The sequence below is a fragment of the Gigantopelta aegis genome, chromosome 3 (assembly GCF_016097555.1).
Source record: "Gigantopelta aegis isolate Gae_Host chromosome 3, Gae_host_genome, whole genome shotgun sequence".
Classification (NCBI taxonomy): Eukaryota; Metazoa; Mollusca; class Gastropoda; order Neomphalida; family Peltospiridae; genus Gigantopelta; species Gigantopelta aegis.
This window is the reverse complement of record NC_054701.1, coordinates 71164350-71225415: the sequence shown is the minus strand read 5'-3', so window position 1 is coordinate 71225415 and position 61066 is coordinate 71164350. Positions and strand designations below refer to the sequence as shown.

Below are 61066 nucleotides of genomic sequence, written 5' to 3'. Positions count from 1 at the left end.
GTGGTCCGTAACCATATGTCCGACGCTATATAACCGTAAATAAAATGTGTTGAGTGCGTCGTTAAATAAAACATTTCCTTTCCTTTCTAATACTAACACCAGGGCCCGTGCTTATAAAACTCAAGGGTGAATCCTAGGGAGGGGACCAGGGAAACCCTCTGCCGTAACAATAAAGTGCCCCCTTTTTTCAATAAATTGTTTACAATTTTTGACTGAAGTGTCCTTTTGTGGGAGTTGGTCCATGTGCCTATCTGTCCTTGGTCCCTTCCCTAAACTATTTCCTTGAGCCCGCCTTTGAATCTTTAAAGTCCAGGCACAAAACTATACTAAAGTCTTGGAGACTTGGACATAATGTTGTGTCTGAACCTTTAATACACATACCCACTCAGCTATTTCGGGAATGTAATTTGTATGGGTGTAACATACCTGTCATGGTCAGAACTCTCTGGTGAAGTCAGAGTTTGTGTCCACGACAGGCATGCTTGGGCAGTTTTCTAATGGAATAACGCCAAAAATTACCCATACTCATGAGTGAAACTTTAATAAGACCGTGGATAATAATCACAGTTTTATTATATATATATATATATATATATATATACACACAGTCAAACCTGTCTTAAGCGGTCACACAAGGGAGTAGATAAAAGTGGCCGCTTAAGACAGGTGGCCGCTGAGTACAGGTTGCCACATATATAGTCTTTAAAACATTTGTTGTTGTTTCTTGTTTTACCGTCTGTACTGCTAATCAATGGATGTGTGCTTCACATTTGACTATAAATCAACTTTTGACATGTCGCCTCCTTCAGAAATAATGCAATGGAATGTATTAAATTAACCGTTTTCAACAAGTTTGTTTTCTTTTTCCATTTGATTATTTAATTCCTACTTCATGCGGTGTATTATCATAGTAAGTGAATCTATAAATGTCAAGCGTAGCCTGGCCAGAGGCAATTAGATGCATGCGAGAGTCATACTTTCTTAATTGATACACAGTCGAGATGTCGGAACTGAATGGGTACTAGTATTCCTGAAGGTGTGAAGATCGGTTATTTGCTGCACCTTATCACTGTTGTTAAAATATCGCTTTTATATAATAGTAAAACTTTACTGTGGCCGCTTAATACAGGTATTTTAGCGATTTGGGCTCCGATTTAGGTGGCCGCTGACCGCGTTAGACAGGTGACCGCTTATTACAGGTGCATTTACATTATAAATCGTTTGGGAGGAAAAAAGTGGCCGCTTAAGGCAGGTGACCGCTGAGTACAGGTGGCCGCTAAGACATGTCTATGTATGTATGTATGTATGTATGTATGTATGTATGTATGTAAAACATGCTTCACGCTGAATGCAAGGGATACGCCAATTGATAAGTATACAGAATCATTCACTGTACTCTTCATGCATAGAAAGCCAAAGTAATCGAAAGAAATTACTGAAGATTTGCTATGGCGTATTGAGCGACATGTCTATTTTGTAATGATTTATATGATTTGCGTACTTAATCCAGTTTATGCTGAAATGCACACAAGGCCGTTGGTGATTTAATGGACCTAAACTATTCTGCAGATATTGAATTTTTATAATCCAAAATAGCTGGGTGTGTCTGCCTATAAAAAAATTCACTGCATTCTAAAGTGACATAAATTTTGTGGTGTGTTTTTACACAGTGATTGCACAAGGGATTGTATTTCAACCATTGGGGGATGGTCAGCTTTGTTCACAACACCAATTCAAACCCCAGAAAGCAGAAATATGTCAACAATGTAGATTAAATAATTACGAAATCGTCTGCATTGTTCGTTTGCTTGGGTGGTTCCCGCCGAATCCTCGAGGAAAGGGCAATGTTTGATGACGGGAAACACTTCCCTATTAAGAGAAATCAATTTAGTCTAATAGTAGTCTCTCCGCAAAAGGAAAAATCCACAAACAAATTTATCTGCGGCATGTTCGCAAGAAACCAAGCTGAAAGTTGTATGGACATGATCGAAAGAACTTCAAAGGAGCCTTCGGCATCAGTGGCACGTGCGCAATGGGAAACTACAGAGGTGAAAGCAAACAGGGTTGCGTTTGGGCGGAGGTATCCGTTTGCTGAAGACATTCCAGGGCGGAGTGGGTTGCAGTGCGGCTCGCATACACACAGCCGTGGTTGCCGCAGATAAGATGGTCTCTCACCGCATTTATTTTCTCAAAGTGTGTGTTTTAGATGGTTTTTTATCCTACAGAATTATTTGTTATACATGTATCAGATGTATGTACCTGTCAGACCTGTTTAGAGTTTGCATGCACTTAGCTTTGACGTATGTTAGTAACCCCCAAGAATGGAAACCAAATTCACAAGTTTACAAGGGTATTCGGGACGGATGGGGTGAGCTTTGAGTCTTATCCACCCCAATTTTATGATGAAATGCACATAATACTAGTAGGCACTACAACTGAAAATCGTCACCAGTAAGGGGCGGGACGTAGCCCAGTGGTAAAGCGCTCGGTCGATGCGCGGTCGGTCTGGGATCGATCCCCGTCGGTGGACCCATTGGGCTATTTCTCGTTCCAGCCAGTGCACCACGACTGGTATATCAAATGCCGTGGTATGTACTACCATGTCTGTGGGATGGTGCATATAAAAGATCCCTTGCTGCTAATCGAAAAGAGTAGCCCATGAAGTGACGACAGCGGGTTTCCTCTCTCAATATCTGTGTGGTCCTTAACCATATGTCTGACGCCATATAACCGTAAATAAAATGTGTTGAGTGCGTCGTTAAATAAAACATTTCTTTCTTTCGTCACCAGTAGGAAGCCATTGACTTCTTTGAATAGATCTATACTGTTTTATTATACATGTAGAACTTTTGTACTGATCATTTAGCTGTTAATTCAGCCATTCGATATATATTTCGTGTCAGGGTGTTACTAATCGATAATCCATTCGATTTCCAGCCGGTACTAGTTTACGGTTGAGGCCATCAGTTATTATATGTATCCCCCCCCCCCCCTCCCCGTTTAAAGATATATCAGACAGGCCTATTGACCTATTACGTTTAAAACATCTTTTCAAAATTTAAAACAAAACAAAACAAAAAACCAACAAAATATATAACCAAACCAAAGCAAAAAAAAAAAAGAAGCAAAACAAGAAGAAGAAGAAATAAACTAACAAACAAATAAACAGAAGTTCATCACACTGATTTGCCTATTTAATTATAACAGTTTTTTCTACTTCTTTAAACATTAAAGCCATTCGTGATATTTTAAGACATAATAAGTCTGGTAGGTGCTGAGTTCGTATCCTAGTATCGGCTCAATATCGAATTAACCCACAGCTTAATAAGTGATCACGAGTAAGCCCACTACACATGTACACTTCTTTCGAAAAAAATCCCTTGATGCTGTTTGAAAAATGTAATGGGTTTCCTCTGAAGATTACGTATCACAATGACCAAATGTCTGACACCCAACAGCCGATGATTATTTAACCAATATGCTCTAGTGGTGCCATTAAACAAAACAAAAATTTCTCGCTAACCTCTGCTTGAATCTTATTTGGATTTAAGCACTTAGTACCTTAAATGGATAAAAATAAAATAAACAATACTATCCAATAAAATCCAGATAAGCTCACAAGCTATAAAACAAAACAAAAACCCAAAACAATCATACCCGATTGCTATTGTGGGGCGGGACGTAGCCCAGTGGTAAAGAGCTCGCTTGATGCGCCGCCGGTTTAGCATCGATCCCCGTCGGTGGCCCCATTGGGCTATTTCTCGTTCCAGCCAGTGCACCACGACTGGTGCAACAAAGGCCGTGGTATGTACTATCCTGTCTGTGGGATGGTGCATATAAAAGATCCCTTGCTGCTAATCAAAATGAGTAGCCCATAAAGTGGCGACAGCGGGTTTCCTCTCTCAATATCTGTGTGGTCCTTAACCATATGTCTGACGCCATATAACTGTAAATAAAATGTGTTGAGTGCGTCGTTAAATAAAACATTTCCTATTTAAGGATTTTAAATACGGCACCAGGTTCAAGTTTGTTTCTTTGATTTGTGTTGGCTACCATTGGCGAACGGGCTCCTATGTTGTAGGGGAGTAGGCTGGTTTCTGCCCGAATTAATAACAAATGCCCGAATCTGGATAACAATATTTATTCATATTAGAATTACTACCAAACAGCTATACAGGGTTGCAAACGAATCACTACGCATTTTTACATGGATTAATTTTAAGGGTAGAATGATGGAAATGCATGATAAAAAAGATTAACACATTTTAACACATAAATGAATTGAATTGAATTGAAAATACCACCAAATCAAATCCCATAGACAACAATAGTAACACATGTGGCTAAAACTCTTACCTGCAGTGTATCAGTCGACACATACGCCATGGATACAAATACTACCACCCCTCACCCTTAAAGTAAATCAGAAAAAAATGGTTTCAAGCGCAATGGTATTTGGTATATTGAAACTAGTTCAAATTAAATTACAAGAATTTACTGGCCAGATGAACTAACATTTTATCATAACAAACACTGTCACATTTTCCACCAATGGCATGACTTGTGGTATTAACTGCTCAATCAAAGGTAGGTGCACGTTGACCTTTGACCAGTCTGATGTTATTTGGTTTAGTACTACCTAAACCATTGTTTTTTAGACGCTCAATTATCGTTTTTGATTCTTACAAAATCTCCAGTTGACTTCATTCAATAAATGACCATAATCCGAGCATATTTTCCTGTAATAATAAACGTCAAAGACTTTTTAAAAAACCAATAGTTTGTCGTTCTGTTAGTAGAAGTGGTCTCGGTATGGTAGATATTTTCGTTAGTGTTAACAATTCTTGATATATAAAACGTTTTCAAATAGGAACGCCTTCTAATCTCTTATCGGCCTTCACCGATTTTAACGATATTGCAGAGTTTGTGAATTCCAACCCGATTATTCTGGAGGGCAGAGCAAACATCACATTTTATAAAGACTGCCAGAATGCTTTTATTGTTTTTGTTCATAATATTTTGTGTTCAGTCTTTGTGACGAATTTGTAACAAAACGAATATTTTATAATGTTAATATTTGTTTGGCAATACGCCTATGTATAATTCGAATTGGCGGCTCAAAGATATCACCCGAATTACAACATTTCTTAATTTAGAAATTCTTACGTTGTTGAATAGTCAAAAGAATTGCGACGCAGAATATTGTGTTTTGTTTGCTAATTATTGTTTAGTTCCACTACCAATTAGAGAATAGGTATGTCTTAAATTATTTAATATTATGCATCCAGACTCCTCCTCTCTCTTGCTGGCTAAACATCAAACATTATAAAAGTGAATCTACAATGTATTGACATCTAACATCATACATTTAGTGAACCTACAATATTTTGACATCTAGCATAATTATTTACTGTGGTTCCAATGTATAGAATTATCACTATCTTGTTTCTACTCAAAATAACACTGAAATATTTTTTAATATATCTGTAAAAACACTTAAGAAACAATATTATATTATTTTTGGAACTGTTTTTCCCAAATCTCTTATTTTATAATTCTTGAATTGAAATTGAGTCCTGTAACATACGGGAAATCATTTTGTTTTATTTCTTCGAAAATGTTGATATGTTTAAAATAGTACACAAATGGATAATTATGATCACTTTGACAAGTTATTCCATTCATTCATTCATTCATTCATTCAATCAATCAATCACTCATTCGTTCGCTCATTCATTCGTTCATTTTCTGTCCAGCTGTCCGTTATTCGTGTATTGCTGTTGTTAATTGCAAAATGTGAGAAAATATATTAACATAGGTATTCCTTGTTTAAAATCACACGTTAACAAAATTAATATTGTTAAAAAACGATAGGAATTATTTTGTCCAATTGTTTTGTAACCAGGTGGAATTTTCGTGATTTTAAGCTATTGCACTGCACTGTACACAAACACCCATCATTGAGTTTTAATCAGTGGGTTCACACTTTGGATCAGTAACTGTAGCTTGGGATGGTATTTGACTGTTGACCACTGACCTGTGACACCGACCATGGCTCTGCAATTGGCTAATTTGGCCAAACCAACTGGTGACTAATTACTCTTTTTAAAATCTTACCTGGCAAGAAGACATGTTTTTCTTTCCCTTAAAGTTCGCCATCTTTGAAATCCTGAGGTTAGTTTTCTTTATCTTTTCTTATTTGCACTTCTTTATACTAATATGCATAAAGTCAAACATCATTAAGAAGTAATTGTAGTTTTGTAAATTATAGTTAATATTAAATATAAATCTGTGCGAAGGATTAGACATAAACGTTATTTAGTTTAGAAGTAATGCTGGCTTATTTAATAGTTGGATTATACATGTAATTATATCTAAGATGTATATAGGTGTAATAATTAAAGTATAATTATAATAAACTTTGTGGTAGCTTAATGATTAATAATTAATAGTATTCATTTAGCATGTCAATAAGAAATAGAAAATGCCTGTATTTGTATATATTATGTATGCTATGCAACAGGTGTGATCCATGTTTTAGTATTACTTTATTTGTTTTATAGTTAACTGATCAAGACCTTCACTCTCTGTGTCGCCCTTACGCCCACAGCGAAAGGTAGACTATTGTTTGTTTCTTTAGGTCACAGCCCGTGCAGTATAATCACTGCTCGTGCTAATTGTGTACTGTGTAAATGTGTATTTGTTTTATTATATTATGAATGTAACTTAGTTTAGATTATTTATTAATGTTTAGTTTTATACATTGTGAATATGTTACCATGGGTTATTTATTAATGTTAAATTAATAAATATTTAATTATATGCTTGAAGTAGCATTTATTCAATTAGTTTATCTAATTGTGTTTTCTTTATTTAATCAAGAGTATTCTATTTTTTTTTGTATAAACATACTGCAGAGAGTATATTTGTATAACTTAAGACTATATTTGTACAACTTTAGTATCATTTTATGCGAATGTATGTATCATGGTGTTTTATATGTTTTAAGATTATTGTTATTGTTTTACAGGGTTTTGCCATAGACTACCCTCAATAAAGGACCCTATCAAATTGCTTTCGTCTGTTGTTGGCGATTAGTAATAGTAACAGTTACTTAACTGTTGTTGTGTCAGAAAATCGTATTTGAACAAGCTCAATTCAGGGAAAAATATCCGCCCGGTCCCCCCTTCCCCTAACCCTAACCCTAACCTTAACTCCAACCCTAACCCCAACCCTAGCCCTAACCCCAGCCATAACCCCAACCCCAACCCTAACCCTAACCCTAACCCTCAACCCTAACTAAAAATAATGGAGGGGACCGGGCGGATATTATACCCAATTCAGTTGTGATAACAGTATTATTGTACGAAGGTAAGACTGAGTGAGCTAATTATCTTGTCTGTTCAGAACTGTTGTTATATTCATTCATAACAAACACACGACATCAGAAAATAGGTGTTATGTCTTTTTATTACTCGCATTAAGTGTTTTTTAACAAATGTAAATTTACTAATATTTTAGCTAATAGAAAACATTAAAACATATTTGGACCTCAAAATATACATTAAAGTATTTACGTTATAATCAAATCTAGCAGTTCACCTCGGCTTTAATTACAATTACATGCCTTACTTTTAGTGTAAAATACAAATTTGTTTTTGGTTCAAACTATGTTGTTTTTTTACTGTCAGTCGAAAACCGTGGTAAATAAATAATATTCTCGAAGCAATTAATTACACACACTTCATTTACATCATTTCCATGACAAAAATTATGGAGGTTCCTCAGTGATCCTGTCCAGTTATTTAAAAATGTTTCTTGGCCGCGCCTGATCCATGTTATCTGCTGATTAAGTTCAATGCAGCGTCAATGAGGTGTTAATTCTTTAATTCAGTCTTTTTTCCCCTGGTCTCAATGACCTTTGTCTCCAGGGTTACAATGCATGTTTTCTCAATGACGAGAATTCTAAAAGGACAAAACCTTTTCATCTTTCCCGAGCTTCACATTTGTAAACAATTTGTGTGCACGTATTGCATTAGGTATCCGATTCACTTTCGTCACATAGTTTGAAAACAGAAGCCATTTATTACATCATATTATGTGTTGAATACCTCGGTTCGTACGACGACAATATAGCTATTGTATCTGTTATGTTTACGCATGACATGCAGATCTAAGGTGCATATTTTGTTTCCGCTAATATGCATTGCTTAAAAATAAATGAAAAGAAAAAAAAAAACTTCCAAGGAAAATGATTACGCAAAACTAAAACTGTCCAGCTTGGAAGAGTGGATTGTGTTTAACAAAACCGGATGTAAATGGAAGTGATGAAGCCTACCGGTTTAGGCAGGGTACTGGATTAGAGAATTTGTTTAATGGGGGTACATTGGGATTTAACTACTGAATAGTCCAAGGATAAACAATGTCGACTAAATAAATTCAGTACGAAAACATGTTTAATGGTAACAAAGTGGATTCATTTAGATGTACGACATGAAATATATTTATTACTAAAACATTACTATTGTTTTAATGGTAATAAAGTAGACCTGATATTACATGGAAAATATATATTTTTTTTAACAGGTGCAAGTTTTAAAAATTTTATCATTGGAAGAATTGTTAAATTGTCATTACGTATTGTTTTTAAACGGGATATACAGCTAGTTATTTCAGCATCGTCGTCGTCATCGTTATCATCATCATCATCATCATCATCATCATGTCTAGACCTGTTTGTATGCCTGTCTGTAAAATCCTTGTCATTTCTAGCTACTTATAATTTTGAATAAATAATAATCACATTTATACCACATAATAATTTTTTAAAGTTAGTTTGTGGTACACATAAGTTTTGGAAAAGTATACAATGTTCATCACTTTGTGTGTCCCGTTTATTGGCATAACGGATGGACTGTCCTTATGGTTCTTGCCAATACTAATATTAATACACAACAGATGTTATGTCAATAGCTTTGGCAATCGAAAAGAGTAACTAGCGATTCTCGTCTCCGTGAGACACAATGTGTCACAATTACAATAGTACTAAACCGAAAAACCGGAATCGTAACAAAATGTGGCTCCTAACAGAATGAATGTTTAAAATGAACATTGTGTTCTCATGAATGGAGCGATTTACACATTTGTTTGATAAGTAAATTCTGTGTTTATCACCATCAGCACAGGGAAAGCCTAAAGTTATCGATACTCGAACCGACTTTGGCATTTAAAGCATACGTGCCACTTCTTCCGATATGGTTCAGCCCATTCTTATATAGACATCGCCTGGGCTCTGTAAACACTGCCCATCAGTCGTTCGAAACATGCCTGGCGACACGCTTCGGTTTTAGACTTTAGGTTTGGGAACAGTGCCGGTACCCTGCGCACTTTCACTTGACTGCTTGTGCTTTATTACTTTATGACCAGAGGCGGATCCAGAAAATCCACTGAGGGTGGGGGCAATGACATGAGGCGGAATACCAAGGGAATTTTGGGGGAGATATGGAGGGGGATCGCAAAAAAAGAGAGAAAATTAATATATAATAAAATTATAACTGTCGCAAAATTTAGGTGGAGTGGGCCGGGCCCCTGGTGCCCCCTAGATCCGCCTCTGATGGCGTTTAATATTACCATATTTATCAAAGACGGTATTATTGTGCGTTACTAACAAAATCAACACTAGACGCGCGCGCACGTGTGTGTGTGTGTGTTTTAATGTTTCACCTGTATAATGCACAATACCGTTTTATTCAGTAAAAGGGGCAATATGAAGGATATTTTTAATAATAAGTATATCATAGATTATTTATAAATACTCTCATCTCGAAGTTGCTTGTGCTAGCCGGTAAGTTTGAAATATCGTTACATTCGAGACAATTAAACAAACGTATCTTGCGAGGGGAAAAACCTCCAACAAGATGAAAATTGCGATAGCAAGTTGTCGACCTAAATAATCACACAATGGTTGTGTTTTTGAAGTTGTATTATATGGTGAGAAAATCAAGGATCCGCCCCTTAAATTTTGCGACAGTTATAATTTTATTATATATTAATTTTCATTTTGTTTACGATCCCTCTCCAAACCTCCCCCAAAGTTCCCTTGGCATTCCGCCTCATGTCATTGCCTCCCCCACAAATGGATTTTCTGGATCCGCCACTGGAGTCTAATTAATTAAATCAAATTTAGCCTAGACGCCCTCCTGAATCCACCTGTTAATGGTTAATGAGAAAGAAGACTGTGTAGCAGACGTAAATACCTAGACTGAGATGCGAACCCAGACCCCTACCAGCCTAGGGTTACTTAGATTACACAGGCTCATATTTCACCGACGTGTTAATTATAACGTGCCGATTTTACCGTCAACCGTATTTGCGGACACTGAGTGAATTTTGATTTGTCTGAGATAAGTGTGATGTAAAACAGGTCCCTTTGTCAGCACAGGATTTCCGTCCTCTCACATTCTTTCCATTTCACTTGCGACTGGCATCGCGCGCCGTAAAGCCGCAACACAAAACTATCTTTGTGTCGAGGCGCTAGCCAAAACAGCTTTCCATTGTAATATTTTTTTAAGGTCAAACCAAAAAAGAGATTTTGGAACAGTTTTGGGCACGTGCTCCGCGAACAAGAAAGAGTGGCGGAATATAAACGAAAACTGTCAAGAAGTACTAGAGTGCAGGTTGTAACAACAAGAGGTTTCGCCATAGATGCACGCACGATGTTCCGAGCACTTAGTTGACGTCAGTGATAAATTTGAGATATTTGTCGCATGAACATTTCATGCCAAAACATGGCACTTTTCCCCCTGACAAAACAAAAGATGGGTTAGCAAGAACTGCGTTTGCTGAAACAATGGGACATGCAGTTGTTTAATCTCGGATAGCATTCTATGCATCAGGCTGGAAGTCGCATACAAACAAATGCATACGGGTCGTGCGTCTTTCAGTCTACGTTCAAGTTTGTAAAACTCGCAGAGTTAAGTTCATTTGTAGAGCTTGTTGGTCTTAAAACACAGAGATTTCGAAGTACAAAAATATCTCAGTACAGAAAACGTGTTTGACATGGCTCTGTATACTCATACACGTGTATTTTAAGACTATTACTCAACGCGATATATGTTTAAAACCGTGTAAAATATGTCTTGTTTATTTGAAAGTATTTGACGGGACACTGTCAGTGCGATGGTCTGAGGGATGACATTTGATGATCTGGAGGACCTGAACCTGTTTCCAGTCTTCTTGGTATAATAACAGGGAAAAGTGGGGTGCGCATGTCCCCTACCTCCACCACCCTGCGGCCCCTGAACAATATTAAAATAGAAAATAATTTGTATTTTAATTTTTTCAAAGGTATGTTTCTCGATAATGTAGTATGATACCAAGATGAAGTGAAGTTGATTAATTTAAACAATTTAGTACAGTTAGGTCAATACGTCTGTATTATTTTGCCAAAGAATCCATTCGTGTTTGGGTTTATATTACTATTCCTTTACACACCAAACATAATTAATTTAAAAAAACTCCCAAACAATAACCATAAGGTAAATCTTCCTACATAACTATAAGAATATTGTATGGGAAATCCCTTTAAATGTTTTTAGTGTTCCCGACTTTAGCTATGGATACAACTTAGCTCAACGAGATTGGTTAATCTCACTTTTTGTGAGAACGGCACTGTGGCCGATAATTTAAAATTAGAATGTTTTTGTGTGTTTCTTTGACCAATAATTTAAAATTAGAATGTTTTTGTGTTTCTTTGACCGATAATTTAAAGAGAAATTCATGAGTTTGTTGCAATTTTTAAAATGTTATCGACTAACAGAGACTTTTTAACGATTCTGATCGTACTAATATTTGTACTAGGTTAATTTTCATTTTATTTCCTAAAGTATATTTTTTCGTACGTACGAAATTATTTGAAAACAAAATCGAGTTTGGGCTTCTTACAAATATTAAGACGACCAGAAAAACATTAAATATACCTACAGACACTGATATTCTAAACAAGAAACAATATTTAATATGTAAATGTAATCGTAAAAATATTTTATTAGTCGGAAACATCGCACAATGCAGCAAACTCAGGAATGTCCCATTAAACTTAGAATGTTTCTTTGAGTATGTACACACATGCACACACATACACACACACGCACGCATGCACACACACAAATGATCTTATGATCCGTGTACTTTTCTGTATGAATGTTATTTTATTCGTTACATTCAAATTAGTTTGCACTTATCCAATGAAAGATTCACGAAACCAGATATGTATACAGTAGCAAACATCCGAAATCCCGTTAAACCGTGTTCTTTACTGATCCGGATACTGGTTAGTTTACAAACTAACAGACTTTGTTTTGTTTCGAATTTAAAGTGTTTTTTCTCTCATGTTTTGTTAAAGGAGGTTTGTTGAATTTGTATTTGGTATATTAAAAACTAGCCAAGCAGCTGCAAACAAAAACAATACATGCATGTACTGTTGCGTAGGCCTATGCAAATCAAATGCATAGATGACAAAGTGTGCTAGCTCTTATCTATTAGTAATAGGGACCCTGGTACATTTGGACTACTTCTATTAACTTTTAAAAATGGAAATAACCATGCTATTTGCTAATAAAATGTAATGAATCATGAAATTATTTTGCCAAACATCATGTGTTTTCAGTTTTGATTGAAAATTTAATATATAGGAATCGGAAAATGCTAAAAACTAGAATGGGGTAGGGATTATATATTAATTCGTCTTTCAGCTACAAAATCATCAGAGCTCTCGCCATTTCCGACTTTTATGATAAAAGAACATTTAAAACAAAACGCAAGGAACAGCTTCCAATCATAATAAGGAAATTAAGAAAGCAAATAAAGAATAAAAAACACAAGCAAATATTTGCTGAGAAAAAAAGAAAGATAATAAAATGAGACAAAATTGGAGAATTTAGTTTTTATGCGTTTTGTTGTCTTTGGTGAAAGTGAGTTAACACTCATCACCTGGCACCTCTTCTGTTGTCTCAAGGCACGTGTAATTTATTCGCCATGTTTTAAAATTCACAAAATTCATGCTGGAGTGAAGTTTGTGTTGCTTTGTTAACCGCGAGGAAGACGGTCAACACGCAAGGTAGTACGAGCTGACAGGGATTACACCAGTGATGCCAAATATGAATCTTCTGTTGAAATAATGTATCCACATTATGAAGGTTTTAAACAGGAAACAGGTGTCAAGATATGAAAAAAGAAAAATGTAACCGAAGTAGTGAAGGTTCAACATTCAACAAGATTCATATGATTTTGATTCTTGTGTTTTAAAGAACAAATGCTTTAGAAACCGTAGAATAAAAAACTACGTTTAAAATTAATACCCTTCCCTTTTTGTACACAGTCATACCTTTGACGGCGACACAACGTTCTCCTCCTATGCATAAAACTGTACTAAATGGATGTCCTATTATATAATACCTTACATTATTTTGTTTTTCAACATCATATTTTCTTGTGTACCCTAGTCTTCACCGCGGTAATCAGAGCCAGTTTAAGGATTCGTGAGGCCTGTAGCACAAATAACAGCGGGGTCCCCTTCCTAGGACATATATTTTGCAACCCCCTCGGGGAGAGGGGAAAAATAACCTATGGAAAATAAATCTACACAACACCGCGGGGTCCTCTGAAGCGCGGGACGCGTAGCACGTGCTACATGTACTACCAGGATAAACTGGCTCAGGGGTAATAATATAGCGTGAGGTTTTGGTGTACGGAAATAATATGGCACATTTTGCAATTACAGGTGTCACCAGTTGGGCAGGATATGCTTAGCTTTTGCAAACCCTGGGTGAGTAGGTGGTCACATATTAACACGAGTTCGTCTTTTCAACGAATGGTGCATATAAAAGATCCCCTGCTGCTAATCGAAAAGAGTAGTCCGTGAATTGGCGACAGCGGGTTTCCTTTCTCAATATTTGTGTGGTCCATAACCATATGTCTGACGCCATATAACCGTAAATAAAATGTGTTGAATGCGTCGTTAAATAAAACAATAGTATTCATATTACACACTGGACAGATTCTTTGTTCTCTTAGATTATTTTTAAATCTACCATTTTCAGTATTAATATTTAACACACCACATCTACAATTAAGCAGCGAAATACGAAACTTTCGTAGATAGCTATATACTGTGGTATTTTTCAAAAATGTAATCGTCTTTGTAATGACAATATCAATAATCAATGTGATAATGTAGATACTCGGGCTAACGGTTTTTGTCAGTATTGATCTCTAAGGCATTGTTTAATAATTTTTGGGAGTTAAATATTACATCTCGTCATTATCCCTGAAACCAAGTTCATAAAGAGGAGATTTCAAATATGCATAGAACAGACGTAGCCGGGGAGGAGAATGGGACCATATCCACCCCAATCACATCTCTTTTTGCCCCCATCATCGTTTATATTTTTCTGTCGCTCATTGGCACTACTCATAGGCAATGTGGTTGACCCTCCCCAATGTTGGTGTCCCTCAATATAATATTCTGTCTACGCCAATGCACATATGCACAGAAATTTGTAAGATCTAATTTGAACCAGAAGCTTTTGTTTTAGGTAAAGTTTCATGGTTGTGTTTAGCCGAAAATAATTATGGGCATAACATTTTAAAAATGAACAAAAATTAACCGGGGAACCGTAATATAGGGTCTTTTGTAGCTAGACAAAAGGGACACCTTCATTTTTTTTCTGCTAGATACCGCGGTGCGATTCATATCTGTACTAGTTTTGGTAAAAATATAAAGAGGCGGATCCTAAAATGTTGTGTTAAGCTCGAAGATTAACGAAACGTCAAGCAACGAAGACGCGCTTGCCCTTATTGCGAGGTGGGAGTTACAGACGTGGGATTGTGAGAAAGAACTGTTCAACAATTAACTAACGAAATGACACTGATTTTGTCCGATTATATATGAAATTCTTGTAGAGAAAAAAAAAAGAAAAAAGAAAAAAAAAAGGGATTGGAAAAAGGGTGGCTAGGACTTCTAAGAACCCTATTTGAAGACCCCGCTTGATATGGATCGATTTGAAAATGTTTTTTTTTTTAGTAGACCCACAAATGTGTATTTGGCACACTATACGAGTCATCATATACGCGATTGCTTAGTTCAGAAGAACCTCTATTGCTTACAAAGCCTATAGGCTACATTTCTGAACAAACAGTGAACATATGATATTGTATCACAGTTACCGCTTACGTAACTATTCCTGTAAAAATTGATATTTGCTTTCATGTTTACCACATGAATGGAACCGAGGAATACATTTGAAAACGCAATAGTTTATCTTAGTAAGTGGATGTCAGTGGTCCGTTGATCGCCCTCTTTCGAACGTTGGCAGGTGCTGTTTACCAGTCGTTCACCGTCCTGATAATCCGTGACATGGAGGCAGCACGTAGAAAAACATCTCTACGTTTCTGCTCGGTCTATATTCGTCACCCCGGTTAACTGTAGCGTTTCACGTAGAAACGTCATTGTCGCAATCAACGTTTGTACAACTACATCTGTTTGTTGTGTCAGAACGGTCCGGGCGACGGGCACGTGGTTCACACCGTCGTGCGACATCGAGGTTGTGTTCCGCCTCCATCGCCTGTCCGAACAGCCTGAATGAGTGATCGACATTTCGTCTCTATCGCGGCTGCGCAGAAGGGGTCGGAGGGCTTAAAATAAAAAAAGTTGTTCATGCCGTCTGGTATTTAAACAACGGTTTTAAAGACAGGCTTTTGTATGAGTTTCTTCTTCTTTGTTGGCAGTAATCCCTTCTCTGCCTGTGTGTCTACGTTCTCTTGGTCTTTCTAGGATTTTCATCCCATGGTCTTTAAGAGGAATATTACGGACATGGTCGGGGCCTACTTACTTTTTCTTCTTGGTAAGTCAGATTTTAGAAAATTGCATATTTGAATATTCTTTAATAGTTCATTTTAGACGTCCAAATATCATGATATTTAAATTGGTATAATATCTCGACAAAGAAGTTGTTTCAAAAATATTATAACATGAACTTTAAAAAAAAATTGTCAATTGACAAATCCAGAGTGCCTATGCAATGAATTCTTGAACAAGCGGGTAAAGTGGATCATGAATTGACAGCTTTTGTTATCAGGAGACCAGGTACTAGGAGACTAGTCAAAAAAGTTAAACTTTACAAAAACTTTCAATTCAAAGAATATGATAAATATTGGGAACCTTGGTTCAGATTCTTAGAAGCAAGACATTGCTCTAGAGGTATTTATTACAACACAGGATGCACTATTTTCTATTTCTAAATATAATTTTTAAAATCATTATTTCTTTCCTTCCTTCCTTTTGTCATCCCTTAACGTTTTTCTACTTGTATGTGTTCCATTTCACTGTTAACCTCATATATCGTGGAACTATATGCATTTTTGTATCCATGTTTACTACTGATGTTGTATATGAATGATATGTATGTTGTATGTGATATGAACAAAATTAATCTTTAGACTATAACATGACTGTAAGGTAATGATATCTGAGCCCAGACACTGAACTACAATGTTTGTTTGTGGGGTCAATGCACGTTACATTTAAAAAGTCAGTACTTCATCATTTTATTAGTGTGAAGTTTGGTATTTTATTTTAAATATTTTACCTAAAAAGAGATCGAGGGAGACAGAACACAAATGTAGTTGGGAAAAAGAAATGAGTCGAAGCTATTATTATGTGGTTACAGCAAACGGCATGCATTTTTGGCTTGGCTGCAACGTTTCATCTAAGGAGTTCAAAATCAGGCACTCCTAAATTTGATAGTAATGTCCTAAAGGACCTTGGACATACTTTTTAAACATGTTTGGAAAGGACCAACGTGTGAAAAGCATTTATTTTACCGATTACATCCAACTTTAAAGTTCAGAAACTCTCTTCTTAGCAAACGCATCAGCTATCTATCGTTATCTTGGTCTTGGTAGTTGGATTTAATTAGTCCAACAAGTTGATACATTCACGTTTAAAGAAGAAAGCGAATCTATCCAGGACAGAGATTAATGATGGGTCGTTCATTAGAGGGAAGGCGATGTAATGCTCTAAGTATGGGCTGGAGCCGGTACTGGGGTACGAAACCAGTACATACAGGCTTTAAATATAGTGGGGCGGGACGTAGCCCAGTGGTAAAGGGTTCGCTTGATGCGCGGTCGGTTTGGGATCGATTCCAGTCGGTGGGCCCATTGGGCTATTTGTCGTTCCACCCAGTGCACCACGACTGGTATATCAAAGGTCGTGATATGTACTATCCTGTCTGTGGGATGGAGCATATAAAAGATCTCTTGCTACTAATGGAAAACTGTAGCGGGTTTCTTCTCTAAGACTATATGTCAGAATTACCAAATGTTTGACTTCCAATAGACGATGATTAATAAATCAATGTGCTCTAGTGGTGTCGTTAAACAAAACAAACTTCTTCTTAAATCTGGTAGCTGAATTACTACGCTATCGAGACCAGTGGTTACAAACGCTGTGCTGGTTGCCTAAGAGACATGCTATGTGACATGTCCACCTTTTGCAAGAGTCGTCATCAGTGATTCGTTAATGCACACTGTCACAACATTGTCAAAACTGTCCTTGTCGTTGTCATTTGTCTTGTACAGGGGAGGGTTGTAGCTCGGTGATAGGGTTTGCCTGTGATGCTATGGATCAAAGGATCGATCACCAATAGATAGAGCTGTTGATTTTCGCGCTCTAGTGAGTGCCCCACGACTGACATATCAAAAGACATGTTTTGTCCTATCTGCGAGAAGTGCATATATAAAAGACCCATTTGTGCTACTAGGTTGGAATAGCGTATATCGCGGCTGAGAATGTTTTTCTCTTATCATACAATGGAAATCGCAATATTATACATTTATGTACAAAATGTAAGCCATTACTATTTAACAAACGTTTATTCATCGACTTTGGAATAATGGTTAATCTGGTTGTCTGAGAATCCGTTAGACGGTCATTAAAACATTTTTCTTGTTAATATATACATGCATGTTATTGGTTTTAAATGAATGTTTATAGAGACTCCAACTCAAAATAAAACCGCCGGGTGCTGGATGTCAGTTGATGTTTTTTTTATTACACTGGTCGTGTATACAGATATAGATGATTTTGGTTGTGTGTGGGTTGTAGAGCTCCTTTGAGAAAAAGCAATGCGGTTGTAAACTTTGTTTTTTTATATCTTAATTTGACCAGGCGTTTCTAGGGTACTAAAGTACATCTAACTGAATAAAGCCAACAACAAAATCAAAGGAATGCATTGAGCGAGCCTTGTTTAATGTAGTTTAATATTTTATACATGTGTGAGTGGTGTTACTCCTTTTAGAAATTTAAATGCCCCACAACACCCATCACCTCCATTTCCATAAGGGAACACAACTAACATTCTGGCGTGTTGCACCTCCAGGCATCTCAAGACCAATCTTGGAATTAATTAGTCTATAGCTTCACATATAAAAAGGAAAATAAGTATACTTGGGGTGGAAAAAACCCCGCATCCGCCGAGGCCGAGCAGATGCAGATGGTCACCGGTGGGAGTTATTTGCTGGCACATGTAGACGATCAAATCTGGTTGTAAAAACTGTCACCTTTATTGAATGATCATCTATCCAAAAAAGGCCATTTTATTCTTCTATAATATAAATATATATATATATATATATATATATATATATATATATATATATATATATATATATACTCTGTATTAAAGGGACATTCCTGAGTTTGCTGCATTGTAAGTTGTTTCTGACTAATAAAATATTTCTACGATTAAACTTACATATTAAATATATGTTCTTGTTTAGAATGGCAGTGTCTGTATATTCAATGTGTCTCTGATCGTTTTAATATTTGTAAGAAGCCCAAACTGGATTTTGTCAAAAATATATTTTAGGAAATAAAATGAAATTTAACGTAGTACAACTATTAGAACGATCAGGAACACGTTTAATATAGATCCACTAATATTTTATGCAGAAAAATATATTTGATATGTAATTACAGTTGTTAAAAAGTCTCTGTTAGTCGATAACGTCTTACAAATTGCATCAAACTCAGGAATGTCCCTTAAGCAGCCAGTGATCCCTAGAAGGCGTCTCACTATTCTACCAAACCATATGGTATAAACTGACCTGTACTAAGTTGTATTAAGTGGTCAGCTTTTCATATTTCCTTTGGTGACTGCTTAACACGGGTGTAAATGGAAACAATCAAGCTGACAAACGCATTAAGCAGCCACCTGTCTTTATTTTGTGCTAAATAATATTGTATACTCGTTCAGTACGGTTTGGGATTGACCAACAGGCAAAACAGTTAGTGTGAAGGCCCAATATATACTACGAGTACAGTGTCGCTGTACAAGCCTACCCCGAAATTTTTTCACTTCCATATTTTAACATACTGCGATGTTTACTTCCGTTTTTTAAACACACGTGTATTGCTTTCAATTTATTTTTTTAATGTCTAGTTTTCGTCAGCCTTTAATTTCGCGTGGAATTTATTTTCACGAATTCTATTCAAACGCGAAAAAAGCGAAAATAAAGTATTTTACAGTAATCCAACATGCATTATAGTCCAATAAATCTAAGCCACAATTTAGGTGAACCTTGAACAAATTACAACAGAATGTTTTTTTATTTATTTATTTATTTATTTTATTATTGTACAATCTAATTAAAATTAGCTCCACTATTACATGTGGATCTAACACCAGCCAGTTGGAGCTCATGTCCACCAATCAAAACCTTAATTGCAGAATCATGCCAGTGATTTAAAAATAATTTGAAAACATTCCGAATTATCCTGAGGGTATACGATATGTTTCATGTGAATTAGTAGCGACAGTGGGTTTCCTCTCTCAATGTCTGTGTGATCCTTAACCATATGCCCGACGCCATATAACCGTAAATAAAATGTGTTGAGTGCGTCGTTAAATAAAACATTTCCTTCCTTTTTTTGTTTCCTCTGAAGACTACGAATCAGAATGACCAAATGTTTGACATCCAATAGCCGATGGTTAAACATGCAATGTGCTCCAGTGACGTCTTTAAGCAAAACAAACTTTTTACATACGTACATCTTTATGTCTTTCCGGAATCGCAATCGGAAATTCCGACAGAATTAACCGAAACTTTTCTTGGCTCCGTGTTCCGGAAGTAGCCGATCGTGACCGAACAGAGTCCTACAGTTACATTTCCTATTCATTTGTTAAACATTAAACAATAATCTTGTCCACACAGGCACCTGCAGGAAATATTTAAACTTGTGGACTTGTCTATTTTAGATTAACTTCGGCGTCCATTCCTTACGTTGTGGACAAATGAAATATTTAGTTGATACAGAAGATCGAAGGGATCATTTACTCAAGGCGATGGAACGTACTGGGAAAGACTTTAAGACATTTCGTTGAAAAAATTAAATCGGATAAAGGATCTTATTGGGTATATTTCCCCCAAATCTCCAAATAGACGATAGTTTTAACCAAGCTTTTGGTAAATACTAGAGCATGTTTGTCTCTGCAAGCAAATACATATATGCCATGACATGGACAGATTTTGGTGGTTTAAGTGGATTGGGTCTCGTGTGCCAAGTCATACACGGAAGTTTCGAACGCTGTTTATGGATGGAGCTTTGTTAAATTCATAAATTCCACATTTTAAATCTCGGGTAAACCATTGATGACCAGTTCAGTGTTTGAGTTGAAGGAACGCTGGTAGAACATCCTGTTTATTCCACCTCCTACCCGTGGATACATATTTTTGTTTCCTTAGTTTTAGCTTAAGTTTCGTGCTTATACCAATTAAGGTTCAAGCTCGATGTCCATGGCACATACGTAAGCTATCTTGGCTATCTGTCCAGGACAAGAGTTATGATTATTTGTTAATGAGATGCGAACCCAGTACCCACTTGCCTTAAAGGGACATTCCCGAGTTTGCTGCATTATAAAAACATTTCGATTAATAAAATATTTCTACGATTAAACTTACATATTAAATATATTTTCTTGTTTAGAATATCAGTGTCTGTATATTCAATGTGTTTCTTGTCGTCTTAATATTTGTAAGAAGCCCAAACTGGATTTTGTCTTCAAATAATTTCGTACGTACGAAAAAACCCATTTTAGGAAATAAAATGAAATGTACGCTAGTACAAATATTAAAACGATGAGAAACACGTTTAATATACAGCCTCTAATATGTTGTGCAGGAAAATATATTTGATATGTAATTACTATCGTTAAAAAGTCTCTATTAGTCGATAACATCTTAAAAATTGCAGCAGACTCGGGAATGTCCTTTTAAGGCCGGTTTAATTAACCAGTATATAATACTACAAGCAAACAATGCTGATCGACTGTCATTAAACAGGTGTTATTAATTAATCTTACTCTAATGGCTCCACTGAGGACTGAATCTATAACTTATCGCGGCTCAGGCGATCGCTTTAGCCTATCAACTTTATCGCTTTAGACCATTGCTTTGCATTAATTTAACATGTTTTTTGTTTTGTTTTTTTTATCTTAATACACATGTATATATGCTATCATACGTATGTCTGTGGTCAAAGGCCTTTGACCTAATGCAATATAAAATATCTATTATATCAACAAGCTAGCAAACGCTTCTGTTTTCAATAACAGTTAGTACCGTAATAGATGGGAGCTTTCCCCATTGAAAGAAAGAAAGAAATGTTTTATTTAACGACGCACTCAACACATTTTATTTACGGTTATATCGCGTCAGACATATGGTTAAGGAACACACAGATTTTGAGAGGAAACCCGCTGTCGCCACTACATGGGCTACTCTTTCCGATTAGCAGCAATGGATCTTTTATTTGCGCTTCCCACAGGTAGGATAGCACAAACCATGGCCTTTGTTGAACCAGTTATGGATCACTGGTCGGTGCAAGTGGTTTACACCTACCTATTGAGCCTTGCGGAGCACTCACTCAGGGTTTGGAGGCGGTATCTGGATTAAAAATTCCATGCCTCGACTGGGATCCGAACCCAGTACCTACCAGCCTGTAGACCGATGGCCTAACCACGAAGCCACCGAGGCCGGTCTTTCCCCATTGAATTACTGTCGCTTTAATAACACATCATTTTCATCTGTGGCCCAGTGCATCTGAGCCGAGCAGTAGTTTGCTCCTCCAAATCATTACCATTTGCTTAACACAAACAGTACTTATGAGATCTTATAATGTTGGAGATAATTCAATGTAACATTGTTTGGAAAACCGTAAAAAAAACCCCACAACTCAACAAAAACAAAACAAAACAAAACAAAAACCCCACGAAAAAACCCAACCAAAGAAACAACCACAACAAACAAATACACTGATGTTGAAGTCCATCATGTTCTTATAGGTTGCAGAATGATAAAAGATATCGGGTGTGGTACTATCTAAATTTGTGATCTGTGTTCCAGTAACGCTCTATACCACAATGAATGAATGAAGGAAATGTTTTATTTAACGACGCACCCAACGCATTTTATTACGGTTATATGGCGTCGGACATATGGATAAGGACCACACATATATTAATAAAGGAAACCCGCTGTCGCCACTTCACGGGCTACTCTTTTCGATTAGCAGCAAGGGATCTTTTATATACACCATCCCACAGACAGCATAGTACATACAACGGCCTTTGTTACACCAGTTGTAGAGCACTGGCTTGAACGAGAAATAGCCCAATGGGTCCACCGACGGGGATCGATCCTAGACCGACCGCGCATCAAGCGAACACTTTACCACTTGGCTACGTCCCGCCCGACAATGAATGAGTGCACAACCCAATTGAGCTATGTAAGGCAACTGAATATTTGTTTTGGTCTCTGTCTGTCTATCTTTGTCTTTCTTTATCTATCCAACTTGAAAAACAATCCAGATGGTTGAGGTGTGTTCCCAAACCATCGTTCTTGAATATTATTATATGTGCATATGGATTAGAATTATATTACAACTATATTGAGAAACGTTTTTTTTAACAAACAAACGAAAACAAATTTTGTCATAACTGGTTGGTTTTTGTTTTAACAAGACAACACTTATTGTTGCAAACTCCACTGTGACTTTCCATGCTTACACTGTTTTCCCCCCCGAATACATATAAATGAATCCTGTGTTATACATGGATTAGACATAGATTAGATTTGTGCTGTGAAATTGTTGCAGGATGGGGTTGTTTTTGTTGTTGATGCTGTGAGGCTTTTTTTGTTGTTGTGGTGTTTTTGTTTGTATGTTGTTTTGTTTTTAGGTTTTTTTAAGACAACAGGCTGAAGTTTTGTTTGTTTGTTTGTTTGTTTTTCTCTTTTCGTATTATTGTTAATATATATTTTTAATAAGACTCCACGTATTGTTGCAGGCTCCATCGTGACGTCCCACGCCTTCCACTGCCCCTACGTAGACGGCAAGTATCCGCACGAGGTGGAATGTAACGTCTTCTACAAGTGTCACGGAGGCAGGCACCACCTGTACAACTGTCCGCCCGGCTACTACTACAACATCGCCATTGACGACTGCGACAGACCGCAGAACGTGCTCGACTGTGTGGAAGGTCACAGAATAGACAGCTACAGACAGAAGATCAACGAGAGGATAGGTAAGAACGTAGATCGAGTACTCTGCAGCTCGACAGTTATAGTCCTATGATTATTATAGTATTATGATTCAAAACATTGTTTAAAGGGAATGCAGGTCAGGTTTCTTCCCATAGTGTGTGTATTAGTGTATTATGTAACATCAATCATCTATAAAATTAATTATTGTTGTATTAAAGCACGAATCTTGGTCTACTCGATTGTAGGAAAAAAAACCCGCGTTTTCGTTATATATTATCTCTGACGGCAGTGTACTCGAGCAAGGAAGAACTGGGGTCCTCGAATGTGTGGAGGAACAAAGAATAAACAGCTACAAACAGAAACTCAAAATTATAGAGGTCTGAATTTAGTCTTTTGAAACTGTTGTTATATGACAGAAACAAAAAACCCCAAACTAATATTAACCTCTTCACCTAATAAAAACCAGTGTCCCAAACATTAGCAAAATACTGGGACCCCCTCCCACCAATGTCTGTTCGACTCTTCCAAGTCCGGTTCATCATTTCATTCATTTCAACTTATTTTCGTGCTTATATCCAATTAAGGTTCAAGCACGTTGTCCTGAACACACACCTCAGCTATCTGGGCTGTCTGTTCAGGACAGTAGGTTAGTTGTTAGTTGGTTAGTCGTTAGTGAGAGAGAGAGAGAGAGAGAGAGAGAAGAGGGTGTAGTGGCCTTACACCTACCCATTGAGTCCTTAAGAACTCGCTCTGGGTTGGAGCCGGTACCGGGCTGCGAACCCTGTACCTACCAGCCTGTAGTCCGATGGCTTAACCACTGCACCACCGAGACTGGTTCCGGTTCATCAACGTCTATTTATGGACACCTATCAAGGATGCCACGGCCGTTTCAAGTGTCCAGAAAAGTATGACACGAGTTAGACTACTGTGTTTTTCACTGGCAGCACCGACTGTCCAGCTAAAAAAAGAAAGAAGAAACCCACTAACACGTACAACAACACGTACACACAAATAACAGCGAACAAGCAAACAACAAAATGTCAACAGTATTTGGAAGCTGAGCACACGAAAAGAGGTGGTGGTGTGATGGTGCATTAAAGGTAATTGTAGTACCAGTATGTCAGGTTAACATCCAACGTTTTACCATAACCGATTTCTTTAAAATAATTGTCTTAGAATTGTGGCGTTACCGTTACTGCTACCATTTGGGATAAATCATATTAATCATCCTCAAAATAGTGAGGTTAACAGATACTGTTAGTCGAAAATTACATAATGTCTATATCCTGTTTCAATATGACAATAAGCAGCCGCTAGAGCGAATTGAATACGTTAAGTAACGAGTTATAAGATGATGGTGTCCAAAAGACACAAGTGTTCTGTATCTTAAATATCTTTTAAAAATAATAAAAACAACAAACAAAATCCCCAGGTTTAAATGCCATTTAAACTTCTTTTCCCATCTACAACTTATTTACGGCGCATTTGTAGAGCAATCTGATTCATTTATGTTAATTTCATTCGACAATATGACTTTAATGTCCGGAATATCACCATGGAGCAAGCAATCGGATATCACACGTATGTTATCAAAAACGAGTAAGAAAATACAATGCCGACCGACATCCTAAAATGGTTAACCAAGCCAAACCAGTCACGAATTCGTGAGTGAGAAGGGGGTAGGCAGGGGACTCGTTTCTCCTAAATATATTCAACTGCCTTTTTGAGGGGGGGGGGGGGGGGGGGGATTTTTTTTTTTGGAAGGCCTTATATATAATCCGGGAGGTGAAAAAAAGGGGATGTTACTGAGAACAGCACTTATGATTTTGGCAGAGCTTGTGATGGTTGTGAGAAATTACGTCGCAGTTCTAGCGACACAATCTAGGTGAAATGGTCAACTAATAGACTGATCCCTCTTCAAATAGACTAGGATTGTGAGAACAATGGCATCAACAAGACGGTAAGCCGTGTCACAGGCAGCACCGACTCTCTGCATCAGAGCAAACAAGCGACGTGGTGTCGGTATACAAATCGTATACGTAAAGGTGCGATCAAACCGTGCGACTTACAGTAACGTTCTGAAGAATATATTTAAATTCTTTCGGGCTCCCGAAGTGTTCCCTTAATTTTTTCTGTCCCGGACCAAGTCACTGACTATCCACTCGAAACTCTAGTGGTATATGAGCATGTAAAAATTATTTGCACTCGCACTCCCGAAGTGAAATCGGCTCAATCGGTAGAGCGATCATCTGAGATGCTTGAGTCAATGGACTTATTTCGTCCAATACCAGTGCCCCGAAAGATAAACATAAATTCTTCCACCACCACCACCACCACCACTATCCTCTCCCCCACGCAAACAAACAAAACAAAAACAAACCCCACCAAAATAGTAGCAGCAACAAGAAGAAGAAGAAGAACAACAACAATAATACCACAAAACCCCCCCAAAATCAAACAAACCCCACAAATATCGTCCTATGTACGTAACTGTACTGGGGGCTGGGGGTAGGCCAGTGGTATAAAACGCTCACCCGATGCGCTGTCGGTCTAGGATCGAACCCCGTCAGTGGGCCCATTGGGCCATTTCTCGTTCCGGCCAGTGCACCTCGACTAGCATTTCAAAGGAGTTTATATGTGCTATCCTGTCTGTGGGATGGTGCATATAAAAGATCCCTTGCTACTTATGGAAAAATATATCGGGTTTCCTCTCTAAGACTTTATGTCAAAACATCCAGTAGCCGATGATTAATAAATCAATGTGCTCTAGTGGTGTCGTTAAACAAAACAAACTTTTCATGTACTGTACTAACCATGAAGAAAGCGGATGTTTTCGGAAGTCGTACGCTGTGAGCCCGCCTTAAGTTTAAGCACTGAATTTGGCAAGGGGTCGTCTTTGACTTGTGGCTTTCTGGCGAATAGTTCGACATTTTTTCTCTCCAAACCACAGCTTCCGTATTGCGGAGTTCAGAATCCGAGCGGCGTATAGAACAGGTTCCTGAGAATGCCTATTTGGCAGTTATTCGGTCACATGTAGCAAGCCATATTGAGTAAGTCCATGGTATGTGCACCACCCAGGACAGGACAGGACTAGGTTTTAACGTGTACATTCAGAGCAAGCTGTTGTAGCACACGCCTATCATGGGCATGGGTGCACCACCCGCATAGCTCTAGCTTAAGTATGTTCTATATACCAATCGCGAGACTACAATCATAGCAGTTTTCAAGTGAATAGTAATTTGTTAGAAATGGAAAAATTCACTTACCAATACTTAGAACCTTTACTTTATTCCATTTGTATGCTAATAATATAATATACATAATTTACAAATTTATTTTTCACGTTATTTTTTTTTTCTTAGGCAAATATTGAATATTCAAAATATCTTCGTCAGCATAATATTACACATTTGACATCTTCAAAACGATTTACCATTTTATATTTGTTATACTGTATACTGCAGTTATCAAGTACCTAACCATAACAATAAAATAATGATCACAATTATTAAAAATAATTGGACGTAGATGTATGTGGCTCAACGAAAACACATCTGTATGGCCATTTAAACTTAAGAATCCAAAGTTTAAAGGTACATACATGTAGTTATTCTTTAAAAAGTGCACCACAACTGGTACACCAAAGAATAGCCCATGAAGTGGCGACAGCGGGTTTCCTCTATCAATATCTGTGTGGTCCTTAACCATATGTCCGATGCCATATAACCGTAAATAAAATGTGTTGAGTGCGTCGTTAACTAAAACATTTCCTTCATTCCTTTTCTAAAAACATGAACAGATATTTCTGGTTGAAAGTTAGTTTTTCCTTAGATTACTAATTTCTGTACACCTGGTGTTACTGTAGTTGTCCTATTATAATATTATATAGAACTTCAAGAGGGTACGCATGCTCTTGGCCCGTGCTTATAAACCTTTTAGAGTCCAGACTCAATCTCTAATGATGTCACACGCATGCCATTTGTATGGCGTTGTCATGACATTAGTGTCCCAGCCTCTGTTAGAGTCTCTAGTCTCTAAAAGTTTTTATAAACATCAGGCCTGGTGCTTATAAAACTTTTAAAGTCTAGACTCGAGACTCTAATAGAGTGTGAGACGTGAATGTCATGGCAACGCTACACAAATTGTACGTATGCGACGTCATTAGAGATTGAGTCTGGACTAATTAAACGTTTTATAAGCACGGGCCCAAGCCTGGTCTACGGGTCGAGTTGCTCCTGCACTTGCCGGTTTAAGTGTACAATCCCCCTCTTTTCCATCCCCAACTTTCATCCTGTCCTGGGTGTAGGAACTAGATCACGTCAGAACCGGGTACCAAGACAGGCGTGCGCTACAACAACGACTTGCTCTGAACGTGCACGTTAATTTATTTCTTGTCCTTGCAATGGGAACGTGCCTTTGTGTGACTGACTGCGGGACTTGCCAGAATTTTTATGATGCTCTTCAAATAATTTACTTGTCTGCAGATAAGATTTTTGTGCAAAGGAGTACTAGATGGATTTATCAACTCAGATACTAGACTAGATGTGACGAAACAGATATTTCAAGCAAGAAAGTATCATGCAATGTTTTAAGAGGACCAAATACTTTCATTTTGGCTTAACGTAAAAAAAAAAGAGAGGAAAATTGTTTTGGAAACAACAAATTTTTTCTCCTTTTATGTCCATTTTGTAAAACCATTGGTCCTTATATAATTAAAGAGCAATACTCACCTGTGATAAGAATGTCGTCTCCTTGTGGGGTTTTAAATGACATTTTCTTAATTAGGTTGTCCTCCTAAACTTTATATATTTAATATTCTTCAGTTAATATTCTCTACTGGATGGAAATCCGTTTTGTATATGTGCAAGATAAGCAAATCGAGAATTAATCATTTCAAACAACATGACCAAACTCTTCACTATAAGTGAATATTGCTACTTTATTTATATTTTGACCAATATTTTTACTATTTGCACATAAAAATAGAACATTTTTGTTATTTCCAAAAACACGGATTTTTTTGGGTATCAAGTCAAGCCAAACTGGAATTACTAACAAAAACGGTAACCCCTTAAAAGTTTGACTGAAACGGAATATAAGACTCATAGATATTTTCTTTGGGCGAGTTAACACAGGTGGGCTTAGATAAATCCCAACGTGAAAAATGGCTATAATTAATGTGGTTAACTACGTAACTACCCACGGGCGTAGCATGAAACATTTGTATTATTCTTTTAATATAATTTTCCATGGGCGGATGAGCAAAATGATGAGCTTAGGCACAATCCAGTAGGGCGTATGGCTACATGAGTATTACACGAAAATAGCATAGTCGCAATTAACAGAATAACCGCATACGACCTGGGTGTGAATAAAGTTCAGTTCAGTTCAGAGGAAGAATGTTACATGTGTATAATTCCCCCATGTGTAAGAAAACCCCAAACATTTAAAGTGTTGAACAGACTAAATTGATCTCTTGTATGTGCACTTAGGGGACAACACAGCATTTTAAAGTTCCGCCACAAGGTTATAAACACACCTATGGTAATGCCATTCACAAGTTTTATGCTTGGTGCTAAAACGAAGGTTTTTGTATCAACAGCCGTTAAAAAAAGAGTAGCGCAAACAAGCCCGGCCTCTCCATGTTTAGATGACTTCAATTAATTTTGGGCATAGTTAACACTCGCACTTTGTCAAAAATCCCTCCTTAGCGCTTAACCACGACGTGTGAAGCAGCTATTCATACATGCATGTTAAGATCGCCTAATCCATCACAGAAAGAAGACCATGGAAGTCAAACCCCGTCATTAGCTTTTTCATAGTCTATTTTTGATACAAGGAACTGAAATATCAAACGCTATTCCGCAAATAGTTCTGTTTGTGGGAGGTTCCCCAATAAAAGACAAAAAATGCTAAATAAGGCAATCACTAAATATGATGATCAGTGCACAACAAACTCAGTTAAGAATTTAATCACACTGCAACGTCGAATCTTCTAATACCGAGTTTGCTGACACTGATTCCAGTTAATTGCTACAGCTAGTGTAAACCATGTTTGGTTATTACAGCCTTTTTACCGTTAAATTATACTTTACTTAAACAACATCTTGCGTAAATGATCAATTGTTCACAACTCCAATGGTCATCTTGGTGTTTGTAGTAACTCAAAAAAAAAAAAAAAAAAAAAAAAAAAAATGCATTTGAACTACCGTACTAAAAAATGATTCGTATATTCGTATACTTGCAGACAGTGTTTACTCAGGAAGAAGCAAAACATTTTATGCATAACACTGCGGAATGGCGGGTCTTTTTTTCTCACTTTTTACACCTTGGTGAAAAATGTTTTATGTTTTTTTCCCTCAAGGCAAAGATTACGCGTGAAAGCCTAGATGAACAGGTCCTTCCAAATGTAGACTAAGCGAACCAAGATGTTCAGTAACAGCAAGTCTTTTAATATGTTCACACATACAAATTAAGTTGTGGTAATTTTAAAAGTATTGACTTCATTAAGTATTGGTTTAGTTAGCAAACATTGCGGTTTTAGAACACGCCTAAAAAATGTGCCTTTAATTGCTTCATACTTCTCAGCATTTGCAAAAACTTCACAACATCATTCGTTTTAAGCAGTATTTATTTATTTCATATTATGTTAAGGTGGTGTTATTCAGTTTAGCTTAAGAATCCTTCCTACTTTTTAAAATACAACATTCCAAACAAAATAACATAATAGTCGCTAATATTTTCAAACTAAGTACAACAATTGTACTTGTAGAGTCAGCTTGAGAAATGTATTGTCAGCCATCACCCTCACTATTTAATTGTTTTCAGTCATAATCTAAAGTTAAAGTTAGTTTTTTTAAATAACACCACAAGAGCAGTACTGATGTATTAATTATCGGCTATTGGATGTCAAACAGTTGGTAATTCTGACATACAGTTCTATTAGAGGAAACCCGCTTTCATTAGCAGTACTGATGTATTAATTATCGGCTATTGGATGTCAAACAGTTGGTAATTCTGACATACAGTTCTATTAGAGGAAACCCGCTTTCATTAGCAACTAGGAATCTTTTATATGTATTCTCACATATAGGACAGCTTTTTATATACCAGTTGTAGTACACTGGTTGGGACGGGAAAAACCAATCTGAATATGAGTCCACTGATGGGGGTGGTCATTCGATCCTACAATAAAAACACCTCAGACGATCTCTAGACCGACTGAGCTAGATCCCGCCCCAGTCATAATCCTTTCTTCTTTTTCTTCAATGTATTTAAGATTTATTGGTCATTCAGTTAAAAAAAACCACAAAAAACAAAAACACACACACAAAAAACACAACAAAAAACAACAACACAACAACACACACAAAATAACAACAAACAAAAACCCAACAACAAAAAAACGCAACCAAAAACAAGAAAGCAACAGCAACAAGAGGTTTCAATCAAAAGTGATTCCAGATAATTTCGTTTTTCAAGGGGCCATCACTCTTACATTTGAACTATCTAGTTTTACAAAAACACAGGTTGACTTCTAAACATTCAGAAACAGATGGACTATTACTGCTGAACTTTGAATTGTCTAGTTAAAAAAATACAGGTTGGCTTCTAAACATTCATATACATACGAACTATCACTACTGAATTTTGAACTGTCTAGTTAAAAAATACAGTATACCTTCTAAACATTCGGAAACAGGCGAACTATTACTGGTAAACTTTAAACGGTCTAGTTAAAAATAATACAAGTTGATTTCTAAACATTTAGAAAGAGACAAACTACTAGTATCACTGCTAAACTTTGAACTATATAGTTAAAACTATACAGGTTGATTTATAATACAGACGACCTATTACTGGTGAACTTTGAACTATATAGTTAAAACTATACAGGTTGACTTCTAAACATTTCAAATACAGACGACCTATTACTGGTGAACTTTGAACTATATAGTTAAAACTATACAGGTTAACTTCTAAACATTTCAAATACAGACGACCTATTACTGGTGAACTTTGAACTGTATAGTTAAAACTATACAGGTTGACTTCTAAACATTTCAAATACAGACGACCTATTACTGCTAAACTTTGAACTATATAGTTAAAACTATACAGGTTGATTTCTAATACAGACGACCTATTACTGCTCAACTTTGAACTATATAGTTAAAACTATACAGGTTGACTTCTAAACATTTCAAATACAGACGACCTATTACTGGTGAACTTTGAACTATATAGTTAAAACTATACAGCAAACCCTAAACATTTCAAATACAGACGACCTATTACTGGTGAACTTTGAACTGCTTAGTTAAAACAAACCCTAAACTATTAGGCTACTGCTGAAGTTTGTTTAGCTAAAAAAATACCGATTGACTTCTAAACATTAAAAACCCAGACTATTATTACTGATAATACATATAATACATGTTCAACCGTCACGTTTGTTGTAAGACAACACGGTCAGAAACCGTCCTTCTGTTCAGGTTCTCCACTGGAATAATGGAAACGATTAGGTATGTTTGTTTATTTTTTCTGCAGTGAGAAAGCGACTCCATGTCCGCAAACATTAAAAATCCCACGTCTCTAATAGCCATTGTTTTGTTTAGATACAAAACGGAACATAGACAGTCCAAACTCTGGGTTGAAATTCCTTTCCCATTGTCGAGAGCATTACGTATATGTGGCTAATCCGTTGGTAAACGTACAGTTCAGTGACGCTATGTGGGAGATTAACATTTTAGCGCATGCAGCCGTTGTTTTCTTACACCGAACACTACACGTGGACCGAGTGTTTTGACAAATACCAGTCAGTATATGTAAAGGATTAGTAGAATTGGCTGATGGCATATAACAACACATGCATATTTACCTGGATTTTCGTAAATTCTGATTCACGGTTTATCTGCGTTATCTATAGACCATGTATGTACAACAACGTGAGACAAAAAAAGCCTCCAAAAAACTATATAGATGTGGTCTTAAGTTGGGCAAACAGTTTCGCTCTTGACTCGTTAGTTCGCGCTTAACTCATTAGTTTAGATGGGATTTTTTGGTTGGTTTTCAACTTTCCCAGACTTCTGACACTAGATCTCTTTAACGGCGATAGCAACGGCATAAACAACAAACCCCACAATTTTATTTATTGATTTTTACATGTACACTAAAACACAGAAACATCCCACAGACTCTAAGATCAGATTCAGTATAAATTATTATAAGATTGGGGAGAATAAAACGACAATTAAGAAATTAACAGAATGCTTTTGTATACAAGAATTATGATTCAGTTGTTTTAGTTTTATTTGTATCAAAATGTATTTCATTTATTATATTTCAGTAACTGTGCATATTTGTTTGATCACTATTAAACTGAAATGTCCCCATTTGTCAATATTATATTATTACGGATATTAGCTATAGGTATGTAATGTTTTCTTTTACTATTAAATTACACATTAATTACAACAACTCCTTGCTTAAAATATTAATTTGGGCAAAGTCAACGTGTTTTTGGACATCCTGGTGTTTATAATAGGTTCCAATGCGTTTTATGCAAAACAGAAAGGTTACGTATCTCTAAAGCTGAGGTCAGTGCGTAGGAATATTATTAAATGTGAGATCATATAGATAAACATTATTCTAGTAACATGGAAGGAAGGAAGGAAGGAAATGTTTTATTTAACGACGCACTCAATACATTTTATTTACGGTTATATGGAGTCGGACATATGGTTAAGGATCACACAGATATTGAGGGAGGAAACCCGCTGCCGCCACGCAATGGGCTACTCTTTCCGATTAGCAGCAAGGGATCTTTTATATGCACCATCCCATAGACAGGATAGCACATACCACGGCCTTTGATGTGCCAGTCGTGGTGCACTGGCTGGAGCAAAAAATAGCCCAATGGACCCACTGACGGGGATCGATCCCAAACCGGCATTAAGCGAGCGCTTTACCACTGAGCTACGTCTCGCCCCACTCTAGTAACATGAAAAATTATGACCTACATTCTTGTGAACTATCGGAGTAAAAAAAAAAAAAAAAAAAAAAAAAAAAAAAAAAAAATATATATATATACTCTTCAAAAGAAGAAACGCAAAACCACATTGTCGTAACATTTGGAGAATTGATTTAATTATTGAATGGTGAGTCCGATAATTACCAAATGTTGCAGGATTGTTCACAATTCACTCTAGTCCATTGTGAGTAAGTGATAGGACACACCACCAAGGTCAAGGTCATCTGGAGTCAATACCGGGTGTGGCCTCCGCATGTGTTGACAACTGCCTGGCACCGCCTGCCCATTGAAGCAACCAAGTACGGATGACGTCCCGGGGGATGGTGGCCCACTCGGCCTGCAAGGCTGCTGCCAGCTCGGGCAGGGTCTGGGGCTGTGGTTGTCGCTGTCGGAGGCGTCGGTCCAACTCGTCCCATAGATGCTCAATTGGGTTCAAATCAGGTGATATCGATGGCCAAGGAAGGACATTAATGTTGTTGTTCTGTAGGAAAGCCGTTGTGAGACGTGCTGTGTGAGGCCTGGCGTTGTCATGCTGGAACACTGCGTTGGCGTTGGCCATAACTGGAACGATGTGTGGCCGGAGGATCTGGTCAATGTAGCCCTGTGCATTCAGGTTGCCCTGCACGTGGACCAGGTCAGTTCTGCCAGTGTGTGAGATGGCTGCGCACACCATGACACTACCCCCGCCGAATCTGTCCACTTCCTGCACGCAGTTTGCCGCATAACGTTCACCACGACGCCTATACACGCGACATCTTCCATCATGACGTCGGAGCAGAAATCGGGACTCGTCACTGAACCACACCTGTCTCCATCGCAGTTGAGACCATTGTCGATGAATCTGGCACCACTGCAGTCGGAGTCGACGGTGTTGTGGTGTTAAGATGACACCTCGAACTGGACGTCTGGCACGAATTCCTACCTCACGTAGGCGGTTCCGTACGGTCTGGTCGGATATCCTGCGCAAACCTGGTATTGCTGCGGCTGTGGAGGTGGCAGTAGTCAATCGTTCCCGAAGGTGGCGTACCCGGATGTAGCGGTCCTGCCCGGGGGTAGTGACCCGTGGTCGACCGGATCTAGGAAGGTCACGTGTTGATCCATGTTGCTGGTAACGGTCCCACAGTCTGGAGATGGTGCTTGGGGACACATGGAATGCCCTGGCAACGGCCGGTCTGGATTCGCCTGCGTCTAGTCGGCCGATGGCATTGTTTCTCTGCGGTTCACTGAGACGTGGCATGTCCTGGATTGTCAACTGTCGGCCAGATACAGAGGCCAGGCAAGCGAACACCCTGCACTTTTATACTGTCGGTGTTCATGTTGCACGTGCAGACAACGCACGTGCAGTGGTGACATGGTTTGCACGTGGCTGCGTTTTTGCGAATATTCACATTTTGAAACTTTATTTTACAGTAGCTGCGTTTTATCGAATGTAACCGTGGGAATGTGTTTGGGACATGCAATGACCTTATATTCACATATATATTTGAAGAGTATATATATATATATATATATATATATTAACTATTATTATTATTTTTTTTTACTCCTTAAGTTCACAAGAATGTAGCTCATAATTTTTCATGTTACTAGAGTGGGGCGAGACGTAGCCTCTCTCTCTCTCTCTCTCTCTCTCTCTCTCTCTCTCCTCTCTCTCTCTCTCTCTCTCTCTCTCTCTCTCTCCCTCCATCCCTCCCTCTCTTTCCCTCCCTCTCTCTCTTCCCTCCATCCCTCTCTCTCTCTCTCTCTCTCTCTCTCTCTCTCTCTCTCTCTCTCTCTCTGTGTGTGTGTGTGTGTGTGTTTGTTTTTTGTTTTTATATCTAACTGATGACCCTTTTTATTGCTGTTTTCGGGTTCTTCTTTTCACTACCACACTCCTAGTTGTTTTAGACTAGATATGGACTTGGAATTTTCTAAATATTAAAACCCCCCAGAAAACGCAGCCACTTCAACTGACCAATCTTGTTTTTTTAGCAAATCCCAAAGCTTCGAAATATCAAAACTGGTTTCACTGCCCCGACGACGGCAACTTCGCCCACCCAACTGACTGCCGCTACTACTACTGGTGCATCAATGGAGTGGCCGAGAAGCAGGCCTGTCCCCCGGGAACCATGTTCAGCAGCCGTGAAAACCTCTGTACCTGGCCCAACCTCGTCACGGAGTGCAGCCGAGATGGCACGCGAAACGGAGGTGACGTCTACGTAGCTTCAGGTTGGTTGGTTGATTGTGGTCACGTGACAAATTGCAGGCAATAGATTGGATGAATGGTATTCGGTTTGACTGGTAATTTTGGTTGTTGCGAGGAAAGGAATGTTTGTTTAATGACACCTCAGTACATTTAAGATAAATATCTACAACTGTTGTGTTCGATGTCTAATATTTTATGAAGTTGTTTCGACTCTATGTCTACAGTGAGAGCGGCACGCTGCTGCCAACACTACTATACATTGTCATCATCTACAGAACATTACGTAAATGACCAATTGTCAAGTATTTTCACAGACATTTGACACAGATTAGTATACATGAATAAAATTCAAAATTTGTTGTATATCGGTAAATTTGATATATTTCCGCAATATTTTGCTCATACTCTCTTCATACATGACAAATTTATTGCCACTTAATTAATGTATATTTACATATACCAAACATTTCGATCCCTACTATATAAAAGAGTGACGGACCTTGTGTCTTTTATATAGTAGGAATCGAAATTTTTGGTGTATGTAAATACACGTTAAGTGGCAATACATTTGTCATGTATGATGAGCGTATGAGCAAAATATTGCAGAAATATATCAACTTTATCGATATACAACATATTTTTATTTTTATTCATGTATACTAATCTGTGTCAAATGCCTGTATTTTATACTGGACAGCATGTACTACAAAATGTAATATACCAATTTTGGAAACCTCATTGCAATAAGAAAGTACATAACAGGGGTTTATTGCCCATCTAGATCTAGATCCTTCATCTAACCAGCCAAATCAGATTACTGGACTCATTAATTTGCAATATTAAAATAAAATCCTTTAACACACACACACACACACACACACACACACACACACACACACATATATATATATATATATATATATATATATATATATATATATATATATAAACACAGTTGTTGTTTCACCCATCCTCTTTAAACTGATTTCAATGTGTAAACTGCATATTTTGACGTTTACAAAATGTGCCTCACTATCAATCGTTTTGTATTTGCAGGTCTTGAAAGTGTTGGTGCTGTAAGGACAAAGCGTGAAGCAGACACACCCAAAGGTAAGACAACTTAAAGAATTAATTTTAAAACAGTACTTAAACTAAAAACAACAACAAAAAAACAACACCTAAACAAACAACAATATAATATCATAGGTCGGCAATGAAAACAACGATTTAATACCTAAGAGCCGTCAGAATTAGAAGGCGGGAGTCTGAATAACATTTGACACGCGAAGTCAGAAAGGCATCGTGTTTAAATCATCGAAAATAATCTGAATGACAAAACCGTATTCCGTGATCAAAATCGTATCTCTGTACAAGGCAGAGTCGAAAGGATGTTTTAGACAAAGCTATAAATGAGTCCATGATCCACTATGCGGTTCCCATCTCTGGGAGGACCGCCACTCCCTAGGGAACCCGTAGCAGGGTGTTTCATACCTCCCTGCACCACCTGTAGGACTACCACTCCCAAGTGTCATATCGTGAAATGGCCTCGGAGTGTCTACCATAAAATATTTTGGAGGCTTTCAGGAATCCTTAGATGTTATGACCCTGATCAAACAACTTCTCTACCACAACGATATGAGGGTATTTAAAATCGACATATAATGAGCATGTCCTAAGGTATCTCAGAAGTTCCGAAATATAAGACACCAAAAGTTGGTGCAGAAAGAATATTGCTCGACATGAAGGGAAAATGGACGTTTTACCAGACAGCTTTGTATGAAGAGAAAGTCGAGGACTTTGTAACATTAAAAGCTGACCAAGTTCTTTCAGAGCCTAGAATAGACATCTTGAAATTCCTTGGCAGTTCATTTGTTGCTGATGTCTCGAAACTGGAGCGTTAACCTTTAGAGCTGGGCGGTATTAAAATTTCAGATTTGGTATCGGTATCGGTGTTTCTGGAGTGATTTACCTCGATATCGGTATTGTATTTGGTATTGACACAATACCGATACCAATAACGATATCGAGCAGTATTTTCTGTATATTCGGCTTTAAATGCATGCCCGAGTAAAGTCTCACCCGCTACTTTCATCTAAATAAAATTTAATTACCCCCCCTCCCCCAGTTCATTCATCATAGATTGATTGATTGATTGATTGATTGATTGATTGATTGATTGATCGATCGATCCATTCATGCATACTTGATTAATTGATTCAGTCGTTTGACCATTCATTAGTTCATTTATTTATTCTTTCTTTCGTTCTTTCTTTTTTTGTTTCATTCATTCATTCATTCATTCATTCATTAAAATATAAATAACTTCATAAATTACATTCAATTATATACAGCCACCTTCCGCTAAATATCTACGTCACGACCTTTTATGTGCAACTTCTATTCACACCGACAGTCCTACAAGAAAACCGTGATACTACAGGCAACGATACAATTTTGTTTTCATTTCAGTTGCAACCTTTCAGTCGATACACCACACTATCAAATGTAATAACGAAACTGGCTACTACCCTCACCCCCGGCTGTGCACCATTTACTTCTGGTGTGTAGGCTTCCGCCACCTCATCCAGCGCTGTCCGCCTAATACGTTATTCAGCGCCGAGGAGAACGTATGCACGTGGCCCCACTTGGCAGAGGGCTGTGACATCTACACTGGCGAACGAATAAGGGGCGCCAGTTACAGTAACAAAGGTCAGTTGACCATTCCATTCTCTAAACATCCTTGCAATCAAAACATTATCCAATAAATAGTCTTTTAAAAAAAAACCGTCCATCTGTGCACCCCCCCCAAAAAAAAAGAAGAAAAAAAAAAAACCCCATCATCCAAACATATTATGTAGCAAAAAAGTTAAACTATATTTTTGTGAAAATCAGAAAACCCCCAAACTCCGCTCCCCCACCCACCTCCCAAACAGAAAATCCTTTTGAGTAAAGCTGTGGAAAACGATCTACAAGTTCATTGTTCTATCAAACTAATTCACTTTGTAAACCAAACAAACCGCACACGTGTCCAGTCTGTATAGTAGATTCGCTACACACCACGTTCATCTTACAGTATCGCTTTCATGCTCTGCTACTTTTTGTTTAAAAAAAACCCAACCCCAACATCGTCATTGCTTTTATTGCATCATCTTTTAAGTATCTTTTTAAAGAAATGGTTCAGTATTGCTACCTTGTTGAGAATCGTTTACATAGACCTATTACCTGCTTATTTATCCACTTCATGCACATTATGAATGTAAATATTGTTTTAAAGATAAATCAATACGCCAAATACGTACTGCCATCATAATTGTTGTAAATAGGCAAATATTCTCCACAGAATATAACAACGGGTGATGTTCTCTGACGTCACATAACGTTATGACAACAGTATTGTGATGTGCATAATTATACTGGCCAGTGTGATAAGGTTTGTTCAAATGTATACAAAAAATCCATTATTATCATTGATTATTCTACAAATAAAATATTATCTAAAACACAAATAAACCAACATAAACATTTAAAACTTAAACACTCTCGTTGTACACATATTTGAAATATTATAGTTCAGTAGAAATTTAAACTCAAGCAATAGGTTGCATGTTTAATGTTCAAAGTTGTTCTTCTTAATGTATGTATTTACAATTATTATCTTCTTTATTTCAGAAATAGAACACAGAACAAAACGAAGTGAAGAAAACGTGAAAGGTATGTGCATTTAACGTCTGGAAATATCAGTGAAAGCAGACGGTTGCCAATGAATCAGTAGTGATAGTACTTCACAAAACAGCTAACAATTTATTAGAAGCTGAAACCAAAAGCTAACATTTGTTTTATAATCTACAGTATACGTTATGATGTCCAATACACAAAGATAGACTCATGGTTAGTGGGCTATGGATACAAGAGTCACCATGTCCTTTAAATATTTGAATTAGATAAATAAATGTTTAAATGTAATGTCTCGTTACGTCAAATTAAAACTCATTGTGACCTTTTTACTAAGTAAAATATAAACTATTTTACTCCCGCAATGCCGTAAGAGCACCACTGCATCACACTATCCACCCCTGTTTCAGTAACTATCTTTTATAATCTAAGAATCAACAAATTTGCCTGTATTAATGGGCCACCTCTGTTAACATGTCACCTTTTGTTTTCATCTGACATGTCTGTTTAACACTAGTTTGACTGTATATCTGCCATGTATCAATGATTCCCGTCTCCAGTTCTAGTTTGTATTAATTCCCAGGATCATACTGGAGGGTTGGGAAGCAATCGAAAAACAATCAAAGCACAATAAAAGTCAAGAGTCATTTCAGTCAGAGAATCTATTTTAAATGGACATAAGTGGAACATCTTTTCATATTTTACATGCGGGTAAAACTCACTAACATCTGTTCATAAAGTAAATAAAATCCCCAAAAATATATTTATGTTGACTCCTGATAACATGACTAAGCCGGGCCGAGCTCGTTTGTTACACACCATAACAACACTTGTCTGTTGTAAAAAGGTCATTTATCGAATGCTGGTTTATTCATTGAGTAACAATTAATATGAAGATAAAGATATGGACGAACAGTATCATATTTGCTGTATCATATAAGCATATAACCTCAAGTATGTTTGGCTTGATATAAAGCAAAGGTAGGCTGCTATTCCAGTGTTCATTTAAAAAATAAAATATACAAAAAATATTTCGTTATCAGTGGACACGTATCAGGGATGGCGTAATCATTTCGAGTGTCCTGAAGAATCGGGCTACTACCCGCACGAAGAAGACTGCAATGTCTTCTACTGGTGCGTCAACTGGCAACACCAGCTATCCAACTGCGCTCCTGGCTCGTTCTTCAACGACGTCGTAAAGGCGTGCACGTGGCCAAGGGAAGTTCCGGAATGTGACGAGCACGATGGACACAGACTCCAATCGTACAGAAACAAAGGTAAATAAATATGTTGTCATGGTGGCTGTTATAATGACTTTTACTTTTTAAATTTTTTTCTCGAAAATATACAGTGTTTTTCAGCGTATTTACGTAAAAACATTTCTTGAAATTACCGATGAATATATAAATATAAAACTATTAGACGTATTATTATAAACATCTTTTCGGGACCCTCCCCCGCAACAAACAACAACAATAACAGTAAAAAACCCCAAAAAAACCCACCCCCCCACCAAAAAAAAACCAACAACAAAAAAAACAACAACCAACAAACAAAACTCAGACAAACAAAAACAACTAAAAACAAACTAAAAAATGAACAGTAAACAAGTTTTCAAAAGCGTTATATCTATAAAGTTTTCAGTGGAAAGTAATCCTTGATTTATGACTTAATGTACATATTACATGCTTTATAATGTTATAACTTGATATATTTTGTTATCTGTTGACTAAGTAATGTTTGGACTGCAGCTTTATAATACCTTTATTCGTCATCTATAAAATCATATATTTTTTTCTCTATTTTGTAGGACTTTCAAAGAGACACAGAAGAAGCGAAGGTGAAATTCCAAAAGGTATCTATTATTTTATGAGTGATGGATGTGCAGACAGTTTCTTTATGGCAACAATGCTAAATTATTAATTTTATAAATAATGAATAACGGGTATGTCATGCCTTGAAAGATAATGATGGATTTTGGCATTCACTTTACATCCCAGAGATAACTATAGTAATGTCAGTACTAACTTGGATCTGACTATTATTCAACAGGGATTGTGTAATTATCCACCCTTTTAAGTATTTTTTTCATCCTACACACGGTCTATGATTGAAACAGCCCCAGAGATGTAGTGATTAAGCCATCATCTTTAACATTGGTAGGCACTGGGTTTGCATTCTAGTACCAGCTCCCACCAATAGGAGTTTTAATGGTTCATTGGGGAAGTGTGTGGTTTCTGTATTGATTCTGTTTCACTAAGCACTAACAACTAACCATAAATCCCTGTTCTGGACAGACAGCCCAGATAACTGAGGTTTGTGCTTAGGACAACGTGCTTGGACCGTAATTAGATACAGATGAAAATGAATTTAAAACAAATACAAACAGCCTGTGGTTATTAGTTTTAAAGGTGTGTTTTTTTAGTGTAATTAAAATCCATTTAGTATTTCATTTACTTCAATTTATTTAATAATGAAATTTCTTAACGTATTTAAAAATCCATTTCTTTCATTTTCAGCTGTCACCTTCCAATCCCTGGACGCCAAGTCTGTTTGTCCGGAAGACTACGGCTACTTCCCTCACCCGACAGACTGCAAGAAGTACTACTGGTGTCTGGGGCCAATCGCGTACGAGCAAACTTGTTCCGGCGAACTCCTCTTTGATCCGGTCATCACCAGGTGTTCCTGGAAACACACGATTCAAGGATGTGACTCCAATGGAAGACGCACGTCGCCGTATATCGCTAAAGGTGAATATACACGACCTTTCCATGACGTACCTTTGTCTATAGCTTGTGCAGAGATACGATTTTAATTGCAATAAGTGTTTAGTCGTTGAATTTTAATAGTTCTTCTGAACAACTTTGGTCTTAAATATGGTAAACTATATACCTGGTAGTGATTAATGAAAGTATACCGTGTGACTTTCGACTGTGTCAAAACGTACTTTGGACTCTTTTGTATACAGCTTCGAGAATCAGTGTACTAATGGATTTGTGAAAGAACTCGCTTCTCAGCTGTTGACAGCATATTTCTTTCTACAATATTATGCTAAGGTTACACTTGTTTTCTCTTGTGTTCTCGTGTTTTAGATCGGCGATACAAATTGTACTTTTATTTATGTCCTAATGGTACATGCATTTTAAAATTGTCATTAGACAAAAATAACTAACGGTGCAGTAAAAAACAAAAAACCCAAAACAAATTCACTATGGTACAGTAGTATAGAGTTTCTTCACCATGTAACAAAAATAGGCACTTCTAAATTGAAATTACACTGGTTTCGTATTCTTGGACGGTAGGGAATAGAATAGAATAGAATAGAATTCAATAGAATAGATGTTTAACGACACTCTGGAAGGTACGGGAAGTGAACCTGATTCCACTATTTTAAGTCTTATAACGTTTGTTTTTATCCAGGAATCGGCAGAAGCAAGCGGAGTCCAGCACTCAACCAAGGAGGTAGGAACTACTCATAATTAAAATTAATAAATATTAACAAACACCCCCCCCCCCCAAAAAAAAAAACCCACACAACCCAAACAACCCACACACAAAAAAACCCCAACAATAACAAACAAAAAACCCAAACCCTTCAAACCCCCCCACCCAATAAAAAAACCCAAACAAAAGAAACACAAAACAAAACTCATAAAACCCCCCAATAACAAACGAACAAACATACAACAACAAAACAAACAAAAACATACAAAAGAAACATAATTCATAGTCACATAGTTTAAAGGCACGGACCCAGTTATTGGTGACAGTCCTCCCACAGACGAAGCACCTAGCAGCCATTTGTGCAAACAACCACAGCCGTATCAAAATACTTTTTTAAATATTACAAAGAAGTGTGGACATGAGGACGAATATTTAAGCTTTATTTTAAAGAAATAAAACCAGTTTTCAATAACTTTAAAACATTGTGAAAAGAGAATGCTACTTTTCATTCAATACTTTTAATTTTCAAAAGTATTTACATCTGAAGTACCGGTAATTTTAAAATAGATACCAAAAGCCGAAGTGAGGACATGAAAAGAACTGCAATTAAATGTGTAATGTCATCGGTTACTTCGACACAAGACGAATGATCAACCACGATGTCAACAACTGTGTTCTGGTTACAGAGAACATGCTGTGTCAGCAAAGGTTGCGCGCCTAAGAATTTTTAGTCATTCTGTATCACTTTCACTCAGTTTTTTCTCCCCCTCCCCACTAGCATTGATGGAGCAATAATGCTTATCATGGAACCTGATTTAAGCAAGAGTTTACTTTTCAGTGGGGAAAGGCATTACGTTTTTTCTCATTAATAATTAACCACAGTCCTGGGCAGACAATTTAAATAACAGAGTTGTTTACCACGGATAGCGTGCTTTGCGCCAGACGATGCAATCGACATATAATTCACCTTTTATCTGTGGCGGAGGGGGCATGTATAATCTTCAGAGTTGGGGGGGAGGGGCAGTACTACTGGCTCCCCCAATTCCGACACCTATGTTTTGAAACTCGAAAATAAATTAGAACCAAGGAAGTTCTTTACCTAGATGTACATTTTGTCGTATGCATTGGGTTTTTTTTTTTATCAAAAGTTTGTTTTATTTATTTAACGACGCCGCTAGAGCACATTGATTTTTTATCTTATCATCGGCTATTGGACGTCGAACATATGGTCATTCTGACACTGTTTTAGAGGAAACCCGCTGTCGCCACATAGGCTACTCTTTTTACGACAGGCAGCAAGGGATCTTTTATTTGCGCTTCCCACAGGCAGGATAGCACAAACCATGGCCTTTGTTGAACCAGTTATGGATCACTGGTCGGTGCAAGTGGTTTACACCTACCCATTGAGCCTTGCGGAGCACTCACTCAGGGTTTGGAGTCGGTATCTCGATTAAAAATCCCATGCCTCGACTGGGATCCGAACCCAGTACGTACCAGCCGGTAGACCGATGGCCTGCCACGACGCCACCGAGGCCGGTGTTTTTTTTTTATCAATGTAACTACACAAACTGCAGGTATCTAAGGACATTTACACTTTAAAGCAATAGCTACTTTATATAAAACAATATTCAATGATAACTTATAGTTAGCTTTGGTATCAGTTTGTTTTGTTTAAGAACACCACTAGAGCACATTGATTTATTAATCCTCGGCTATTGGATAACAAACATTTAGTAATTTTGGCTTATAATCTTAGAGAGGAAACTCGCTGCATTTTTAGATAAATAGCAAGGGATCTTTTATATGCACCATCCCACTGGGCTATGTTCCGCCCTAGCTTTGGCATCATGAAAAAGTACTGTACGTTTATTTAAGTGGTCGTAAATATTGAATATATCCGATTCTGTGAAAACTGTATACGTGTATTTAAAAACAGAACAACCCCAAAACCAACAAAAAAAACCCCAACATCCCACCGCCCCACCCACCAAAAAACCCTCCACACAACAAAATCAACAGTCTCTCCCTAAACAAAAACACAATACCCCCCAAAAAACAAAACAACAACAACAACAACAACAACAACACCAAACAAACAACCCCACAACAACATTGTACATATTTGTTTTACACCCACATTATATGGTAAATACATTGATATAAATAAAATAACTATTCAGACATGCTTTAATCAATTTGTTCTTTTTATATTTGCTCTATAAAATACAAAATCCACATAAGCATGGCCGTAGCTAGGAGATTTTGTTTGGGGGGGGGGGGGGGGCAACTGAGTAGTTAATAGTCTAAAACTCCTTAAACAGTTAAGAAGAGAATTTTCTTTTAAGTTTCTATAATGCTTTCCGGATTTTTTTCGGGGGGGGGGGGGCGACTGCCCCCTTTCCCCCCGCTAACTACGGCCCTGATAAGTATGGTTGTGTTTAGAAAGTGGACACTGTGTTGTATTGCACTTTCTGTGGACTAACCTTATGTTACAACTTTGTTCTCAGGTTATGGTCCTGACGTATTCACATGTCCACAAATGGACGGAACCTACAGACATAGAACCAACTGCAGTATTTTCTATACTTGCAAAAACGGACATCCTACACAATTCACCTGCAACCTTGGCTCCGTTTTAAACCCGGTTAGAAACAACTGTGATTGGCCGAAAAATGTGCCAGACTGTGACCCACGCGGCGTTAGAATCGGGACTCTACCCGATCCACCAAAAGGTAAAGACAGTTACCGATATCGTTTGTATGTGACGATTTCCCTATTCGCTAGTGGTCATTTGGTAGAGGTCAGATGATAAAGCACTCGACTATTGCCAGGAATATCCTTGGATCAAATCTCCACCAAAAAAAACAAAAACAAAAAAAAACATTTCCTGAGAAAATCTCCACACCGAGTTAACTCGCATACCTAAAAGAAAACAGAATTTGAGAGCATATTACATTTGAAAATAATTTCACCATTTTAAGCATATTTTTAACACGAATTACACGAACGTATATTTGGCAAAACAACAATTCTTTAAAAACAATCTTTTCAAAAGGGAATAAGATTTGTTACCTGGAGACGAAATAAGTCAGTTGTATACATGTACAAATGTGGTGGAAGCTTATTTAAGGTTCACCGGAGGGCTTAAGACATTTAAGGTGTATAAAAATACATTTCTAAAACATTTGTATCGTTTCATAAATCAAATAGGTAAATAAGGATCAAAGCTCCTAATTGCATGTCGTTAGGTAACGTAAGTCATCATATCCACAGTAGCATACTACTTTACAGGTAAATGAGAGATTTAACTTGGTGGGGGCATAATTATATATAAATAATGTTAATTTTGTAACAGAAGGCCATTAACTACTAATGAAGTATTCCAAAGACAACCAAGGAAGTTTTGAAACATATATCTGCTTAGTATATTCTTTAACATTTTAAATTTCTTTTTAAAAGAAAGGAGTGTATGCTCCTCGACCCCGTTATTCTGACAACCCAGCATTATACTTATCTGGTTTATCATTCTCCCGGTACTAACAAGACAAACATTGATGCGAGTTTTTACCGAGACAAGATTGTGAGCAGACAATTATCTTTAATTTTGTTAATCGAGTTTCTATGTGACAAAATGATGTGGGTTTTGTTTTGTTTCCAGAGGAAGAGAAGAAACGAAAACCAAGAAGCACACACAGACATACTGATGCAGGTGTGTAATGGGCAATGCTTCTTATGACCAAGAATATTCTGTATGTCTTTGACACGACTTTCTGCTTGTCCCATAACAGTGTCACCACCATAGCTGATCACCCCCACGACACCCTGTTTTGTACGCTTATGCTAGCCATGAAACAAAAATCTAGAGAAGCCTCGACTCAAATGGTTCACAATTTATTCAGTTGATCTCTTGTCTCTATATTTCGGTGCATAAAGGATGTATGATCCGTGGAAGTGGCAGTCCTCTCAGGCAAAAAACCTGATAGTGATTGATGGCAGCAATCACATTGTTAAAACATTATTTTGACTTAGGTTTGTGCAGAGATACGATGCTGGCTATATTAAATTGTTTTGTCATTCACGTTTGCAATCCAGGTCATGCGCTTATAAAACATTTAAAGTTTGGACTTTGCTTGCACGAAGTCTGACCGTAACGTTTTGCGGGAATGTCATACAAAAATCTAGCAGTAGTTCAAACTTTAAAAAAATCTGAAATTTTAAACATTTTATGAAAACGACCCCAGGTTTTGCAATTACAAAGACTTAAATCAGTGTGATTTGACTCTTCGAGTCCACCTGCACTCCCCACTTTGGTCAAATCTTATATCCACCCCTGATTCATCTTATGTTCTTTTGATGTACATAGCGATGACCATGATAAGATGTGCAAAGAAACCCCTATATAATCTGATTAATCACTCCACCATAGAACCTGTTACACAACATTGTCCCATCTAGGAAATCAGTTTATTCTTCACATGAACCCTTGATGTTAAAACTTTTCTTCCCTACTGGCCTCGGTGGCGCAGTGGTTTAACCATCGGACTACAGGCTGGTAGGTACAGGGTTCACAGCCCAGTACCGGCTCTAACCCAGGGCGAGTTCTTAAGGGTTCAGTGGGTAGGGGTAAGGCCACTACACCCTCTTCTCTTTAACAACTAACCAACTAACAACTAACCCACTGTCCTGGGCAGACAGTCCAGATAGCTCAGGTGTGTGCCCAGGACAGCGTGCTTGAACCTTAATTGGATATAAGCACGAAAATAACTTCAAATGAATAATCTTCTTCCCGATGGAGACCCTACGGTGTACATAAGCCTAATATGTTCAAGCCACTACGGTCCATGTCTAGCCGTTCATAAAAAAAAACCCATGCACACATTCACTGGTCATTTTGTTTACCCAAACTAGGCGTTACGGTGCGATGGACCCTAAGATCGATCATTCTCGGTTGATTTGTTAGATCGTCACGTTCCAACCAGTACCCCCATTACTTGTATATCATAGACCGCAGTATGTGTACTGTCCTGTCTGTTGGAAAATACATATAATAGATCCCTTGTTGGTTTTCGGTAGGAATGACCGTTTACTCCAAGAGGTAAATGGCTTTAATAAGAATTTTAGGTAAGGAAGGTTTGACAAGCCTACTTTATGTAAAAAGTGGTGTTGATTCCAAAAATGGAAGTCTTATTGACCCTACTTAAAGGGATGCTTAAGCAAGGCTTTTGGGATGGTAGGCATATTCAACGATACATAATGTACATTATTGCTTAATATCAACAAGTATAATCGTATAGTTAATTAATAAAACGGTTAAATGTGACGGCTATTATATATAACGAGCGCAGCCATTTTGTACCATCCCAGTGAATACGCCCTCTGGCGAACTGGTGGTTACGTAATACCTAACGTCACGTCAGGAATTAGTTTTCAGACTGAAGAAACAAAACATACCTGATTTTTGCGGATGCATCGCAATGTTCTGTAATAATAGCCATCCCAGTAAGCCAGCAACAATTATATATTATTTTTCAATACAAAATAAACCACCATTGTCAAAGTGTTGAAATAACTGTATTATGTTTTGTACATAAATTAACCCATGTACTGAAATAATAATCGGAGTGTTTTCTGGGTTAATTTGTCTTTTCTTTCCGTGGCCTGTACCTGTGGTTCCTGATTGGCAGGTGTATATTTAGACGGTCCCCAGACACTGTGTCTAGACACACTAAAAAGTCGTGCCTCTTTTATTAAGATCACAGGATATTGTTTGATAACCGCCCGAATACCCTTCAAATCGTAATGGATATTATCAGCCGTCCTGCTTTATTACTGTAAGTAATTCTGTAAAACCCTTGATTAAGTACTTTCCCATCTAAAATCACAAAACTGACCAATTACGTCGTCCCAAAGAAAAGAAAAGTATCACTTGGGTATCGTGAGTGGTCGTTTTGACTCGAACGTACCCTACCAATAGGCCTAATAATATGCAATTGTTCTTTGGATTTTTTAAAAAACAAAAATACTATAAGTCCATTTCGCTCTATTGATGCAAACTAAAATATATTTAGTTAAATAGTTTATTATACTATCAAGTCATTTATGTTGTTTTACAAGTCAGGTTGATGTAAGCAAAGCGCCTTGTAATTTAGAGCGTTTGTTTACACTGTGCATAGAGGAGATGGACGGAGCTGACGTCACTTCGCCCCAAGTTATACCACCGGACGTCATAAAAACGAAACAAAATGGCTGCCCCCAGTTAGCAGGAATAATCATGTTTTTTTATTAACTCTAAAATTACGCGTTTTTCATTTCTTAAAGTTTCAGTATGTGTTGGTGGTCCGGGTATGCATCTTTCCAACGCATAAGGCTCTTGTTTGAAGTGACCCTACCTTCAAGACAAAATTACTATTTTGGCCATTGTTTGGCCAAAAATGGCCAAAATCACATATTTGTTATCTGATTGGTCTTGCGTTACCATATGATAGTTGTATCGGCAGCGGGTTTCGATTCTATCTAGACCAAGTGTCGCAATAACCTTATACCAAATAACCATAGATTAAAGAGTTGATGAAAAGTCGTTAAATAAACATCCTTCCCGTTCTTCTCAGATCACCACAGGGTGCCGACTCACACCAACTTCCGGTGCCCATACCATGACGGTTTCTATGGTCACGAGACTGACTGCCGTCTGTATTACTGGTGCATCAACGGTATGCCAACCAAGATGCTTTGTGCTGGGGGAACCTTCTTCAACCCAACCCTGGGCAACTGTGGACAAATACACCTGAGACCCGATTGCGACTCGTACACTGGCCTGAAATTAGACTTCAGAGGTGAACGACATGGTAATTTGGGACGTTTTACATTATACTAGATGTGATGTTACGTACACCATTAGTCCATGTATCAATCATTGGCGTACACTGGCCTGAAATTAGACATCAGAGGTGAACGACATGATAAGTTGGGACGTTTTTACATTATACTAGATGTGATGTTACGTACACCATTAGTCCATGTATCAATCATTGGCATACACTGGCATGAAATTAAACTTCAGAGGTGAACGACATGGTAATTTGGGACGTTTTTACATTATACTAGATGTGATGTTACGTACACCATTAGTCCATGTATCAATCATTGGCGTACACTGGCCTGAAATTAGACTTCAGAGGTGAACGACATGGTAATTTGGGACGTTTTTACATTATACTACATGTGATGTTACGTACACCATTAGTCCATGTATCAATCATTGGCGTACACTGGCCTGAAATTAGACATCAGAGGTGAACGACATGATAAGTTGGGACGTTTTCACATTATATTAGATGCTATGTTATGTACACCATTAGTCCATGTATCAATCATTGGCGTACACTGGCCTGAAATTAGACATCAGAGGTGAACGACATGGTAAGTTGGGACGTCTTTACATTATCCTAGATGTGATATGACGTACATCATTCGTCATATTATAGTCCATGTATCAATTATTGGCGTACACTGGTCTGAAATTACACTTCAGAGATGAACTACACGGTAAGTTGGGATGTTTTTACATTATGCTAGGTGTGATGTTACGTTTGTCATTCGTCATTCGTTCACGTATAGTGCACGTATTAATAATGGGCGTACACTGGTCTGGAATTAAACTTCACAGGGAGACGTTATGGTATGATTGAGTGTTTTATGAAAATGCTTGTTTTGTGTAAAACAGTTTGTGTTTGCTTAATATATAATTGTTTAGTTATTATTATTATTTATTATTACATGTATTATTATTTGTTTTCAAATATTATTATTATTGTTATTATTATTTGTTTGTTAGGTCGGGAAAAGAGACAGATCGCCGGTCATACGCACGAAGGTGAGACACATTAATATGCTACTAATACAATAGTTTAATGTGCATTTGAGATGTATGAAGTTATTCAACTCTTTTCGGTTTTAAGAGTTAGGCTGATATAGATATACTAGTATACTAATAATTATGTGACATACAAAACATTTTAAACATATATACAAAAAACATAAATAGGCATCCCTTGTTTTATCTACCATGACTAACAAAATGTTTTTTACTCGTGTCCAGTCTGAAACATGTTATGTGAAAAATAAGTCTGTTGACTAACAAAAACACAGTGATTGCAACGTTCAATATTTTAATCGGTTAATAACACAGTTATTGAGACGAATTTGAGACGCAATAATTATGGATTTGGAATGTTCTACAATCAGGTATAATTGACCAGAGCCCCGTTTTACGAAGCGGTCTTGGCCCTAAGGTCACCTTAAGTGCATAACTACCGTATGCATTTAAGGTGATCATAGCGCGTAGATCTCTTCGTGGAACGGGGCCCAGTTCTGTATGAAAACATTCAGAGTAATCTCGTAAAGACGACCCCCCCCCCCCCCCCCCCCGTCCAAAACGTCAGTAGCAAATGAAATTCCCACGTGCCCAGACGACAACCTTCATTTTCATTTCAACTTATTTTCGTGCTTATATCCAATTAAGATTCAAATACGCTGTCATGGGCATACATCTCAGCTATCTGAGCTGTCTGTCCAGGACAGTGGGTTAGTTGTTAATGGTCAATGAGAGAGAAGAGGGTGTAGTGGTCTTACACCTACCCATTGAGTCGTTAAAACTCGCTCTGGGTGGGAGCCGGTACCGGGCTGCGAACCCTGTACCTACCAACCTTATGCCCGATGGCTTAACCACGACACTACCGAGGCCGGTCCCTTCTTCTCATTCCCTCAGTGAGTCGTCTGATATGATCAAGAGATAACTCCTGCCATCCCTGATACAATGCAAACTCTAAGGCTTCTAAAACATGATCTAGATGAAAGGCCTTTCTGGTGATAAATCAAGTTAAATCAATGTCATTTATTATTTGAGGGGTGCTTAATTCATTTATTTGTGTATATTTCGAAGACATATATATCTTTCGATTTTATATGATCCTAGCTCTGTCAAACGAGACTGTCATAGATATTTTAAAGACAAGATAGATGATAAAACAGAATCGATTAATCAACTCGTGACAACATGTGTTGTTTCCATTAAAGGTGATTAAAGGTAACTATTTCTCTCAAATACTGACAGTTCCTTCTTTGAAATAGTATTCTATGCACATCCGTATGTGGATTCAGACATCTCGGTTTTTGTTTTCACTAAAGTTGTAGAAAATCTTTTGGCGCCTGCAATAGCATTCTATAAAAGTGGCAGTCCTCTCTCTTACAGACTGAGACAAAAGTACCTGACAGGGCTACATGGCTATATACACAGTCGACTCTGTCTAGTGTAGAGATACGGTATTGATATGCTGATGGGCGATTTTTAATCTGCATATATGTTACAGTTTCCATTACATACATTTGAAATTTTATATTGCCTAGGTTAATTGCTAGTAAATAGATTAGCACATATAATCATACATTTTTTTTGGGGGGAAAGGGATTTTTGTTTCGACTCGGTCCATCACATGCATATGTTTGACATGTTTTCGGTTTTTACTCTCCGTTTGCTTCCCACGTGAGCAATGTATAAATTCATCTCAACAGATCACCACAAGCGACCTGATTATAGTGGTAGTGTCGGTGGCGGTGTTGGTGGTGGTTGGGGCGGTTACGAAGAAAACGGAGGACACGAAAGAAGTAGTTTTGGCTACCAGTGCCCTGAACGGGACGGCCACTATATTGACCCCAACGACTGTACCGCCTACTACTGGTGCGTGCAGGGCAAACCCAACCGCCAGCAATGCACCGGCGGCACGGCCTTTAACCCCCTCCTCTACTCGTGTGACCACGCCTGGAAGGTGCCCGGATGCAATGTTGACGCATCTTCATACAGAGCGCTTGAATCCCACGGTAATATATGATACGGAAACTTACTTGGTTGTTTTGCAGCATGCAGAAATTTTGAAATTGTCGAATTGGGAATGGATGAATGTTTAACGACATTCCAGCACCCCCCACCCCGAACTCTCCCCCCCCAAACCCCCCCCCCCAACCCAACCCCAAAAAACAAAACAAAAAGACAAAAAACTAAAAAAAACCCAACCCCCCAACCCCCCCAATTAAAAAACAACAACCCAACAGAACAAACCCAACCCAGCAAAAAACAAAAAACATACCGGCTACTAGATGTCAAACTGTTATATGATCAACATCAATGTAAAATTCTATAATTATTTAAAAAAAATAGTGTTGACATCAATGAAAGAACCACATTTGTGAAAAACATGTTAACATTCTAAATACCATAAACCAAAATCTTCAAAAATACAAAAATAATATTATATAATATGTTTTTGGAAAGGGTAGAGGTGAGTTACAGATGAGGCGATAATTGAGGGGTATGTATTCAGTCAATATATGTTTAATCATTTATATATTGTTAAGTGCCTTCTGCTTTTCTATTATATTAAAAGTGTGGTTTGGCCAAATTCTTCAACGACAACCCTCAGGGACGGATTTAGAGGGCAACTCGTTATCGCTCATGCTTTAGTTATAATTAATACCAATAATTGAATCAGTACATCCCTCTCTAGCATCCAAACGCACTGAAATGTAATGATCCATTCGTCTGGTGTTTAATACGATCCATTCTGATCAGCAGCCTATTTTGCCTTCTAGTCTGTAACGACTGAGGAATAACACGTAACATACTAATCAGTTACGCGGACTACATCTTATTTCGAAGACTAAATACATAGAGGCTATTTCATGGGGTTTTTTCGAATACAATTTTTATGTCAACGAGTAATGTGTGAAAACCATATGTGAAAATGTGGTTTTCACACATCACAAGTTGACACAAAAATCGTATTCGAAAAAAACACATCATAATAATGTACATCTTTCCTAGTTTATCTTTATCTTTAGTTTTTTGTTTGTTAATATTTTTCGCTGATCCTATCGAAAACACGTAATGCCATGATATATTTCTTCCGGTTGAACTTTTGTTGAAAATTTACTTAATCATGGAATTTTAAAAAGAAATACGAATAAAAAGAGTCTTTATTTAATTATTAAATTAATAATTACTTCATAATACTGCTGTGCAAACCTGACAAAACGATCCTTCCAAAACCCCCACAAAAACAAAACTAATTGTACGGCAAGTTTAAAAACTTCATCATTATTTCGCTTCAAATTCAATCAGTTTTAGATATTTTATTGTAATTGCACTACATATCCATTTTTATAGGTACAGTTGTTTAAATAATAATAAATATATAAATAATTAAAAAAATACGACCAGATGCATTGGTAATCATCAAACAAACTCGTAATAATTTGCATTGAAGATAACTGAATAATGAATGTTCACAAAAATATAAACATGATTTCTATATTTTCACTGTAACTAAACTACAGTGAAAATATGACTTTTCACCGAATATCACTTTTATGGTTTCTTTAGATCTATATATTTCATTGCTATGTATATAATAAGAACCTTTATGTTGTGAATATACACAGTTTCTGTAATCCAAATAATTGTCTTTACAGAGGAAAGAAAAAAGCGTCAGGCAAACGACGACCATACCCACGAAGGTTAGTACCCTTTGTAGGTTATATAAACATGATATACTTAGGGATGACTATTCCGGTCAGTTTTACTTTTGCACTAGTATTGCGATAGTTAAAATACTATTGTGATAGTATTACAATAGTGATAGTACTATTGTGTATTCTTAAATCGCTTGATGTATGTGTGTATGTAAGTCTGTCTGTCTGTCTGTCTCTCTGTCTCTCTCTCTCTCTCTCTCTCTCTCTCTCTCTCTCTCTGTGTGTGTGTGTGTGTGTGTACTTAGTTATTTGTAATAAAACTAAGCTAGGTAGTGAAATCATGCGTTGGTCGTAGACCACAATTCACTATGCATACGATCGTAACTATCGATAGTTGAGCAAACAATCGCAATATTTATCGATAGTTAATTTAACTATCGATGCTTTGCTATCGAGGCACTGACTATCGCAACATATCGATAGTTTGATGTATTGTTACACGACTAGATATAAAGAATACTAAGTGGCTGTCAAATACTAGAGGATTGTGAGTCATGTACATGTAGATGTTAACTTACACATCACAGATAGCGATATGTTTCAGAGGTGCTGACTTTAACATACAGGTTATCAACATGGAGCAGTTAACCATATGTTTTTAAATCGATACTCAACGTATGTGGGATATCAGTGTGTAATACAATCTTATACAATATTTTCTTCAACGGGGTTGTAGAAAATTCAATCTAGGCAGTACACGTATAACAGATTATGGCATCTCACATTTAATCTATCTACAAAAATATGGTGTGTCACAGGGTTTTTAAGAGATTTGATAGTTTGGTGGGGGTTTTTTTGGTTTGATTTTGGTGTAATTTTCATTAGCAATCATCATTTCTAAAAAAAAAAAAAAAATTCGCAGTTCTACTTTTTAATATTTCTTTTTTCTGGTACACTCCATTAAATTGTATACTAAAATGAGGAATATTAATTCACAGACAACAGAATTTGCTCAAATAAAAAATCTCACATATTACTATCAAAGAACTACAGCTGCTTTGACATGGAACGCTATTATTTGGTAAGGTGCAACCTACAGTGAGCCATTCCATTTTTAAGCGTCAATATTCTATTTCTAGTAAAACTATCCGTCATATATTTAAAGAAACTGTCCTGAGTTTGCTGCCATTGTTTTAGGTTTTCTATTAACAAAACATTTTAATACCTATATTACATATTGAATATACTTTCTTGTTTCCTGAATATCTGTTCATTCTTTGTTTGTAGTTGCCCAAACTGGAGTTCTCCTCCAAATACACTGAATACCAAAAGAAAACATAACCCTAACGCGAATATAATTTTCGGCTGTAAAATTATTATTAATATATATCTTTCTTTCTTCTTTTTTTTTTTTTTTTTTTTTTGGGGGGGGGGGGGGATTTATACATATTAATATTCAGAAGAATTACGTTTTGATGTACCGTTTATCAATTCACAGAATTTAGCGTTTGTAATCAAGTGGACCTATTCTAATTACAAAGTAGCCATAACTCCGACTTGGGTTTCTGTTTTATACATTGGGCTATTTCTCAAGTTCGTGCCAATGCACCACGACTTATATATCAAAGACCATGGTATGTGCCACCCTGTCTGTTAGATGGTGTATATAAAATACCCCTTTCTATTAATGAACAAAATGTAGCGGGTTTCCTCTTTAAGACTATATGTCAAAATTACCAAATATTCCGCATCCATTAGCCGATGATTAATAAATGAATGTGCTCTAGCGGTGTCATGAAATAAGACAAACTTTAACATGTTACAATGGTAGCAAACTGAGGACAGTCCCTTTACGAACCAGACCAATGTAAACACGACGTTCGGTCTTACAGATCACCACCAACCCACCTCGTCCTCAGCTTTCCAGTGTCCAGGTCCTGACGGTCGGTACCCCCACCCATTTGACTGCAGCTCCTACCTGTGGTGTGTTAACGGCAAGGCTAATTTACAGAAGTGCAGTGGAGGTGCGGTTTTCAACCCTAACCTCCACTCGTGCGACCACCCATGGAAGGTCCCTGGCTGTGAATCCTGGACTGATTCGTACCAAGCTAAACTTCCTTCTGGTATGGACGTGTTAAAAAATTCGAGTCAGCGCTTCTAGAATTTGCCAACCATCTGCCCTATATTCTCGATATGGCCTAGGGTCTCAAACACGTGCAAATTTTAAGATATGGCTTAGGATCTAAAAGATATGGCCTAGACTCTCAAGCATATATATGGTCTTTAGGTAACGATATGACATAAGCTGTCAAACGTGTAGACTTGGAGATATGGCCTAGACTGTGAAATATATAACCTAGACCCTCAAAAATATTGTCTAGCATTAACGATAATGGCTAGACAATCAAAGATTTTGCCAAGGCTATCAAAGATAAGACCAAGGGTATCAAACGTGTAGACGTGGAGATATTACCAGACTGTAAAAGATATGATCTAGACCCTCAAACATATTGTTTAAAATTAACGATATGGGATAGACAATCAACGATATGGCCAAGGCTATCAAAGATAAGGCCAAGGGTATAAAACGTGTAGACGTGGATATATTACCTCGAGTGTAAAAGACATGACATGTCTAGAATTAACGATAATATGGCCTAGGCTATCACAGATATGGCTTGGACACTCAAACACACTGATAATACGGCCTAAGCAATCGCACACTGTCTAGAGTAAAAAATATAGCCTAAACTATCCGACATATTGTCTAGAATAAAACATATTGCCTAACCTTTCAAACATATTAGACTCAAAGATATGGCCTAGGTTCGCAGAGATGGCCTAGGCCCTGAAACATATAATAGTATTGCTTAGATTCAAAGTTATTACCTAGACTATGAAACATAATATAATCTAAATTGTCAAAATTGCACTCAAAAGTTACGAATGCTATTATATATATATATATATATATATATATATATATTATATATATATATATATATATATCCAGTGACTAACCCATCGACCTCTAGACACTGACCTTTGACCAGATTCATATGCAATAAATAAAAAATGTGCTTTCAATATAAGAGACATTGCAAGACGTTTCCGACTAATAAAATTGTTCAATGACTAAGTTACATACTAAATATTGTTTCTTGTTTATATTCAGTTTATATTCAATGTATTCTGGTCGTAGAAATATTTGTAAGTAGAACCAACATGATTTGGTCTCCAAATAATTTCGTACGGACGAAAAAAACACCCCAAAACTATATATCAGGAAATAAAATGATGTTTGACTAGTACAAACAGACGATCAGAAACACATTCAATATACAGCCGCTGATATTTTATACAGACAAATATTATTGAATAGTCAGTAAAACGTCTGTCAATGGCAAAAAACTCTGGACGTTTTGGCAAGCGATGGGTAGAACGCGACCTTTAATGGCGAATATATTAAAAACGGGTCAAATGTTTGAAATTAGTTTGATTGATACTTCGTATATATTGTAAAAGGTATACGTAAATACTAAACAATAGTGAATTAAGTTTCGATGAGCCTGGACCTTTAATGTGACTGATATCTCATCTAGTGAAGTCTGCAATTTCATATCAGATGACTCGATCGGTAACATTGCAGGCATCAGTCAATGAGATACAAGTCGTATTTGACTGGTTGGTGAATATCCTCTGTATACTATACATTTCGGTTTTTAGTTTTTAGTTTAGTTTACCTTATTGTTAGACTAATATCTACTAGAATTAGTAAATATATATGTTATTTACATGACTGCGTATTTTTGGTTTTCAGACACACTTGTAGTTCGGAAGAAACGAGACGAGCATGATTTATTAGGTGAGACTTCTTTTTCTTCAAGCTAGGGTCTCACGGCAGATGCATGTGACTTACTAAATGGCGTAACAAAATTTTATATATGATATTATATATATTGTATTTGTCTTTGTTCAAGATGCACCCTCCCCCTAGAAAGATCCTGCTACATAGAATTTTGATGATTTGAAACCAAATAAACAACGTTGTGATACAATTAGAACGTTTTAAAAATGACAGTGCTGTAAAGGTTTTAGTGGGCAGATATGTTTACACCAATGCACGCACTATATTCCAACAATAATTTGGTAGATTAGTATTGCCAGAAAACTTAATTTGTAGTTCGTCAGTTTATTTTACGTCGACAGAAGCATGTCTGCGTTAGTCACGGTGGTGGTGAGAGGTGGGAGTTAAACGTTGTTTTCATGTCAGCATTTTGTAATCGGCAGCAAGAAATAAATCTTGGATGAAGTCCGAGGGTCTTTTCGATTGAAATGTTCTTATTTGTGAGGATGTGCCCCCTCCCAATCCCCCTCCCCCTATTCCAGGAGCATTGCATGGTCTGTACCGGTGCGAAAGTATTCGAATATGAACCTAGCGGACATTTTGGTCTTTCCCCAGACACCAGTATAAATAGCGTAGAATATTGCTCTGTAAAACGTTTTTTCACTCGAACCCCAACCAGCCTACGCCTTCGTAATCTAGCTTAGGTCCGGCCATGGATATTCCAGCCAGTGCGCCACGACTGGTATACCAAAAGCCGTGGTATGTGCTATCCTGTCTATGGTATGTGCATTTAAAAGATCCCTTGCTGCTAATTGAAAAGAGTAGCCCATGAAGTGGTGACAGCGGGTTTCCTCCCCCAATATCTGTGTGGTCCTTAACCATATGTCCGACGCCATATAACCGTAAATAAAATGTGTTGAGTGCGTCGTTAAATAAAAGATTTCCTTCCTTTCCTCTTGCCATGGATATCATTGCTACACAGTATACCGTATAAAACATGGCTATTATAATGCACCCGGCTTTTCAAGGTGACGACGAATACTTCGAATGCCCACGAATGGACGGAACGTACCGCCACAAGACCGACTGCTCCATCTACTACAAGTGCAACAACGGCTACCCGACCATGTACTCCTGCAGCGGAGGCTCCGTCTACAACCCGGAGACGTACAACTGCGGCTGGGCGCACCAGGTGGCCGACTGCGACGAGAACGGGCGGCGGACCAAGAACGTCGCTGTGAGGAGGAGAAGAAGAAGTGTTCAAGGTATAAACATTTAAGCAGTGACCACGTGCATTGTGCATTCATATACAAAAAAAGAGAGAGAAAAGTGCTGTAGTTCATTACGTTCAGTGTTAGTAAAAACTGTGACCTGGTGCATTTGGTGATGCCTTCAATATTGTAACAAGTGCTGTGGTGCATTACGTTCATTGTAGTAAAAAAAGTGACTTGGTGCATTTGTGATGCGTTCAATATAGTAAAAAGTGTTGTGGTGCATTACGTTCAGTGTAGTAAAAAATGTGACCTGGTGCATTTGTAATGCAGTCAAAGTAGTCGGTGGTGCATGATGCTTTGCAGTACTTGAAGACATTCACTTGGACCTTTTTGCCTTTAGTTCTTTGCTTGCTGTCACGGTGTCTCAGATGGACCACTGGTGTTCGAACGTTGTGTATTGTGGCCTATAGATGTTCTTTTAGTTATTAGGCATTTTTTTTTATCTGCATGTCAACTTCATTAATAAAAGTTCTAGCTGAACTCATTCTGCTTTTGTCATTCATTGTCGCCAGTATTGCATGATACGCTCTTGTTTAATGTTAGACATTTAAAAAAAAGATTTAATTTTTAAAGGGATATTCTTGACTTTGTTGCCATTGTAATATTTCTCAGAAGATAATATATTATATTATTTACATTTTCATGCTTAGAATATCAGTGTTGGTATATCCAACGTGTTTCTAATCGTCCAATAATTCGTAATTACTCATAACTGTATTTTCACTCCAAAATCTTAACCAGAAACACATTGAATATACAGGCTTTATTATGCAGATGAGAAAATGTAATTAATGAAACGTTAGAAACGGCTATGCTACCAGGAAATAAGATACAATGGCTATATAGTCCGGAATGTCCATGTACTTACATTATTATGTATATTTATGAATATATATTTGGTAGACAAGTCAATGAATATGGGGAATGCCTCAGACGGGCTGTCATAATAAATCGATGAAATCATACATGTAGGCACGAGAAACAAAACGTTTACGGAGGTCGTGGGGGTGATATTCACAGTATTAACTGTTTGCGCTTTGGGGGCCTAATTCGCAAAGTTCTCCTCAGCTCTATTAAACAACATCGTATTCGTCCTTGCAAGTCCTTTTGCATTGTAAGTGTAAGATCGCAAATCTGCGATAGTTTAGTGAATTATACCCTGTCTGGAACTACATTGAACTGTCAAGAGTGGCTGAATGATTTGTCTAGGTCTGAAGTTGCAGCAGTACTAGTGGCAGCAATAGCCACCAAACGTCGATGCCTGCCACTGATTAATAGAATCTGTCACTGTTGTGAGGTGTGGATAAGGCAATTCCAACACGAGGGACAAAATAGTTTTTGTGAGAGCAAGAAAAAATATCTTGCTGTGATTTTCATTTTCTACAGCTGACTATGAACTGTCTACTATGTCACATGGTATTCTAACGTCCTAAGTGTTTTGTTTGTGTGTATTGTGTCTGATCCTGATATCACCGGTCTATCCCATGGTA

At 37.4% G+C, this 61066-nt stretch overlaps 2 protein-coding genes across 2 annotated transcripts; one reads left to right on the top strand and one right to left on the bottom strand.

Annotated features, from left to right (window-relative positions):
* The first annotated feature begins 15871 nt into the window (after positions 1–15871).
* Positions 15872–46649, top strand: LOC121368822 (chondroitin proteoglycan 2-like). Its single transcript, XM_041493567.1, has 12 exons — positions 15872–15902; positions 23403–23639; positions 35603–35839; positions 36873–36926; positions 38286–38525; positions 39486–39527; positions 40532–40765; positions 41299–41343; positions 42008–42238; positions 42909–42950; positions 45440–45664; positions 46591–46649. Exons 1-12 carry the CDS (start codon positions 15872–15874, stop codon positions 46647–46649), a joined length of 1677 nt encoding a protein of 558 aa, XP_041349501.1.
* Positions 46650–49536: 2887 nt separating this feature from the next.
* Positions 49537–59990, bottom strand: LOC121368820. Its single transcript, XM_041493566.1, has 2 exons — positions 59375–59990; positions 49537–49746 (listed from the first exon to the last, which is right to left on the bottom strand). Exons 1-2 carry the CDS (start codon positions 59603–59605, stop codon positions 49537–49539), a joined length of 441 nt encoding a protein of 146 aa, XP_041349500.1. The 5' UTR covers positions 59606–59990.
* Between the last annotated feature and the right edge of the window lie 1076 nt (positions 59991–61066).

Bases quoted from the DNA above. Each gene is read 5' to 3' on its own strand.
- LOC121368822 (XM_041493567.1), top strand. From the start codon at position 15,872: ATGGTCGGGGCCTACTTACTTTTTCTTCTTG. The intron at 15,903-23,402 runs GTAAGTCAGATT...GTATTGTTGCAG, and splicing joins CTACTTACTTTTTCTTCTTG to GCTCCATCGTGACGTCCCAC. The intron at 23,640-35,602 runs GTAAGAACGTAG...TTGTTTTTTTAG, and splicing joins GAAGATCAACGAGAGGATAG to CAAATCCCAAAGCTTCGAAA.
- LOC121368820 (XM_041493566.1), bottom strand. From the start codon at position 59,605: ATGCACAATGCACGTGGTCACTGCTTAAATGTTTATACCTTGAACACT. The intron at 49,747-59,374 runs GTACGTTCCGTC...GTCTAATTTCAG, and splicing joins GAGCAGTCGGTCTTGTGGCG to GCCAGTGTACGAGTCGCAAT.